The sequence below is a fragment of the Macaca nemestrina genome, chromosome 15 (genome assembly GCF_043159975.1).
Source record: "Macaca nemestrina isolate mMacNem1 chromosome 15, mMacNem.hap1, whole genome shotgun sequence".
NCBI classification, from domain to species: Eukaryota; Metazoa; Chordata; class Mammalia; order Primates; family Cercopithecidae; genus Macaca; species Macaca nemestrina.
In genome coordinates this window covers 45,948,610-46,020,698 of record NC_092139.1, presented here as the reverse complement: position 1 = coordinate 46,020,698, position 72,089 = coordinate 45,948,610, and the positions used below count along the sequence as shown (strand labels likewise).

The 72,089-nt window shown below is 37.5% G+C and overlaps 1 long non-coding RNA gene across 2 annotated transcripts; it reads right to left on the bottom strand.

Moving 5' to 3' along the window:
• Positions 1 to 32,325: 32,325 nt before the first annotated feature.
• On the bottom strand, positions 32,326 to 57,035 carry LOC105481506 (uncharacterized). 2 transcript variants are annotated; one of them, XR_011614350.1, is made up of 4 exons: positions 55,466 to 57,035; positions 49,509 to 49,589; positions 35,803 to 35,886; positions 32,326 to 32,593 (listed from the first exon to the last, which is right to left on the bottom strand). It is a non-coding gene; the product is annotated as an uncharacterized lncRNA (long non-coding RNA). The 2 variants fall into 2 exon arrangements; XR_986992.3 differs by lacking the exons at positions 32,326 to 32,593; positions 35,803 to 35,886 and adding an exon at positions 48,654 to 48,801.
• Positions 57,036 to 72,089: the final 15,054 nt, after the last annotated feature.

Sequence of the window (72,089 nt, the reverse complement as noted above, 5' to 3'; positions counted from 1 at the left end):
GAACGTAAATTTCTTGTTTAGTGATACAATGAAAAGTGGAAGCACTAATGTATAAAGAAGCTGTTATCATTTCTGTTTTATAGGTTGAGACTCCAGATTCTTCATTTTTAACAAGCTCCCAGGTGGTACTGATGATGCCAGTCAATATACCACACATTGAATACATAGTTTTATATCACAATGTCTTCATCTATAAAATGGGGACCATAATACCTACTCATAAAGTTGTTTGGGGGCCAATTCAAATGCTGTGTCTAAGTTTCTTAACACTGTGCACAATGAATGGTCATTTCTCTATTACCTTCTACTCCATCTCAGACTATAAAAGAGGAGAGCGAATACATGTGGCAAGTTTTGTATAAAAAGTATAAGATATGGGCAGGCGTGATGGCTCACCCTTGTAATCCCAGCACTTTGGGAGGCCGAGGCAGGTGGATCATTTGCGGTCAGGAGTTCAAGACCAGCCTGGCCGACACAGTGAAACCTCGTCTCTAGTAAAAATTCAAAAATCAGCTGGGTGTTGTGGTGGGCACCTGTAATCCCAGTTACTCAGGAGACTGAGGCAGGAGAGTCGTTTGAACCCAGGGGGCGGAGGCTGCAGTGAGCTGAGATCACACCATTGTACTTCAGCCTGGGCAACAGAGAGTGACTCCATCTAAAAAAGAAGTATAAGCTATATAAAGAGGACGTGAGTTCAATAATATCTGTGTCACTTGCTAGCTGTGCAAACTTGGGTAAGTCCTTCAGCTTCTGTGAATCTCAGAGTTCTCATCTGGAAACGGAGATCATAATGTCAACTTCTAAAGATTATGAGGATTAAATAAGGCCTGTCCCTGACACATGGTAGGCTCTGGAAATGTGTGGGTTGATCCAAAAGTGACTCAGAATTCAATGTATTTAGGGTCTCTGTCACAGTCAAAAGTAGTGAATAGTGGCACCAAGGGACATTGTCCTGTGAGTTTCCACTGAGCAACTACTGTATATGCCATGGAGAAACTTTGCAGGGTGTTGGTACATGTCCCAAATTACCAGAAGCAGTTAGAGAATGGGATTCCTTTAAAAATACAGGTCTGTTCATGCCCCCTCCCTACTCAAAACCTTTCAAAGTCATCCCATCACACAATAAAATGCCAGCTTCTCAACAGGCCCTGCCTGGTCTGGCAACTGGCTGTTGCTCCAAATGCACCCATATTCTCTGGCTATTCCCCACTTTGCTCACTCCATTCCAGCCCCTCTTGCTTTTTTCTCAAAACACCAAGTACATTTTTCCTCCAGGGCTTTTTCACATGCTGTAACTGTCTTTCATCATGGAACATTCTTAACCCAGACATATGTGTGACTCGCTCCTTCCTTTTACTTTTGTTTTAGCTGATCTCACCTCATCAGAGGGCCCTACCTGACTGCTCAGTTTCAGATATCACTCTCATTACCACAATATCACTCTATAACATCCTCAGGGCTCTTGGCACTAACCAATATCCTATTATATAGTTTTTGTTTGCATATTTTCTGACTCCACTGTGAGAATCTTGGATTCATGGGGAGGAGATTTTGTCCCTTTAATTCACTGGTATATCTTCACCAGATGCATAAGATGCTTAATAAATATTGTTGAGTGGAAAAATGCCTCACCGGAAAATTCCAATCTGACCTGTAAGAAGGTATGCACAGATACGTTGGTTGTCAACACAGAGGTTTTGTATGAGAGGTTGATTTGCATTTACATTCATTCATGCATTCAATATTTATTAGGCAGCTATGTCCTGCCCGATAATCTTGTAGGTGTTCAGGAAATAGACCAAAATAAATATTAGAGGAGCAGGAAGTTTTGGGGTCATATTGTTAGGATTGACACCTGTGGAAGGAAGGGAACTAAGACTGAGATGAGAGAAGCAGGTCCATGGAGCAGTTGCAGCAGAGGCCTCAGCTCACCTACCACCGAGTTGTGGGACTTGGATGCCCTTCAGAGTTTTCCTCAATTGAGGTAACCAATTTGAGTTTTTGTACCTTTGCATCCCCAAGTCACTGCACATAGAATGTTCCTGGGGAAGAGCATGATAATGGGCAAAATGAAGCTCTTATGCAGAGAGCAGATCCAAGAGAGAGAATCTCTTGAGCTGTCAGCTTCCATCATTCCCAGGAGCTGGGGAATGAGTTCTTTAGTCATAAAGATGTAGGGGGAGGCGAAGGGGGTGTCAGAGCAGCACATACTGACATGCACTAGAAGGAACAACATGAACGGGGAGTTTGTCTTTTAGGAGCTTACATGTTAGTGTAGGAGAAATGGATAATCAACAATAAGCAAAATAAATAATCTGTACAGCCTAGTAGAAAATAATGAATGCCAATGAAGGTGCACAGTAGAGCCTGATGAAGAGTAATTAAATGCCAGAGGGAAGCAGAGAGGCAGAATTCAATAGAAAGGCGGTAGGCTTCATTGAGCAAATAAAATTTGAGCACAGGCTTGAAGGGGGTAAGACGATTAACTCTGGAGAAATGAGCCTGAAGGGAAGAGCATTTCAGTCAGAAGGAACAGCTGTTCCAAACACCATGAGGTAGGAGCAGGCTTGGTGTGTCCGTGATATACTACTCCTAAGACCCTTGACAAATAAAAGCAAGTGAGACTTAGTCAATAGTAAAAAAAAAAAAAAAAAAAAAAAAAAAAAAAGTAATCTGTGAGCTTTAGATGACAAAAAGTGGAAATGCATCTTTTTGCCCCTTGTTTTAAAAGAAACATTTCTAATCCAAGCTATAGGGACTGCTCTGGAGGAATGAGAATGTAGCTGATTTGTTTCTTGTCTTCCTCATTTGAATGAAGAGAAAGTACACCTTGATGACAATGGTCCATCTTTACTCAACCTTTTCCTTTTATGAATTCTTTCAGGGGCACTACTCTGAAAGTGAATGTCATTTTACTTGAGAGGAGGAGTATTTGCAAATGAGAAAAAGAGAATTTTACTGTGGTGAGCACAGCCAATTCATATCATTATTTTCAGTCTGTGTTCAGGGGACAGCCAAGGTAGGCATAGTTCTGCTTGGCTTTACCCTTGCAACCTGTGAAGTGCTGCCCTGCTGGAATTTGTGGCTGCAGCTGAGGATCACTGTGAAGTGTCTGGCAAAAGAGCCAAACTCTTCCCGTATTCCGGAATGAAACATAGACAAGAGAAATAATCTCCTCCTATATTCTGGAATGAACCAGAGACAGCCTTTTGTGCCAGGATTCTTCTTGTGTAACTCGGAGCATTGCAAGGGCACTCATTGAACAAGTGCATTGTTCTCTGTGGAAAACAGCTGGGGATGTGTGAGGAATGAAGGCAGAAGTTGCTTCCTGTAGTTGCTGTTGACACAAGGAGAAGAGGTGCCTGAACTGAACTCTGCCCATATTGTTTACTGGGAATCTGGGTGTAAATTTCAATATTTCAAAGGAAAACCATTTGAAATCGCTCAAATATTTTACATGGATGATGTGAAGACTTGGGGTGTAAATTTTGGAGGAGAGGCAAGAGAGAAATCGGGGATTTATGAGCCCTGGAGCAAGAAGAATCATCACATGTTTTGTCAGAGCCCTGTACTAAAGGAAACACCTGCTGGGGGCTGGTTTTAAGCCTACACTATTCCTTAGGTCAGTTCTAATTAGTTGTAATTGAAGCGTGCAGTGAGGTACAGTAGAATGAGGCTAGGAATGAGCATTTAGACATCTATGCATTTTAATCTCATCCCCACTATTTATCACAGTTACAAAGCAGAAAAAGACCATTAAGCTTTCTGAGCCTTGACTTCATTTGCCATATCTATGTAACCTCTCCTCCTGTGTCAACAGCAGCTACAGGAAACAGTCTCTCCCTTCATCGCTCACACACCCCCAGCTGTGCTCCTCAGAGAACAATGTACCTGTTCAGTGAGTGCCCCTGCAATGCTCCTAGTTGCACAAAGAAGAGCAAAGAAGTGTAGGGATACGTATGTGTACAGGGACTTAAAATAGCATAACTAGAAGCAGAGCCTGAAATGAGGATTCATGCACACATAATTTGTTGAGATGGTGCTTACAGAAGTAATTAGTAAGAAAATGAGAGAAGCAGGTAGAACAGGGCCTTTAGTGCAAAGAGATGAAAGTGCTTCCCATGCATTAAGCTTGGTTGCATTCTCAGCCTATGTTCCCTCATCTTCCCAGCCCCTAGGTGTCTTGACAACTACAAAGCAGGCACTCCCTATATGCTTGTTTTACTGACTTAAGTTAGAAATGAAGAGAATCAGCAGTTTTAAGTTGTATATTTAAACTTAACATAGTGAATAAGTAATATAATCCCCAAAGGTATATTAAAGTTTATGTAAGATATAAGTTAAAGTCTGAAGGTAGCTTTTTACAAAGTTCTTATGGCCCAATTTGGCTTTAGTTCAATTCAGTTCAGGAAGTTTATGAGGTCTTACCCTTAATTCAGTTATGGCGCTCATAACTGGAGGAGAAATACAAAGTTGGAACATGCCACTGATCTCAACACCAAATAATTTATAATCTTATTTTGAAATCAGACTCCATCCAGTCCCTCTCCCTAGCCCTGGCAACCTTTGTCTGCTTTCTGTAGTTGTGAGTTTGCTTATCCTAGGTGTATCATTTAAAAGAAATTGGACATTATGTTACATTTTGTGTTTGGCTTTAAACTTTGACTTGGCATAATGTTTTTGAAGTTTAGACAAGTTGTAGCATGCATAAGTACTTAATTTATTTTTATGGCTGAATAATATTTCTTGTGTGTATATACCATAATTTGTTAATCCATTCATGCATTAATGGACACTTGGGTTGTTTGTAAATTTGGCTGTTAGGAATAATGCTGCTATACTTATTCGTATTAATGTTCTTATTTCTATGTGGGCTTGTGTTTCATTTCTCTTGGGTATAGAGTTAGGAGGAAATTTCTGGAATATATGGCAGTTCTATGCTTAACTTTTTGAGAAACCACCAAACTTTCTACAACAATTGTACCATTATACATTCCTACCAGTAAGGTACAATGGTTTTCATTTATCCACATTCCTGCCAACACTTGTTATTTTCCATTATTATTATTATTGATTACTAATGGGTGTGAGGTGGTATTTCATGGTTTTCATTTTCATTTTCTTAATGACTAATTAGGTTAAATATCTTTTCACATACTTGTGGCAAATTTGCATATTTTCTTTAGAGAAATGTCTATTCAAGTCCATTGCTCATTTTTAAATTGTTTTAGGTTTTTTTGTTGTTGAGTTGTAACTATTATTTATATTGTCTGAATACTAAACTAAGTCAGATATTTAATATGGAAATCTTTTTTCTGTTCTGTAGATTTGCTTTTCACTATATTCATAATGTCCTTTACTGCAGAAAAGTTTTAATTTTTATGAAGTTCAATTCATGTGTTTTTAAAATTTTGTTGCTGGTAGTTTATGCATGTCTAGAATTATGTTCCATTTATCTAGACTATCTAACCTGTTGGTGTACAATTATTCATAGTATTCTCTTATAATTCTTTTATTTATGAAATATTGGTAGCGATGTCCCCACTTCCACTTCTGAGTTTATTAATTTGAGTCTTTTCTCTTTTTTCTTTGTCAGTCTAGCTAAAAGTTTGCCAATTTTGTTAACTTTTCAAAAAGACAATTGTTATTTTTGTTAATTTTCTCTGTTGTTTTCCTGTTCTCTATTTTATTTGTCTTTGCTCTGATCTTTGTTATTTTTTTCCTTCTGCTAGTTTTAAGTTTGATTATATTTTCTAGTGTCTTAAGGTTTGAAGTTAAGTTGTTAATCTGAGATCTAGATTTTTTAATGTACGTGTTTACAGCTATAAATTTCTCTCTTAGCACAGCTTTTACTACATTCAATTGTTTGTTGTAGTTTTGTTTTCATTGTCTCAAACTATTTTTCTAATATTCCTAATAATTTCTTTTTCAACATGTTTGAGTATGTTGTTTAATTTCTACATATTTGCAAATTATCTATGCTTCCTTCTCTTCCTGATTTTTAACTTCATTCCATTGTTCTTGGAGAATAAAACCTTTTATGATTATAGTCTCTTTAAATTTATTAAGACTTGTTTTATGTCCTAATACAGTGTCTATCCTAGAGAATGTTCCATGTGCACTTGAGAAGAAGTATGTTCCGCAGTTGTTGGGGAGAGTGTTTTTCATGTTTGTTAGGTGTAGTTGGTTTATGATGTTGTTTGAATATTCAATCTCTTTATTGATCTTCAGTCTAGATCCATTATTGAAAGTGAGATATTGAAGTCTCCAACTATTATTGTAGAACTCTCTATTTCTGCCTTCAGTTCTGTCAATGTTTGCTTCATTTTGGGGGGGACTCCATTGTTAGATGAATATATATTTATAATTGTTATTGTTTTCTTTATGAAGGGAGGTTCTACCATTTTCTGTGATTCACTCAATATATTTCAATATTAGGTAAACCAAATTCATTGTGCTTCCTTTACTGTTGTTTGTTTCTAGCCACTTTTGCATATTTACTTTTTCAGATAAAATTATTTTTATCAATTCTTAAAAGAAAATAAAAACAAAGTCATTTTGGGATTTTCCATGTAAATTGAACGTATTGGTTAATTTGAGGAAAATTGTCTTTTTTCCAATAATATGTTATTTAGCCATATAAGACACTGTTCTACAATTAGTTGTCTTCTTCCAAGTTTTTATATAGAGTTTTATATCTTTTATGCAATATGTGTCCATTTCTTGTGATATTTGTTCTCTAATATTTTATATTCATGAAATATTAATATTAATATTTATAGTTTTGCTATTGTTAAGGTAATCATTTTCTGTATAACTGAAGAGTTATTATTACATTAGAAAATTATATTTAAATATCATGTGATTGGCCCCATTACTTAATTTGTTCACTAATTCTAATCGTTGCTTTTCTTAAAACTTCTCGAATATAAAATCACATAATTTGCAAATAATAATTTCTTTCTTTCTACTTCCAGTATCTGTATCTTTTATATTTTCATAATAATTAGAAATAGTAATGATTATTACAAATGTCCTTTCTTTGTTTCTCATTTAAATGAGAAAGTGCCTCATGTTTTAATATTAATCATGATGCTAGTTAACTGTGTGTGGTATATATACATATATAGACAGTATATATTCCTCATGTATGATTTTAATAAATATTATCATAATGCTATTAAAACTATTATATGCCATTGATGTATTTTTGAATTGTATTATATACTTTTATGGAATATATTGAGATAATTGGAACTTTCTAGATTTTTATTTGACATATTAATCAAATTAGTAAATCTTTTAGTAGATTTCTGGAAATTTAGATTTTTTTTCACTTTTAGTATTAACTTCATTCAATCACTGTAATTGACATTTTCTGTCTTTATTTCACATTTTGTTAAGTATAATATAAATTTTTTAGTCATTTATGTCTCCATTTTGCTACTTTGTCATGATTTTTAGTTAACTAGAAAATTTTGTTCTCATTTTTCATTTTAAAATTATATAAAATGCAGAAATTTACAGGTTTTTTAAAATATTAATAATGACCCATGTATTGTTTTCCTTTTCAGGAGGAATATGTTTAATTACTACATTTTCCACATTATTATTGTATTATTTAGACTTTACATTTAATAGTATAAGTTTTCTTAGAAAACCATTTACTGGGCCGGGCCTAGTGGCTCATTCCTGTAATCCCAGCACTTTGGGAGGCCAAGACAGGCGGAACACTTCAGTCAGGATTTCAAGACCAACCTGACCAACATGGTGAAACCCCATCTCTACTAAAAATACAAAAATTAGCTGGACATGGTGATGTGCACCGGTAATCCCAGCTACTCAGGAGGTTGAGGCAGGAGAATTGCTTGAACCTGGGAGGCAGAGGTTGCAGTGAGCTGAGTTCGTGCCACTGCACTCCGGCCTGGGCAACAAAGCAAGACTCCATCTCAAAACAAACAAACAAACAAACAAACAATATTTATTGCCCTCAAGTTTCTAAATTTATTATTATAAAGCTAGGCATATAGTCTGTCAATTGTCAAAATTTCAGTGGGTATTGAATATTTTCCTTTGCTTACAATTTATTTAGCAAATTTATTTTGTGGCTATGTATATATAGGTATGTATATTTATATGTATACATGATCATTACAATTATATGTATTTATATAGTATACAAATATTCATTCATATATGTTCATTCTTCTCTCAAAAAACTTTTCATTATAATTTTTGTTTTAAAATGTATTTCTCACTAGTTTTAATCTATTGTTAAAATTAGATAATGAGTTATCATACGTGTCACCAAAAGCATGATCTACTAAAAATATCACTAAGTTAAACTTCATCAAAATTTAAATACTTTGCTTTGCAAACACCTCTGTTAAAATGACAAAAAGATAAGGCATACATTTAGATAAATTATTTTCAAATTACATATTTGACAAAAGACTTGAATCCAGAATATATAAATAATTTTTTAAACTCAAAAGTAAGGGGGAAAAAAAACCAGTTTGACTACAAAAAGGGCAAAAGTTTGAACATTTTTATACACAGGATATAGGAATGACAGACATGCCATGAAAAGATGTTGAACATCACTAGCCTTTGGTGAAACTTAAGGCTATAATAAGACACCAAAACGCAGTTATTAGAAGGACTAATTATTTCAAAAACATACTGCTAATACCAAGTGCTGACAAAAATGTAGAACTACTAGATTTCTCATATGACACTAGTAACAATACATTGCTAGTAAAATGGTATGGTAAAATGTGCCATAAAATATACAGCCATTCTGGAAAATAGTTACCATTCTGACTGTTGTAAGATGATATCTTATTGTGGTTTTAATTTGCACTTCTTTGATGTTAGTAATGTTGAGCATTTTTTCATGTTTGTTGGCCACTCGTATGTCTTCTTTTGAGAAATGTCTCTTCATGCCCTTTGCCCACCTGTTGATGGAGTTATTTGTTTTCTTCTTGTTGATTCACTTAAGTTCCTTATAGATTCTGGATATTAGTCTTTGGTTGGCTGCATAGTTCATGAATATTTTCTCTCATTCTGTAGGTTGTCTTCTTGCTCTTTTGGAGAGTTTCTTTGGCTGTGCAGAAACTCTTTGGTTAAATTAAGCCCCATTTGCTTATGTTTTTGTTTTTTTTTTTAAAGTGTTGCATTTGCTTTTGGAGTCTTCGTCATAAATTCTTTGCCTATGTCAATACCTAGAATAATTTGCTAGGATTTCTATTGAAGTTGTATAAGTTGACATCTGACATTTGAGTGTTTAATATATTTTGAGTTAATGTTGAGTTTTTATAATTGTTATAATTTGACACCTGACATTTGAGTGTTTAATACATTTTGAGTTAATTTTGAGCTACATTTTGTATTGTGAGAGGTAACAGTCCAGTTTCATTTTTCCGCATATTGGTTAGCCAATTTTTCCAGCACTATTTATTCAATAGGGTGTCCTTTCCTTGTGGTTTATTTTTGTTGACTTTGTTAAAGATTTGTTGTGGATGTGTGGCTTTCTTTCAAGGGTCTCTATTCTCTTCCATTGGTCTAATGTGTCTATTTTTGTGCCAGTGCCATGCTGTTTTCGTTACTATAGCCTTGAGATATACTGTGAAGTAATAATGTGATATCTCTAGGTCTGTTCTTTTTGTTCTACATTGCCTTGGCTACTCAGGATCTTTTTCTGCTATATAAGAAGTTTAGAATAGTATTTTCTAATTATGTGCAATATGAAGTTGGTAGTTTGATAGAAATAGAGGTGAATTTGTAGATTGCTTTGAACACTGCTTTGGGTAATATTGATTCCCCCAATCCATGAGCATGGAATGCCTTTCTATTTGTTTGTGTCATGTATAATTTATTTTAACAGTTTTTGTAATTCTCCTCATAGAGATCTTTTAACTCCTTGATTAGGTGTATTCCTAGGTATTTTATTTTTTATCTGGATATTATAAATGGGATTGCACTCTTCATTTGACCCTCAGCTTGAATGTTATTGGTATATAGAATGCTGCTGATTTTTGCATGTTTATTTCATATCCTGAGACGTCGCTGAAATTGTTTATCAGGTCTAGGAGTCTTTTGGTGGAATATTTAGGATTCTCGAGGCATAGAATCATATCAGCAGCAAAGACAGATAATTTGACTTCCTCTTTTCCTATCTGGATGACTTTTATTTCTTTCTGTTGTCTGATGGCTCTGGCTTGGGCTTCCAGTACTATGTTAAACAGAAGTGGTGAGAGTAGACATCACTGCCTTGTTTCAGTTCTTAAAGGAGTGCTTCCAGCTTTTGCCCATTCAGTATGATGTTGATGGATTTCTCATAGTTGGCTCTTATTATTTTGAGGTTTGTCCCTTTGATGTCTAGTTTCTTGAAGGTTTTTATCATGAAGAGATGTTGGATTTTATCAAATGCTTTTTCTGTATCTATTAAAATGATCATATAGTTTTTGCTTTTAATTATATTTATGTGATGAATCATGTCTATTAATTTGCATATGTTGAACCATCCTTGCATTCCAGCAATGAAGCCCACTTGATTGTGGTGAATTAACTTTTTGTTGTGCTGTTGGATTCAGTTTGCTGGTATTTTGTTGAGGAGTTCTGCAACTATATCAGGGATATAGACCTATAGTTTTCTTTTTTGTTGTTGTGCATTTGCCAAATTTTGGTATCACAATGATACTGGTTTCATATAATGAGTTAGGGATTTGTTTGACATTACTGTTGATGTGTGAGGATATTTTTCTGTCATAGTGTTATCAGTGAGTTGCTTTGCTGTCTCAATTGTGTAGTTGCTTTATAGAGTCTGTGGACTATGTGCGTATGTGTGCTTTTGTAGTAGAAAGTATCATTCTTTCATTTCCATGTTTAGAAGTCCCTTAATCATCTTTTGTAGGGCAAGTCTGATGGTGACAAATTTCCTTAGGAATTGCTTGTCTGGGAAATATTTTATTTCTCCTTTGTTTAAGGAGCTTACTTTGGCAAGATATATAATTCTTGGCTGACATTTCTTCTATTTTAGAATGCTAAAAATGGTTCCCAAGGCTGGGCATGGTGGCTCACACCTGTAATCCCAGCACTTTTGGAGGCCAAGGCTGGTGGATCACCTGAGGTTGGGAGTTCAAGACCACTGTGACCAACATAAGAAAACTTGTCTCTACTAAAAATACAAAATTAATCAGGCCTGGTGGCACATGCCTGTAATCCCAGCTACTCGGGAGGCTGAGGCAGAAGAATTACTTGAACCCAGGAGGCATAGGTTGTGGTGAGCCAAGATGGCACCATTGCACTCCAGCCTGGACAATAAGAGCAAAACTCCATCTCAAAAAAAAAAAAAAAAAAAAAAAAAAAAAAAGATTCCCCAATCTTTTCTGACTTGCAAGGTTTCTGTCAGAAGTTTGCTGTTACTTTGATGGGTTTCCCTTTATAGGTAATATGACCCTTTTCTTTAGCTGCCTTTAAGATTTTTTCTTTTGCATGGCCTTGGGTAGTCTGACAACTACGTGCCTTGGTAATGGTTGTCTTGTAGAGTATCTTGCAGGAGGTCTCTGGATTTCTTATATCATGTAAACCTCTCTAGCAAGACTGGGGATATTCTTCTAAATCATATCCTCAAACATATTTTCAAAGTGGCTTACTTTCTTTCTTCTATATCAAGAATGCCAATAAATCATATATTTAGTCCCTTTACATAATCTTTTTTATGAAGGCTTTGTTTATTTTTTACATTATTTTTTTCTTTATTTCTTTTGTCTTGGTTAATTTGAAGGACCAGTCTTCAAGCTCTGAAATTATTTCTTCTGCTTGGTCTAATCTGTTGTTAAGGCTTCCAACTGTATTTTGAAATTCTTGTAGTTAATTTTTTAATCCCAGAAGTTATGTTTCATTTTTTATTACTAACTGTGTTGTCTTTCAATACTTGTATCATTTTTCTGTTTTGTGTTGGATTTGAACTTCCTCTTTGATCTCACTGAGTTTCTTTGCCATTCAAATTCTGAATTCTGTATCTGTCATTTCAGACATTTCATTCTGATTAGGATCCATTGCTTGGAAGCTAATGGGATCTTTTGGTGGTAATGAAACACTCTGGCTTTTTGAATTGCCAGAGTTATTGCACTGATTCTTCATCTGAGAGAGCTCATGTTTCCTCTTTTTTTTTTTTTTTTTTTTTTGAATTTGCTTTTGTTTGGATGGGACTTCTTGATTTTTTACTCTTTCTTGTCTTGTAGATATAATTGTGATGTATATTAAACATGGTTAATTGGCTTAGTTTCTGGGTGCTTTCAGGGTGCCAGCATTCTGTATGGGCTCCTTGGCTGCAGGCAGTTTCATGCAGTGGCTTTCTCAGATGTTGCCTGTAGTAGCAATGTAATTTTGTTTGGTGGTGCAGTTCAAGCTGCAGTCCAGTAGTTGGCATTTAACAGTAAGAGCTGGCAGGTAGGTGCAGAAGCAGAGGCAATAAAAAAGTATGAAAAGCATTTTCCTCAAGTATACATTTACCTTCAGTGGAGGTGGAACCACTATAGAATGCTTAGAATTGATTTCTTTCAGTCCATGCTTCCAAGCCCTGATGGGAAGAGCTACTATTGAGTCTTCAACAGTGCACTGAGGAGGGGTGAATGGGGGATGAGATGACCTCTTCTCCATATCTGTTCCTGAGTTATGATGGTGCTACCTTCATTGACTGGTGCCATGCCCACATTGCCTTTTACACAAGGTGGGCTCTGGTGGGCTGCTCTTCTCCACCCCTTAGAGTTGAACTGTGCTGAGGGTTAGAGCTCTGGTTCTGGGTATTTTCAGTATCAAAGTGTCTGTATAAATTCCTTGGTATAGGTAGCCTTTTTATGATTGTTTATCCAAATGCTGGTTGTAGTAGTGATGTATTGGGCATGTGAGCAGGCTCAATGCCTCCTGTGGGGCCACAGTGGCAGTGGTCGGGAAGTTTAACTCTTTCCCCAGTGCTATGTACTTGCATCAGCAGATATCCTAGAATGTTGTGCCATTAATTCTCCAAGCCAGTAGGTGACTCTTGTGGGTAAGAGCTGGCTACAGCCAATGTGGATGGGTATATACTTGATCCTTGCTTCCTGGTTAAAATTCTCTGGGGGCTCAGACCACTGTGGAACACGCAACCCTGGAGAGTGGGAGCAAGATGGGTGGGACCAGATCAAGTAGGCACATCTACAGGTCACACAATATCAGGCACAAGCACTAGCTCCAAGGACAAGCTCAGCAGGCAGTCACCAAGTACCTAGAGGTGTGCCTAGACATGAAGTTGAGAAACCTCCCTTTCCCCAATTTCCCTGCAAGAAGAAGGGTGAGGGCCTAACTTTCCAATCCAGGAGAGTGAATGCTCCAAGTGCCTAGACATCTGCCTGGGTGTGGATCAGAAAGAGCCCCACTGCACCACAATCTCTTCACAAGAAGGGTGGGTGGCTCAGGCAGCTGATCCAGGTGAACAAGCACTCAGAATGCCTGGAAATCTACCTGAACATGGAGCAGGGAGGGCCCAACTACACCACAATCTCTGGGGAGCAGGCTGGGGCACCTCATAATGACACATGCAGACTGACTCTGTGTTGCCAAGCTGGCCTTGTCTGAAGATCTCATTGCCCAAAAGAACCCACAGCTGCAGCAACTCTCCTCCCACTCCATACCTGCAATGGGGGAAGCACAATTCTAGCACCTACTGCTGAGGTGCTTTATAGCCCTGCTGCTCAATTCCAGCTGTGGAAGTGCTATACTACTCTAGAGCAAGTGCTTCAGTCTCTGACCTGACACTAAAATGACTGTGAGGCCATGTTGCCAGATTGCCAAAGAATGACTCACTTTGTATGAGCCTGGATTAAAAATGGCATCCTTGTCTCCATCCTGGGTCTGGGAAAATGATTGCAGCTTTTCCCAATGTCTTTTCCTCTCAGTGTCTCCAAGCCTCCCTCCAAGTTAGCTCCAGGGACTTGGAAGAAATAGTGTGTTCTCCCTTGGCCTGGGTTGCATGGATCTGCAGTGGAAAGGTGAGTCACCAAGGGAGGCTATCTGCCTCTCTCACATACTAAGGTTTCACTTACTTTTATCGGTCAGATGCCTCATGGTGTCATTTGCTCACCTTCTCCTCCCCGGGATCTGGGGTGTCCTTTACTATTCTGGTAGATTCCCATTTTTCTTCTTGAATTAAAGCTCACAGAGTTCATCTTTATGTACTATTTTGCTATTTTCAAGTGGGTGAGGAATGCTAAAGGCCTCTAACCCACCTTCTAGAAGTGGGGGGTGGGAAAACTGTGCTTTCAAAGAGCTCACCCATAGACTCAACTTTGCCAAGGAAAGAATCAATGAGTTTGAAGATATGTCAATAGAAACTTCGCAAGCTGAAATATAAAGAGGAAATTAAAAGTGGAAAAAGCTTAAGGGAACATCCAAGAGATATAAAACAATTTCAAAATACATAAAGATTAATCTGTTTATCTCTTCTGAATGCTTGACGTTTAGTAAATTTAATAAAGTATATCTCATTACCGATGATTCTCTATTCATTTTTTTATGAAATAAAACATGTCCTTGAAAACATTTAAAAGATTCTGGGTTTTTATTCTTCTTCTTTTATCTGAGGAGATTTCTGCTGCTTCTATAGTATCATAGTCTTTGTATCTGTTTTATTTTTATATCATTACATTTATCTCAAATTATTTTAATTTTTATGTCCTTTTCCTCTGCATCTTGGTGATTTTATCAAGTCTATTCTCTAAGTCATTATTTTTAACATATTTTAAGGGTCTCGCTCAGGTTATTTTTCCTTCAATAAGTTTTCTTAGTTCTGCTGGCTCTGTTTACTTGTTATTTTATTGTAATCACTAAGTTTTCTTTTGTTTCCTGGAGTAGATTTTTCTTCAGGATCCATTCTTCATCTTTTTGTGTGTGTGCTACGTAGCTTCCTTGCGTGAGTATGTGTGTATGTGAGGTGGTGGAATAAACTCAGCCATCACATTTTTCCTTCTTGGGTCCCATGTTGTTTATTCCTGTTGACTTATACCAGAGATTATTCCATGGAGTCTTCTATTTGCTTCCACATAGTGAAACAGACTTTCCTTAACTTCTTCCCTTTTTACCTAATTAATATCTGAATTCCTACCCTCAATTTTTTCAACAAAGACTCAAAGTCTTTGCATTGTTTATTTTTATTTTATTGGTGAGTTTTTAGCTGCCTCAGTTGGCTGATATTTAGAGCTGATTTGGGGCAGCTGCTGTAAGAAAATGTTTGTTTTCTTAGTCCAATTTTTAAAAAATTCCTATATCGGGTCCGTGCCAACAGGATGGAGGTGGCCAGTCTCGTGGGCTTTAAAACTGTGCATCAAAAAGGCCAGTCACTTTGGCGTGAAAACGTTGCTGTTAAAACTTTTTGATTTTGTGGATCTATATATGCACTTTTTCTCACTTGCACTAAGATTTCCTGCATCCGTTACTAGTATAGCCATGCTTTTTCATAGACTATTTCTGTCTTCTTCTTCCATTCTGAATGGCCAAAGAAAAATAGAAAAAATTTAGCAGCTTTTCTGGTTTATTTATATCCAAGATTTGGGTATGTGACTCCACATGAGATAGGTATATTTATATTCTTCTAGTTTATCTATATGACCATTCACAAGGGTATGTGTTTGTGTGTGTGTGTATATGTTGTGTGTTCTACGACTACTTTTTACTATTGCATATTATTTACTCTACTTTTTACTATTGCGTGTTATTTACACAACCACATCCCCTTTACCACTTGGCTGTGCAGCATTTTCTAACCCAGCAGGTAGACTACACTTCTTTGCCCCATTGACTTCTGGCAGGACCATGTGACTTACTTTGGTAATGGTATGTGACCACATCTGATGCGAGCAAAAGTTTTAAATGTGTTTGTGTGGTTTGGTTTGTTCTTTTTCATTTTGTTTTCATCTGCCGAGATAAGTGCATGTCCTATGTAGCCTTTTCCTCTTCAGCCTGGGTCCTAGAATAATACACATATGAAACTGACATGAACCTGAGCTTAGCCAAGACACCTGGAGACCCCTGAACAAGAAATAAATACCTGTTTTTGGATTCAACTGAGATTTGGGGGTTGTGTGTTATGCAGCATTTTATAGTAGCAAGCTGACTAATAAGGAAATCGTCTTCTTTAAATATCAACCAAATTATTCTGTGTCTTGTTTATAATATGTGAAGACATTTAAATTGAAATTACAGAGCTCTAGTCACTGACATCCATAACTCATCGTTAAGTTTCCACTGAGGTCACACCTCCCACAGGCTGTTCTCAGCCAATGAGTGAGCACATCATGGATCATGCTAAGGTGGGTCCAATCTGAGAGACATGGGGATCCCCTGATGACAGACTTTAGCTCAAGAACACTGAATGGCCTTGCAGAAACTCCCTTAGACTGCAAAGTGCTCTAATGTTTTTGTTCTAACTTCCTTTATTCCAGCTTTCTCTTCTGATTAAATGCACACTGCAGTCCAACAGCTCTCCCACCTTTTCCAGTTCCTTCCCCATTTGTTTCTCAGCGGAATATCCCACGAAATGCTCCCATTGTGTTTAATCAGTTTCCTAGAAGACCTGGAGTAGGACAATCTTTTATCTCTTCCTTACTCCAGACTTAGAAATAATGTTCTCTGGTGGGCATTTTGAAATCGTTGATATTCATAGATAGAAATTGTCTGTATTTTTAGCTTTTTTGTTTTTCAGGCAAATTAAAAAAAGAAGTATGAAACTTTCTCACATGTTCTGTCAGGGTTTGTATTTTAATATCTTGAGTTTTAAGATGGACTTTTTAGAAAGAAATGCCATATTTTAAAATACAAACTGACATCATAATAAAAAGAAAAGGCTAGATTTAAAAAACAGAATCTGTCTATAAGATTCTGTATGATAGCCACATACTTCATAGATTCTTAAACAGGCAAGATGAGCTTTCATTTTTGAAATTTAATTATAAATCTTAAACACACTGTGGCTTTGTGAACCCATCGTCCCTGAATTAGTTCATGAAATGACTGGGTTAACAGGACACAGTTGGAGCTTTGCAATTATATAGCCATGGCCTTGGTTTTATTTCCCTAAGGTCTGAGGAATTTAAAGTCTAGGAACATATTTTAAACAGATTAAGGGGTAGAAGTAGTATTGTACGTGTGTATGTTTAAAGTAGGCCAGTTGTGTATCCTTAACTTTCACAACAGTTTGCATAATGTATAGTTCAACAATTGTCTCCCATGTATTCCGTCGTGAACTTTACACCCTAAAAGCCACGTGGGACATGGAAGTGTCATTTCCTTGAACCTATTAAATACTTATGAAAAATGGCTGATGCATTGAAGCCTATTTTCAATTTGAGACTCCCTGGGAGTGTCACATTCTCAGGGGCAGATAAAGTTCTTTTTAGTGTCGTATGTCCAAAAATAGCCTTAAAACCATACACTTGGGTCAAGATGAAGGTAGGGTAGAAAGGATCCATCTCTAAACAAATGAATTACCCAAAATGCCACTTGAATTCTCTGTGGGCAAATGAATCGAAGTTGTTTTGCATGGCACCACTCAGGTACCTACACACTTGGAAAACACCTGGCTGAGAAGCCACCAGTCCATACTGATTGTTCTCATGGGTGCAATGGATCCACTGAAGAACTATTAAATTTCAAGCTTCTGTTAGGTGGCTATCAAGACTGCTATGAAGAAAAAAGTCCTTTGGAAAATGATTAAGTCATTGTTTCTGAATAGGAGAAACCTTAGTTGGAAAGGTAGGAGACATTTTAGAAAAGAAGACCAATAACTTCTAAGAAGTGAAAGACTTATCAAAATGAGTGTTTGCACCAACACCAAAACCTTGCAGTACATGCTTTTCTGAAAAAAAAAAGGGGGGAGGATGTCCCTTTAGTCAGAATCCAAATGTGCATTTTCTTGCTTTACAGATAGAAAGAATTCCAATTCTCTGTTTATTTTGTAATGCTTGGCATGTAAAGCTCTAGCTGGCTCAAGTAGTTCTGATGCAATGCAGGACAATGACACCTTGAAAGGTGGTGACAGTATATCCACTCAAAAAGTAATTGCTCCTGGCTTCACGCACAGTAACTTCAAGATGGAAAATACATTTAGAGTAGTAAATGCCAAGAATGCATCTAATCCAACTTACCCTTCCTTATCATTTTATGGAAGCAGGTACAATAAAAATATGAGCCAAAAGTATTATCCATAATATCAAAACTTAGTGCTGGTTAAGTCTTCTGTATTCTCTGTCTCTCCTTTCTCTCTGTTCCTTCTTCCTTCCCGCAATCCTTAGAGCAAACATTGTTCTAAATTTTATTTTTATCATTCCCTGATACTTCAAAGTTAGTTTGTCTCCTATTTATACACAGTTCTATACAATGAATTGTTTAGAGTTTAATGAAAGATTATTATACTGTACATAGTATTTGCTCTATTGGCTTTCTTTACTCAACACAATTCTTATTTTTAAATTTATTCACTTGTTGCAAGACCCAGACCCCATTTATTTCCACTACAGTCCAGTATTCTATTTTGTAAACATCTTATAATTTATTGTGCTGTGTTTTGATTAATGGACCAGATATGACATAGGTTGCAAATATCTTCTTCTGCTTTGTGTCTTTTCATTTTCCTTACAGTATCTTTGATAACCATAAGTTCTTAATTTTCATTTAGTCAAAATTATCCATCTGATTATTTCGTTTAAGCACATTGTGACATATATGAGTCTTCCTTCTCCAAAGTTATGAAAATATTGTTCTAAATATTTGTTTGCATTTACATTAAAGTCTTTAATCTTTCAGAAACATATTTTTATAGGGGCTTTTCATTAGGTGCATGAAAGACTAGAATTTTTTTATTTTTCTGTTGTAAGTTTTTCATAACTATACAAAGACCCTTTCAATCCCTGGCCTTGTTCTTTTGTCTTTTTGATTCAATTGAATATATTTATACCAGACTTATTTTAGTTAAAATTTGCCGTGTAAAATTTTTCTCCTATCTTTACATTCACATGTTCCATGCTTTCATATTTTAGATGTACCTCTTATAAAAAGCATGAAAATTGATTTGTTTTAATATAATCTGACCATAATTCAATAACTTAAAATCATCAATGAATTTTTAAACTTTCAACTATAACTTATTTTTTAAATTTAATATAAGCGAAGACACAGAGTATGCTAGCTTATAAAATTAATGGATTGGATTCCGTCACACAATTAATTATTACCATAAAGATGAATTAGCAGCTTTCAAAGAAGTTTATTTATCTCCACCCTGCTTCTTTTAGAATAACATGTTTAGACACAGTCCTAAATGTCAAAGAAGTATTTTTTGGATCATCTCCATTTTTATGAATAAAAATTTTCCAAAGGGAAACAAAAATGACTCAAATCTTATAATGACAGATTTAACAATATGTCATCTCAAGGATTTACCTAAGCAAGATAAATATCTAATTACTGAACCACGTTATTTTATGACACTTAGCAATTTAGCAAAGAAAGTGCTCAGGTGTAACTACGAACTTTGAGAGTTGCACCCAACACACACGGGCATATATTTTTTCTTATTAGGAAAATTGTTCAGGCCATAGTTATGTTTCCAAAGGACCAGGCCCTTAGAGGAAGTTAAAAGATGATCAAAAGAGAACAAGGGCTTCATGCTTGTCGACTGTAAAAGAGGTGACTGATCCTGGTTGGACTCATCACATGATTGTCATTGGCTATTGGCTGATTTAAGATCATCTTGCTGGGTTGACTCGACTGTACTCTACATGTCTTTCATCCTCTGGCAGGCTGGCCAGACATCTTCACATAGACGTTATAGAGAGAGCAAGGCGAACAACCCCAATATATAACACTCTTCCAGCCTCTCTTTGCATCATGCTAACATCCCACAGGCCAAAATAAATTGCATCATTGGGCTTAAAGCCAGACTAAGCAAGCATTAGAATGCTATAGGGAAGAGGGTGACAATACTGGTAGAGCTCAAGTATTGGGGCCATTAATTAAATCAATCTACCACAGAGACCAGTATCTTTCCCTGACTGAGAAATGTGGGTATGAGCATAACAATAAGCCTCTTAGAGATAGGGTGGACAGGGAACCCTTGTCCCCAAGCAAAAACAAGCTTCAGTTGAAGAGGCATAACCTCTCTCAAGGACACGTTTGCCCTTTGGCACCGATCTTTGCTTGCTTTTTGAATAGCTGGAGCTTGTAATTGCTTGGAATCAGTTTTAACAAAGAGAAAGGAGCAACCAAGAAGAAGCAGAGTCCTTTGTCTAACATTGCACTTATGACAGGAAGCCAGCTAAGTGGCAGTACTTACAAAGAAATGGCATATTTCTTCTCAGGGATAGACGATGTTTTTGGGAAAAAGACAGGTCCTTTGCAACTGCTGTTAGGGAAGTCTTGCTCCTTGATTTGCATAAGCTATGGGAATCTCCTTTGAATTTTATCAAAATTGCAAATTAAGGAGTACAAAAACACGGATAGGGAACAGTTAGATTTCTGAGGCACAATAACAAAGTACTGAAGAGCCTTGATTTGAAATAATAAAATGTATTTGGGATTTCCCATATTTTATATTTGGGGACATTTCTTTTATTATTTTTATTGTGTGTATGTGTGTGTGATAGTCACATGATATATAAATTTCCTATATAACTTTAGTTTATTTAGGTTGGTTCCATAGTGCTATATTGATGCATGTTTTTGCATTTGCTGTTAGAAAACAGGGCAATAAATATGAGGCAATTCAGATGTATTCTGTGTTGCTATAGCAGAATGAAAAACTAGAATTTCTGCACATATTTTAAGCTGCCTCCTACCTTAATGCATTGTGTCATGTTCTTAGCAGTTTCTCCCATAGAAGATGGGCTTTCAACGTGCATGTCGGCTTGGGGGAAATCATACTCCTATGTATTAACTGCTGACTCCTTTAATCCTGTTAGAATTTAATTTCCCTGGATTGAATATGGTGTTATCACCAGGTGCTGAGTGGTCCTTTCCTATCAGTACATATAAATCCTGTTAGTCCTTCCCAGATTCCGGATATTCCAGAGCCTTCTGAGGTCAGACTGTTCTGAAGGAGCATTTGCTCTCTGGTTCATCCAACAAAGAGAGTGGAAGTTAAACTTTTGGACACAGATGTCTTGTTTGTGTCTAGCTGAGTTGTGGGACTGAGGCTCCATGAAATAACAAATTCAAGGACTTTAAAAAGCCTTAAATTAAAATGCCAGATGTTCTTCATTGATTATCAAGGTGCTCACTCAAAAATCAGTATGATTTTCAATTCTTGCAATATTACAAACAAAGCATGTCTTTTAATATGTGTGACCTGCTTTAGCTGCTTGTCCCAGGAAACTCTTTCAAGCAATTATTGGGATTTGCAGTGAAATCAATTCTTAGGGATCCGAGGTCTTTGGTTTCTTGTGAGAGATCCGTTGTGCTCCCAGCTTCCTCTTTCTGCTCATCATCTGTTGGCCATTTCCTGCTAATTATCTTCCTCCACTAAACAAAAGAAAACCAATTCCATTCACAGTCAGATTTGCTACTTGTTTGCACTTCTAATTATTTTTTGAAAGTTTGATTTAAGAAGAAATTATTGGATAAATTGAGGTGTTTATGACATCTGTGGATTCCAGGCATTAATTAAACTAAATCCACATCAAGAGATAGGTGTAAATACTGATAATTTTTGAAAGCTTTAATTTAACTATTTCACTGACATCACTTTAGTCACCAAATGTGATCCAAACATTCTGCAGCATGTTGTGATTTAAAGGTAATTAAGATAAAGTACTTTCCCACAAAGCATTAAGAGTTTACTGTCAGATTTTTCCAAGGATCACAAACTGAAAAGCATTCAGGACAACTTTGTTAAATAAAAAAAAAATGGGTCACGGGCAATGGTGCAGATTCCAGGCCTAATCTGAAAAGGAAGAAACCAGCATTGTTAAGCACAGCCATTGTTTCTATGTAAGAATGTTATTTTACTGCTGTCAGGATTTCTGAACTTTCAAGAGAAGCTGGCATTTGAGATTTATATGCAATATTTTCTACTTTATAATTAAATGTTTAAATTAAAAAGACATTTTGAAGTTAGGGATTAGGTTCAGTCTTTTGTTATACACTTTTGCAAAAAAGAGTTGTAGATCGAATGATCACTGCAGTTGACAGGGCATTTCTCATTGCCTACCGCAGAACTGATTTTCCTATCTACCACTGTCCATGTATCATACTAAAGATGTTTATCATTACTTGACCTGAAAGCTAATATTAAACACGTGGCTTAAATGAGACATGCTAAGTCAACACAAAGCATAGAAAAAAGGAGATAAGAAAAGCCAAAGCCAGCTGATGAGAGAGGGGCATGGAAGTCATGCTAGGCTATTGTTAGCTCAGTCCTCATAAGTTCTTGGTTGCAAAAGAAACTCTGTAGCAAAAGACAGATTATCAAGAGAAAAACAAATAGATGTTTATTAACATGTATATTACCATGTATAGGCGTATAAGAGATATCCAGAGAATGAGTAATTCTCAAAGAGGTGGCTTTGACTTCCGGCTGATATACCATCTTTGACAATGAACAGTATATTTTTAGAGAGGTGACAAGAAAAAGGAAAATGACCTTGAGTCTCTAAGGTCAACAACTTATGGGAAGGCAAATAATGGCAGGTAAATGCTGGTCAGCAAGGTTTGTTTACATAGAGGCTTTTGGTGCCAACTCCACATGCATAAGGGTCTACAGTTGTCTCAAGCAGTTAACTTTTGCTCTCCCTGGTAGAAAAGGGAGGTGGAATATCTTTTTTCTTTGTAAGTTTATGTCCTGATATTATGCAAATAGAGGATAGATAGAGAACTTTCCTAAAAGTCCTTATTTGCTTTCAGATTGTCAATCCTCATGGGAAAGGGTTTATTTTGGGGTGGCACATTCAGGTCTCCCACCCTCCAAACAGGACAAAAACATTGAAAGAAGGAATTATAGAAATAGTGGGCAAAACAAAGCAGAGATGAAGAAATAGGAGCCTGGGCAGGGAAGATTGTCAGTCCCAGCAGTTTTCTAGTTCTTGGATTATTTTCCACTGAAGCTAGGGTATATTTGCTGCACTGAGGTTTTATTATTTCCATGCCCTTTAGTAATGTTCCACTTTGATATAACAAAAGATATACAAGATGTGTATCTTTACTAAAGATACAAAAATTAGCTGGCGTGGTGGGGCACACCTGTAATCCCAGCTACTCAGGAGGCTAAGGCAGGAGAGACACTTGAACCGGGAGGTGGAGGTTACAGTGAGCTGAGATGGCGCCACTGCACTCCAGCACTCCGGCACTGCAGTCTGGGCAACTGAGCGAGACTCGGTAAAAAACAATAATAATAATAATAAAACAAAAAGTGAAATAATTGGAAAGAATAAATAACTTTCATTTGCAGATGAAAGGGTTGTGTACATAGAAAATCCAAAGTAATTTATAGACAGACTATTTGTATTAAAAAGTGGATATAATAAGGTTACTGAATGCTAGATCAATTTAGAGAATCATTTCAGTCCTATATTCAATCAAGAAACAATAGGAAAATGATTACTTGTAATTGGTAACTTTCACTTAGGCATCGAAGATTCTGCAAAATTCCTGCCAAGTTAGCTTCCTCCCCATGAGGTAAGAGATCATACAATTGATGTTGTGAATACCGTTCACACCTTTGGTATGTTTAAGTTTGTATTCCTGTAGCATAGTTTTCATTGTTGTTTTTATCCAAAAACACAGGTATTTTACCAAAGCCCTCATAAACACTGTAACTTAAACAGTTAAAATGATATGGGGATCAAGTAGAAATTATTTAGGCAGATTGTGAGGGTAAGAAAGTCCTCGATAAAGTTTTCCTTTTAATGAAAAGCAGCCACAAGATCATTTTCTTTTCTAACAAAGAGCAGCCTGTAAATTCGAGCTGCAGACATAGAGAAGAAAGCTGGAAGCTTGCACAGGTGAATGCTGGCAGCTGTGCCAATAGGAAAAGGCTATCTGGAGCTAGGCATGTTCAAAATGGCGGCTCTATGTTCCCTTCTCTTTACCAGTGACATGTACAGTAAGGAGCAGACAACATGGCACTGGCTAAGTGGAAAGCCTATTTGCATAATAAGATTAGGGTGGGGTGGCCAGTCTTCTCCTCATGCTATGTAAACATCACACCTGGTCCAACCAATCTGTGGGCCCTAGTAAATCAGACACTGCCTCCTCAAACCTGTCTATAAAATCAGGAGCACCAGACAATGACGCTGCCTCAAAAAGAAGAATACCAATTATAATAGCACAAAAACAAGCACCTATTAAAAACCTAATGAAAGATTTTTAAAATCTCTGCATAGAAACATCTAAACAGACTAAAATATTCCTTAAAAATGGAGAGATCTATTTTCTTATATTGAACTCAACATGTATTAAGATGTTAATACTCCTCAAATTTATCTAAAGGTCTAGTGAAGTCCCTTTAGGGATTGCCACATTTTCTTGTATATATGTGAAGAGTAGCAAGTGATTAGGGATAAAAATAAACAAAGCAATTTTAAAAACCAGCCTTCTGGATATGAAGGCTTACACTATTTGTTTTCAAGATTAAACCTCAGTAAGTAAATCAGAGTAGGATTTTCTGAAGAATACATAAATGGATCAATGAAACAGAATATAGAGTTCAAAGACAAACTCATGCATGACAGCAGGTGATTTATGACAAAGGTGACACTGTAGACTAGTAAGTAAACATTTTTTTTTTTTTTTTTACAATTACTGGTGTTTGGTCAATTGAATATCCGTATGGAAAAATACAAATTTTCCCTCACCATCATCTACAGAAAATCAATTCCAGGCTGAGCATGATCATAGAACAAAACATAAAGGGCAAAACAATACAGCTTCTAGGGCAAAATGCAGGAGAATGCCGTGATGTGACTGGGGTAGGAAATCAAGGTGCTTTTTAACAACAACAACAAAATAAACCAAACATTTTAGACAAATGCTTCTAACAAAAAGCACCAACCATAAAGAAATGGATGGATAAATGTGAATTAATTAAAATTAGAAACTTTTATTAATCAAAACACACAATTAAAATAACAAAAAGGCAAGCAAGAGAGTGAGTAAAGACCTTTGCAAATCAAGTCATATACACAAGGTCATATATTCAGAGAATAGAAATATTCTTACAAAGCGAAAAGCAAATAATCCAATGGAAAAATGAACAAAATTCCTGAATGTTTTTTTTTCACAAAGAGAAGGCTATCCAAAAGGCCATTCAACATATGAAAAAGTGCATGACATCATTAGTTATGTGGAAATACAAATTAAAACCATATTGAGATGGCTATCATTACACATACACAAGATTGTCTAAAATTATTTGAGTGACAATGTCAAGTGTTGACAGATATATGGAGAAAATGGATCTATCGCACATTGCTGGTGGAAATGAAAAATGGTACACCCACTTTGGAAAGTGGCAGTTTCTTATAAAATTAAGCATATATTTACCATATAAGCCATCAATTCCATTCCTAGGTATATACTCAACAGATATGCACACATGTGTCTGGGTGCGATGGCTCACACCCGTAATCCCAGCACTTTGAGAGGCTGAGGTGGGTGGATCACTTGAGCCCAGGAGTTCGAGACCAGCCTGGGCACCATGGCAAAATCCCATCTCTACAAAAAATTAGCCAGGTGTGGCAGTGTGCACCCGTGGTCCCAGCTACCTGGGAAGCTGTGATGGGAAGATCGCCTGAGCTCAGGAGGTGGAGGCTTCAGTGAACCATGACTGTGCCACTGTACTCCAGCCTGGGTGATGGTTATAGCAGCATTACTTGTAATATCCCCAAACTTGAAACAAGCCAAATGCCTATCAATATTAAAATGTATAAATAATTTGAGTTATAGTCATATATCCAGCACTGTCTAGCAATGAAAATGAATGAACTATCATTATTTGTAACAATTTGGATGAATCAGACAGACATAAACAAAATAAAACAGAGAGAACATGCTGTATGATCTCCTTTATGTAAATGTTAAAAACACTATTGAAAATATTTCCTTTGGGGAGTTATAGTTAGGATCAGAATAGTAGTTTATGGAATGTGGAAATTCTTTGCTTTGGTCTAGGCAGATGCATTCTGTAGTAATTCACTGAAATGTAGACATATGATTTGTTCACTTTTCTTAATGTATGATATACTTCAAATATATATTTTTAAGTATTTATATAAATAAAGCTATGTGCTGAAGGCCAATTGCAAGTGTTAAGGTTTTAAGAATAATTAGAATATTCAATCTCATTAATAAAAAATTATATATAATAATACAGTAGTACATAAGAAAATAACATAGAAACAGAATTGCTTAAAAACATTTATATCATCTTTTCTCACTTTTTACATTTTTATTTTATCTCGATAGTGCACAATCTACTTTATCAAGTTATATATTTAATTAAAAACTATGAGTATGCATGTAATATACATATTTATACATACGATACAATTTTTAAGTAAGGAAGTCTTCATAGGTCTACCACCTTGGGAAATTTTCAGGGAGCACTTTAAGAATATTTATTAAAAGCCACCAGTTTTAATTAAAATCTTACTCTTAATCAAGTAGTAAATGTTGTATTGGTTTTACAGGTAATATCACGCTATTTTTAAAAACCTATAAATTTAGAAAGACTCACAATGAAATTATGACTGTGTACTTACTGGTTGTCTGACTATGTTTAAGGTTTTAATATTTCTTCTTATGTCTTCATCAATAAAAATAAACAATAATTATCCCTAATTACTAATATTATAAAGAGTAAATTAAATATCATAACTGATAGTGCTGAGCATATATGTGGCACATAATAGTTGATAGATAAATGTCACCTTTTTAATCCAATCTTTTGTTGTTATTCTGAATTCCTCTTACTGAATGTGAGAGGTGGGTATGAAAGGATATTTCTCAACATCCAGAAAAGGCAATGCACCTCCCATCATTACTCTCTCTCCAGATACTCTCTCCATTTACATACCACAGTTCATTGATTTGGACACTATTTAATATAAGTACTTCTTTTAGGATTCTAATACTCCTGAGTTAACTCAGCAACGTAGATTTACAATATGCAACGTATTTTCAAATTCCTTCAATTCCTAGTTACAATATGAGTAGTGCCCATGAGATCTGTGGCTGACATTATTTCCTAACTGCTGGTGACATTTTTGGAGATGGAAAATATTGACCTATTCTATTGCCAACTTGCATTGCTATATTCTGTTATGACATATAAACTTAAAAAAAAATAACATCATGGCTATATTTTTTTTAAAAAAACCCATCGTCTCTTGCTTTGCATCCACTTCCTGTCTGTTTCTTGCCTGTTGAATTTAATCTGCCTATAAACTCCATGCCTAGAGGAAGCCAATATGTCTTGCCAAATTATTCACCAGGGTCAATTCTGTATTCAAATTGCCTTTTCATCTTTCTTGAATTTTACAAAAGGAGTTTGGCTTCTTTCTGTTTCAATTTTCCTGTATCATTACCATTCAATTTTTGCATTTGACAGCCTTGCAATGGGTCTGGATTAATAACCAGCATGATTTGCCCATGTTCTCCAGGACTACTTCTCTTTATTGTGAATTTAGAGTGGTTTTATTTTTCTGCAAAGGAAATGGAATGTGTACAGTTGATCAAGTGACACATGAAATCGCACTGATAAGTGAAAAATTAAGCTACATTATTTCAAATCATAAACCTTCATCCTCTAATAACAGTATTAATACTCAGATGTATTCAACATATTTTAGTTGAAGTGAACCAAAAATCAAATTTCCCTTGTACAGGAAATCACAACTTCACCCCCCAAATAGCAATATTACATTTACTTTAGGAATTATGGCTCAGTAGCCTATGAGGGAGGCATGGGGATTATCATAGCCTGAATCCACCAACCTGATGAGCTTCTGTTTGGAGGTGATTACTCTCCACTTTCATCTCAAAATGTTCCCCAACTGCCTTACAGAGTTCCCCATAACACTGCATCACGGGCACTCAACCACTTCATGTTCCTGCACCTGGCCCTCCTCACTTTTCTATCCAGTAGTTTTCTCTTTTCCTATAACTTTTCATAGAATAACCCTCATACTTGGATATCAGCCACCTTCATTGGTTGATGTTACCTCTAAACCTCTGAGACACAGCCTTTTTGGCATCTCTTTGGCCCAAGTGTGGGCACAGACCCTACCCTGAGTCCTCAGAACACACAGAGGCAGGACTGTAACTTCAAACAAGGCTTTCCTGAAGTTTGAAGATAATGGAAGAAGAGCACAGCCAAGAGACTATGTAACACCAAGAACGCAAGCATCTGAAAGCTCTGCTTGCCCAGCCACAAGATTATTACAACCCACACCCACCAGAAGCATTTAAAGCTTCTCCAAGTTCTAGAGTCAGAGCCAAACAAACAAATTTAGATTTTTAGAGAGGGGAAGATTCTCATACACTCTTCTTTAAAATCTGGATGGAGGCCTCCAAAAAGATATGTCCACATCCTAATCCCCAGAACCGATGAATATGTCATACGGCTTGAGAGTAAACATTACCTTCCATGGCAGAAGATGTGATTACGTTAAGTCTTTTTAGAGGAAGAGTTTATGCTGTATTATCTGGATGGTCCTAAAATGTGATCACATTTATCTTTATGAGAGAGTCAATAGGAGTTTGAGACAGACACACAGAGGAGAAAATATTTGGAAGAGAATGAAATGTGACCAACAAAGGCAGGGATTGGAGTGATACAGCCTCAAGCCAAGAAACATCAACAGAGGCTGCAAGAGTCGAGGAACAGATTCTCCTCTTGAGCTTCTGGGGGAAGCATGTCCCTGCAGACACCTCAATTTCAGACTCCTGGCCTTCGGAACTATGGGAGAAAAAATTTCTGTGGTTCAAAGCCATGAGGGTTATGGTAATTTTTTTCAGGAGTCCTATGAAATTAATCTTTATTTTCTTATTAATTAGTCTTCCTCTCCAAAGTTTTATTCTTTTCCCAAGATTAACCCCATCTGTTCCAGGAAAAGAGTTCAACACACTCTAGATAAGGATCTGGGCTCTTTCCTGTGAGCTTACGTTATTTAATAAGACCTCGAATTGGTGTGACTAGGGCTCAGGTCGTCAGAATGTTTCAAAACAGTAAAAGCAACTTAGATGTTATTTCCTTTATCTAGAAAATAAAATAAGGTTTTGTATAGGCAATGTTAAGAGGTCCTCCTCCTGAATTATGTGTAAGAACCCTGGACTGAGACACCAGCATTTTGTTAGACACCTACAGAGAAACCAAAGGCAACTTCTGTGAGAGAACAGAAGGCCTAGAAAGACTTCTAAAGCTCTGCCTGCCCTTCCATCATCCTTCAAAGGGCCTAGGATTGGCATTTTAAAAAAATGAAACTATACTCTTATCCCTTTCTTTCCACAATTTCATGCTTGCCGATATCACTCAAACTACTCTTACCTTTACATCAGAGGAAGAGAAAACTGGAGAAATGAATGCTACACAAAATAAAACTATCAACTTGTATGCAGAAAAACATAAAAAAACAAAAGGCACAGGCATGGATTAATCTTTTCAAAAATTTAAGATTAAAAGAGACTTTCATTTTATTTCTTACAGATTTTATACACAGAATAAAGAGAGAGTGAATGATTTTATGTGGATAATTGATTACCAGGATGATTGATTAAGGATGTTTGATCAATTCCCTTTAGGAGAAACCCAACCCAAATGGCTCTGACAAGAGACTCAGAGAAGGGTTCACCCTTGGTGCATTTCCCCAAGTCTTCCTTTCACAGTGGTATCTGTTACCACTTTGTTGCGTATGACCTGGGATTAGCACTAAAACTAGATATCCATGTTTACCCTACTCTGGGTCTCAGGTTTTAGGCATTGCAAATATGAATTTGAAACTCCGTGGTGTACTGCAGAGAGTCTGGAATGAGATAGATGTGGGTTCAAGTTTAGATTTAGCCACTTAGTCATGGGGGCTTAGAAAGTTATTGGTTATTTACCTTCTCTAACCTACATTTGCTTAAACTGCTAAGAGAGCAGAACTGCTGTAAGAGATGGATAAAAGATATTTGTAATCCTGCTTGCCCCACATAGGTGCATAAATCATAAATGAACATAATACTCTGCATTTTACTATGTATGTATAATAAGAACTCAAGCGGGTAGTAATTATGAATAATCATTCTTATAGACCAGGGGTCAGCAAACTTTTTTGATAAAGCACCAGATAGTAAATATTTTAAGCTTTCCTGGTTATGTGGTCCCTGTCGCAACAACTGAACATCGCTCTTGTAATGTGAAAGCAACCAAAGACAGTACTAAATTAATGGAGGGTAGCTGTGTTGCAATAAACATTTCTTTATAAAACAGGCATCATCCCAGATTTGTCCTGTGGGGCATAGTTTGGTGGCCCTTGCTATTGACTTTCCCAGATCATAACAATAGTTGATCATAACAGTAGTTTAGTTGAAGATTATAACTCTCTCCCATGTTGTCACCCTTAAACATTACGCAGCAATTCCTGAATCTCAAATTCTCCTTAACGATTCCCTATGAGAATGAATTTATTCATAATTTCAGCTGTTACATGCTTACTGGTATAAAGATAAGTTAGGATGTTATCATTTAATACATACATTATTAATTCTCCCACTTGTTAGTTTATACGTGTCTTTCCACTTTTTTTTTAGAGAGAGAGAGAGAAACAGGTTCTTGCTCTGTTGCCGAGGCTGGAGTGGTGCAGTGGTACAAGTCATGGCTCACTGCAGCCTCGAATCCTGGACCCAAGTGATCCTCTTGGCTCAGCCTCTAGAGTAGCTGAGACTACAGTTGTGTGACACCACAGATGGCTAATTTAAAAAGAAAATTTGTAGAGATGAGTTCCTGCTATGTTGCCCAGGCTGGTTTTAAACTCCTGGGTTCAGGTGATACTCCCACCTCAGCCTCTTGAGTAGCTAGGACTACAGTCATGTGCCACCACACCCAGATAATTTGTAACTTTTTTGTTGAAACAGGATCTTGGTATGTTGCCCAGGCTGGTCTCAAACTCCTGGCCTCAATCAGTCCTCCCACCTTGGCCTCCCAAAGTGCTGAGATTACAGGCAGGAGCCTCTGTGTCTGCCCTATGTTCTTCAACTTTTAAAAAACCTTGATTCATTTTAGTCACCTTACTAATTGTGAGCCTAATGTCTATTTGACATTATTTTTCTAAACGACTGCCTTTTGAAAGGTAAAAATATGATAGATATTCTTGTGAACACTCAAATCCCTTTCCAAGATCCACACACGATATTCTCTTGGACCCTCCCTGCTATTAAAAATAGTTTTGGAGAATAACATACATATAGTAAAGTCTGTGAATCTTAAATCTCAATGAATGTTATATGCGCATGCACCTTGTAACTACCTCTTATTAACATATTCTTTCCTGACTTCTTATTTTCGAAAAGGACTAAATACATTGATCAGACACAGCTTTCTGTTACAAAAAAAGAAAAAAAAAGGCTCACCTCCAAGTGTTCTGTTCAGTGAAACATCTGATGAACCAACCTTTTTACAGAAAACCCACCAGTTTGCCAGGTGTGCAAACAAGGCTGACTCTCTGCTGTTTCCAGGGTCATTCTCCTTGGAAAGACTTCCCATGGTTGAAGGACATATTGGCAGGACTCCAGTGCACAGTCCAGCTTGCACTATCAGCCAGATTATTTCACAGTTTTGCCAAAAGTTTCCCAATTTTGCCCTTGAGCGACTGCAGGTTTTCTAACAAACAGGTTTCAAGCAATTTGCGCACATTGAATTTTATATCTTCTTAAAATGAAATATTTATAACAAAAACATTTTTTTTTAAAGCAAAGAAACTGCAATTGAAAGTCAGGAATTTAACGATAAATCTCTATGAAAAATGAGAATAGTGTTAAGTAACTTTTTAACTCTCACTATCCTCATATATTTGCTTTTCAGCAAACTGTACCTATAGTGTGCATGATCATAAATCATGCTCAAAATTCTTACATATTACCTTAAAAGAACATTAGCTTGTGTTACTAATGTCATTTTTACATTAAAAATATTTTACTCAAGGTGGTGAAACTTAACCACTGTCTTAAAGATTTAGAGTTTAATCCAAGGAGTTAGAGTGGCCAAGCTACATTAATTTTTCAGACAGACATATTTAATGATGGCTAATGTTTGGGGTCTAGCACATTTATATGTCTGTTTGTAAACACACATTATTATACGCATAATGAAATACTCCAAAACACAATCGTTTAAAACAAATATCATCAATTGGCTCATAATTCTCTGACCAATTGCTAGGGTTGTCTGATATGCCCAGGCGTCATTCATGCATCTATATTTAGTGGGGGTCTAGCTGGGGACTCACTGCACTAAGCAGGTCTCAGCTGGGGTTACTGCTTTCTGCTTCACGTGCTTTCTCATCTTCCAGTGAACTCTTGTTCCTGGTTCCTAAAGAGAGCAGAATCCTGTAAGTCCTCTTGAGGTTCAGGTGTAGAAATGGTCGTGTTTTGTCATATTCTATCAGCCAAGCAAATGAAAAGGCTAGCCATGATTCAGGCGGTGGGGAAATCAACTCTACCTCCTGGTGGAAGGAGCTGCAAAGTCACATTGAGAAGGAGTAGATTGGGTAAAGAATGTGGGGCATTTATTTCAATTATTCTCCCAAACACGTGTGTGTGTGTGTGTGTGTGTGTGTGTGTGTGTATGCGTGTAAATATTTATTTACACACATTATATACTAAATATATTTATTTACATATTTTATATCATAAACAGAAATGGTGCTGTTATATAGTGGTAGTATACAATGATTTACTCCAACACTAAGTTTTCCATGAATTTTTACCATCTCACAGAGTGTGGCCATATTTCCAAAACTTGCCTATTGAAAAAAAAATTAAAACTAAATGATTTGGACTTTTAGTTCTGGCCAAGATGTAATAATAAAGAATAGATTTATGCTATCACCTGAAACAATTTAAAAATAGTCAAAATATTTAAAGCAGAATTCAAGAAACTGAATTCAAGAAACTGGCAACAAAGGACAGTAATCTCCAAGAGAGACAAAACAACCAAGGTTAGTCCTATGATTATCCCAGTTACCCAGAGATTTTCCAGTCCATGCTACAGGGAAGGACAACACAGGATGAGACTAGAAGATTTCCTGAGTTGAGAAGACAGAGATGAGATCTTTGGAGACCAGTGTAGTTAGAGTTTACAGGACAAAGGACCAGACAGAAGAAAGCTGAGTACAGAAAGAATTTGAGAAATAAGCAGACAGTTCCACTTGAATTTTGCTGCGTAGTCACCAGTGTATGTGTGTGAAGAAACATCTGAAGATGAAAATTATAACGTCTGAAAAGAAAATTATAATGGATAGAATCAACAGCAGATTAGACACACAGAAGGAAAAATTAGTAAACTTAAATTCATAGCAATAGAAACGATGCAAAATGAAACAGAGAGAAAAAGAGAATAACAGCAACAAAAACAGCATCAGTGAGTTATGGAACATCTTCAAGTGACCTAATTATATCTATGTGTGTGTGAGAGGTAAGTGGCCAAAGAGAAAAGAAAGGGAGATCCAGAAAAACATTGTTTCAGCCATATGACTGAAAACTTTCCAAATTTGGTGAAAATCTGCAGATCTGAGTAGCTCAAACAACCCAAGTCTAATAACCAAGAAGTAAACAGCAGAATATATTATAATCAAATCACTCAAAATTAGTGATAAAAAGAAAATGTTAAAAGAGTCAGAAGAAAAAGACATATTACATATGGAAGAAGAAAGGTAAGGACGACCATCAATATATAAAAAATAACATGTCATTACCAAGTAAGGTTTATCTTTGGAATACAAGGTTGGCTTAACTTTGGAAAATCAATGTATGATACCCTATTAGAAAACTAAGTAATAAAAACAACCATATGACAATCTTAATAGACATAGAAGAAAACATTTAACAAAATCCTATATCCAATCATGATAAAAACTCTCAACAAAGCAGAGATAGAAGGGAACATCCTTAACCTAATGATGGGTTAAGGGTTAGGTTAAGGGCATCTATCAAAAAGCTCCAACGCACATCACACTTAATAGTTAAAAGACTAAAGGCGTTTCTCCTTAGATCAGAAAAATAGACGAGGATATTTACTCTCACCATTTCGATTCAACATTACATTTTAAAAATTTTATCAAACTTTTTAAAAGCCACTAGAAATAATTAGTGAGTTTATCAAGATTTCAGGACACAAAATCAATATCCAGGGTGAAAAGGAGTAATTACCAAGAGACATGGCAAAACTTTTGGGAGAGACAGATTGTTCATTACCTTGGTGCTGGTGATGATTTCATGAATTTATACATATGTCAAAACTTACTGAATTTTAATATGTGCAGTTTACTGTAGGTCAATTATACCTCAATAAAGCTGTTTAAAATGGAAAGTGGTGCTCTGGCCGAGTGCGGTGGCTGTAATCCCAGCACTTTGGGAGGCCGAGGTGGGCAGATCACCTGAGGTCAGGAGTTTGAGACCAGCTTGATCAATACGGCGAAACCCCGTCTCTACTAAAAATACAAAAAATTAGCTGGGCATAGTGGCGGACGCCTGTAATCCCAGCTACTCAGGAGGCTGAGGCAAGAGAACGGCATGAACCCGGGAGGCGGAGGTGCAGTGAGCTGAGATCGCGCCACTGCACTCCAGCCTGAGTGACAGAGTGAGACTCCATCTCAAAAGAAAGAAAGAGAGAAAGAGAGAAAGACGGAAAGAGGGAAAGAGGGAGGGAGGGAGGGAGGAAGGGAGGAAGGGAGGAAGGAAGGAAGGAGTGGTGCTCTCCTAATATATTTTCCACCGTCTCTTTGGGGATTTTGCCTTCAAACTACACTGCCAGACAGTGTCTATATAAGAGGAAAGATTATACTCTGAATTGTAAAATATTTACCAACATAGTCATTATTTTTAATTCATTATTTTTTAAGCACCACGAGTAATTTTTTATGAGCAAATAACCACTTGAGGACACTAAATATCCTACCCTCTCATTGTGACTACTCCTAAGAAGCCTTTATTTAATATGTGCACGGGGATTCATCCAGTATTACTAGTGCACTGTGTTTCCCAGAAAGATTCTTGTCACTGCACCGGACTGCAGAGAATGAGGAGTGACTTTACAAAGATGGGCTGGATTATGTGTGGCTTGAGTTTGGAAGTACGTCAACTGTAGATCTATTTTGTGAAGCTCTGAATAATGATAATATGAATAATCCCTACTCAATTAATACATACATTCAAGGAGTCAGAGAATTGAAAAGATTCCTTAGATTGGTGATTTTCAACTTCTCTAAACTTTTTAGAATTCTGTAGAGGTATTTCTGGCTTCTCAGTTTTCTACTTCAAATGTTTCTTTTTAAGTATTTTAAACACCTTTTAAAAGGGTTAAAGAAAACCACATATATTAAAATACACCGAATACGCTGAGGATTACCAATGTTCTACTTTATGCTTTGTGGGTAACTTACTTTTATGAAACTTCTAAATAATAGCCTTCCTGCTGTCTCAGGTTAATTAAAGTGTGTCCTGAGTCTGCAAAGATTCCTCATGTATCTGGATTTTGTGTAAATGTTCTGTGGATATGAAAGGTTGCTGTTCTTCACTGACCTTTTGTGACTTCAGGCCTGCGAATGTCCATTTACTTAAAGTTGTGTAAGTAAGTTCAAGTCTGCAGAACAAGTACAGCATGCTCTATTAAATACAAGTAAAACACAGGCATATTGGCTTAACACAGCTTCCCATTGTGAAATCCCAGTTGACTGTGCAATAACAAGAGAAAGTAGAATGTTTCATCAGAGTAGAAATACTTCATGTAAAATTTTGTATTTATTATATATTTAATGCATTTTTACTATCACATTTTAATAAAATTTTTCTCTCTCAGGGTAAAACAATTATTTAAGCCAGAAATTGGTTATTAATTAAACACAGAATATTTGAAATTAATATTTGATAATGTGAGTGGAAAATTTGATGATGCAAGATCAAAAATAAAACTGCAAATCATATTATATTAACATACTGAAAATAGTATATGAAAGCACATATGTGCAAAAATAATAGTCACATACTCACCCTAAATAAAAAATATCTAAAACCATAATGTAGTAAGTATGAATTCACTCTTAAATACTGCAGGAATTAAGAATCATCTTCCTTTTTTCTAAATTTTATGTATTCGACTCCAAGCTGTGATTGGTGATGTTTTCCTATTTCCTATGACTCTTTTGACTATATTCTGATGCGCTAAGTGCCAGTCTCCCTCACGGTCTGGGCAGGGATGCTGAAGAGGAGGATGGCTCCATGTCCAAGTTCGTCTGCAAACATCCTTGACCGCAGGGGGCCACTAGATTCTGCCCCATAGAATTTGAAGCTTCATGATAGTGTCCCAGGCATATTCTTGCCAGTCCTAGAAATCTTGCTAGCTCACAGAGTACTGTCTGGGAATGGGAAACAAATTCCACCGTCATGCCAGCCCTAGTCCTCCCCACGTCCTTAGCCCTGGAGTCGCTCATCCTCTAAAAAAATCGAGCTTTAGAATCCACAAGAGCCACAGGTTGCAAAAACAAAAAGCGTTCATTCTCTCCTGGAGCAAAAGAGACTCGGAGAGCAAGACACAAAATCTTCCAAGCTGTTTCCAGAACCCAAATCTTTCTTGCTGTCTTCTTGTTTGCATGTGTCTGCCAAGGGGGCTGGAAGGGTCACAGTGATGGATGTAGATCAGGCATCTCTCATTAGCTTTCAGATGCTTATGGGAGAAATGCAGGTTACTCTGTGACAATAGCACAATTGTTATCATAGCTCAGTTATAGAATTTTTGTAAAATAACCTTGTAGTCATTTTTGCAAAATAATTTTGTAGCTATTCTTACCAAGCAAGTAATAATGTGATATTTAAACGAAATAGTAATAGCCTAAAAATAGGCATTTCAGCTTCGTTTAGTATAAATTAAACCATTAAATATTGTCAAAAATTCCAAAGACAATAAAATATAAGCTTATGGCTTTATTTAATGTTACTGCTTTTCAATTTTTAAATATTTTCATATATTTAAAAAGTGTGCATATATTCTTTCGTACACGAAAATATATGCATATTGAAAGGCAGTAGATTACACTGAACATAGAAACATCTATTTACACATATATACCTATACACATATAAATATGTATGTGTATATATGTAATTTGCTTTGTTGTTTACTAAATGTAAGTGTGGGGTCGGTGTTCTCTTCATACATTGTGCCTTTTGAACATTACAGTCTCTTTTTGTTCTCTCTCTCCTTTTGATTTTCTTTGTATCTACTTGCAATGTTCTGCTCCCATTTTTTTATATCTTGTGACTAATGTAAGGCTGTGTTTTCTCAACATATATAATCATTTCTGCTTTTCATAGAATTAAGGCTCTTCTCACCCAAGATAACAACTGAAGTACTGATTTTATTCTATTCACCTTTCTTTACATTTTCTATTTATTTTACTTTGCTTTCTGAACTTTTTCTTCTTGTTTCCTTTTGACATTAAAGTATGCTTTCTAATTCCTGTAGCGATTATCTTCAAAATGCCAGCAGTCATTATCAAGCACATATTGCCGTATTACAGGAAAGCAAATTAGCACTTATTTCCCCTTGTAAATAAAATAAATTCCCTTCCCCCACAATTCATATTTTAATAAAATGAGAGTTTTAGATATTCTAATTTACTTTTAAAAATTTATTTTATTGAGAAATAATTTACATTTAGTAAAACGCACAAATCTTAAGTGTATAGTTACAAGACTTTTACCTATGTATGCAACCTGGTAACACCATCCATGTTGAGATACAGAATATTTTCAGCATCCCTGAAGGTTTCCTCAGGCCGCTCCTCAGTCAGAAACCTCCAGACCCTAATGTAGTCACTACTCTGACTATGCTTGAACTATTTGTAAAAGGAATAATACAGTATGGGTTCTTTTGTACCTGGCTTCTTTTATGCCTCAAAATGTTTTTGAGTTTATGTAAATACCTGTCAGTAGGGCCCTATTTTTCTCTAATTGACTGTATTTTATTATATGAGTAAAAAACAATTTATTTATTCATCTCCCACTGATGGATATCTGGGTTGTTTCTAGTTTGGAGCTATTATGAATCACACTGTTAGTAATATTTGTGTATGTGGCTTAGGTAGAACCATTCACTCATTTTTTTCTTCAGCATACTTGGGAGCAGAATTGCTGGGTCATAGAGCAGGTGCATGTTTAACTTTATTAAAACTGTCAAATAATTTTCCAAAGTAGTTTTACCAATTTGCAATCTGATTAACAGCATATGAGAGTTTCCATGGCTCTTAATTCATTCCAAAACTTGATTAATTTTTGTTTAATTTTAGGTCTTTTTAATTTTTTTGAGATAGTGATATTTCAATGTGGTTTTAATTAGAATTTTCCTGATGACTAATAATGATGAACACCTTTTTATGCTCTTATTAGCTATTCATATATGTTATTTTGTGATACACATATTTATGTTTTTTGCCTTTTTAAAAATTAGTGAGTTTTTTCATATTGGTGTTTTAGAATGGTAATGTATTCATAGTATTTATATTTCTAAGTATTGGCAAAGAAGATACAGAAAAAATTTATTTAAAATCAATAATAAAATGATTAATATTTGAATGTGTAATTTACATAAATAAAAAAGTACATAGCTAACAAACATTAAAAAATGTCCTACATAAAAATTTAGGAAATGCAAGTTAAGACATTAACAGACAGTCAATAACTTTCATCAATTGTGCAAAAAGAAAAGTATGACATAACTAAAGGCTGGTAAAGAGGAAACTGAGAATCTTTATAAATCATAAGTGGTTGTGCAAATGGGAATTATTGCCAAAAGACTCATCTGACAATATCTAAAAAAATGTGAAGGTGATTATCACTAGTATTTAACAACTTTGCTTCATGGTGTATGTATCCTAGGAGACATGAACAAAAGTGTTCATTGCACCCTTATTTATAATAGCAACAAGTTGGAAAAACATGAGTAACCAACAATAAAGAAATGGACATATAATTGTTCTAGAGCAATTAATGTAAATGGGCTATACAGAGATTTTTTCATATGGATAGACCATGAGAACATAATTTTGAATTTAAAATAAGTGATAAATTATGCAGAGAGTTATTTTCTTAAAACAATAAATTATACACAGTATTTTTAAAAGTAAGAAATAATATATATGTAAGTAATACTCTAAATCTGGTGTCTGGACCAATGACATCAGCATTTCCTGGAAACTTGTTAGAAATGTAAATTTAGGGGCCAGGCAGGCCAGACCTACTGAATCAGAATCTCTTGAGGTAGGGCCCAGAGATCTGCTTTAACAAGCCTTGCAGTAAATTCTGACGCTTATTAAAGCTTGAGAACTGTGTAATATAGTTCTACATGTTACATAGATATATATTTTCTTAGAATATATTATAGATAGCTTGAAGAATAAAAAGAAATTTCCTAACAGTGGTTTCTTTTGGAGTTGGAGCTGAGTAAGAGGCTTCAAATATCTGTAATACCATGTCTATAAATATATAAATAAATCTGAAACAAGAAGGACAAAATACCACTATTTCTTAATTCTTAGTGATGAGTATGTGGTCTTTGTTAAAGCATCTCTGAATCCTTTTAAACTTTTCATTTCAACAACAACAAAAAAAGAGTTACAGAGAACATGATGTAAGTGGTTCTTGAAGAGTGTAGGGGTTTGATGAGGAAACCAGAATATCTTAGTTCTTTCTCAAGTTATCATGTTTAAGTGAAAAATATCTTCAGATTGCAAGACAGGCTCTTTAAAAACAAAACTACAGTACCTATGATTTTGTAATAATTAAGAATTGTTAAATATATTGCATCAAACTTTTCATGATTTAGCAGCTCAAAACAACATACAGAAATATATCAGAAAGCAAGATATTCGGATGTAACAGGCATCTATAATCTCAACTTTAGCTCTTTAATTTTTATCAGAATAGTCCTACTGATATCATTGATTCTATCTTTAAAGAGTTAAAATAAGAAAATGCACTTATTTGAACAAAATGTTCCTTTTGTTGTTTATGTATTAGGATTATATAAGATCACACACAAATAAGGCATCTCCTGTGTTTTATAAATGCTTTGTTTTGTAGGGGAGTATTTTATTTCATTCCCATATTCCTGACAGGGCTGCCCTCCAACTCCTCAGATATGGATACTATGTTATTAAATATCTCCAGAGACACTGTTTTCCCAGCTGCTCTTTGTAAGAATTTTTAAAGTCTCACAATTCAGGTCCTAGGATGTCTTGCTTAATGTTACTTTCTGCCACATGATAGTTCTGGAAAGAGAACAGCCACTTCCTGTCATTTATAAGATCTTCCCCCAAATAACCAAGCTCATGATGAAGCACATCTCACTTTCCAGTCCTGAGGCCTAAGCCAGCCCAGGCAGCCTAGCCTTGGCTCGTCTTTCATTCAACAGTGACCTTTTCTGTGTAGCACAAAAGAAGTATAAAAACAGCCTTGACCACAAAGGCTTAAATTTTAGTTAAGGCTATAAGAGGTATTCACTTGTAGTGTTGTGAAGAAAAACAACATCATAAAATAGCATTCTATGTGGTAACCATAAAGTGTTAAATCATCTGGGATGGTGCTGAATGCAGAAGGCATTTTGAAAAGAGAAACCAGGGAGGGCATGGTAGAATTATTGGCAGGAAAGTTTCATGAAAAAAATGAGGCTGAAAAGTTAGACAACTGGGTCAAGGAAAACTGTGTGGACAAACAGGAATTGTATGGGAAGTAAGGGACAGTGCATTTGAGAGAACGAAGGCAGCTAAGGTTAACAGGGACCAATGTGAATAGTAAAGATAGTTACAGCGTGGAAGGGAAAGCAGACTGCAGTTATGCAGCACAGGGAAATTTGAAAGATACCTAGATTCGATTTACAGAAAACCATAGATTCCCTGATGAATAAAGGATTCATTCATAAGTGTACTCAACCCATATGATAAACCATTTGGGAAACACTGCAGTGAAAATAAGGTCCTTCCCAGTTTGTCGTCTTCATCATGAACTAGCATTAACATTGTATTGCCTGGTCTTTGTTACACGATAACTCTGTTTCCTTCTCATACTTTTATATTATAAAACTAATAATATATACTAAATATAGGGACTTTTAAAAAATGACCCAAAATATAAAAAAAAGTAGTTGATATTTATGGAGTGCCAGTGGAAGTGCTTTCCATTGTTAGTACCATGTGATCCCTGCAGCAACCCCATTATCTTTATTTTACAAAGAGGAAAATGGTGCACAGAGACGTTAAATAACCAGCTCAAGGTCAGCCCATAGTCAGTGCTATTAGGTCTTAACCTCATGAATTGAAGAGCCAGCGCCCACATGCTTAACCCCTCTGTAGGGCACTACTGCCTCATTTACCTGCTGTCTATCTTACTTAGAATCTTATCTGCTATCTTGCCTACTATCTCTCTTACAAAAGCGTGTTTCATTTCTGCATTCGAGTTTATGACATATATGTACTATTGATACACTAAGTATTCCTTAACTGTTAAATATTGTGGGTGTTTGAAATTTTTTGTGGTTGTAAATAATGTAACATTGAACATATTTGCACAGAAATCTTTACAAACATGTTCTATTAACTGCTTAAAATCAGTTCTTAAAAGTAGGACGGCTAAGGCAGATATAGGAAATATTTTGACAAAATATTGTCAAAATATTTTCAAAGCTTTTCCCATATTTGAAAATGGGACACCAAATATGTAGGTAAGAAGCAGACTTCATTACATCTTTTCGAACTCTAGGAATCATAACTTTTTTAAAAAAAATTAAACTTACCATTTTGAGATCATTGTAGATTCACATAGTTTCTAGAGTTAATACAGATAAGTTCCATATACATTTTACCCTATGTATCGCTCTGGTAACATCTTGGAAAATTTGGGTATAATATCAAAACCATGATATTGACACTGATTCACTGGAGATACAGAATATTACAAAGATTCCTTATGTTGCCTTTCTATAGCTACACCCACTTTCCTCCTGTCCCCATCTCATCCTTAATTTCAGTCTATTCATTTCTATAACTTTGTCATTTCGAGAATGTTATATAAAGATAATCATACAGTATGCAAATTTGAGTGTTTCCTTTCTTCACCGAGCATAATTCTTTGGAGATTTATCTAGTTTGTTGAATATCAGTATGGCTGCTCCTTTGTATTGCTGAGTAATAATACATGGTAATAATGTACCACAGTTTATTTAACCATTCACTTCCTGAAACACATCAGAGTTGTTTTTAGTTTGGGGCTGTAATGAATAAAACTACCACGAACATTTGTATTCCTGCTTTTATGTCAACATCATTTTCATTTCTCTGGGATAAATGTCCGAAGTGCAATTTCTGGGTCACATGACTGTTACAGATTTATTTTTATGAGAAACTGCCAAACTGTTTTCCAGAGTGTCTGTACCATTTCACATTCTCATAACAATTTATGAGTAATCTAGTTTCTCCCCATCCTTTCTAGTTAGCATTTGATGCTGTCACTATTTTTTTATTATAGCTATTGTGATAGGTGTATATACTTATATAGTAGTTTTAATGAATCATGTGTTTTAAAAAAATCATTGCTAATTTAATCCAATAAAGTGATTTTTCATTTTAGTTGGGAGATCTTTTTTAAGCTCAATTTTTTTTTTTTTTTTTTTTTTTACTATTGTGTTTCTTCTATAAATTTTACTTCATGGGCTTTCTTCTGTTACTTATAAGTTGGTCCATTCGGTCTGCTATAATAAAATGTCATCGACCAGTATAAACAAGAGAAATTGGGTTTTATTTGAATTTATTTCTCAGAGTTCTGGAGGCTCACATCTGAGATCTGGTGAAGGCCTTCTGGAAAGCAGACTGCTAACTTCTTGTTGAATCCTCACTTGGAGGTAAGACAGCTAGCTAGCTACCTGGCTTCTGATAAGGGCACTAATTCCATTCGTGAAAGGTTCACCTTCATGACCTAATTATCGTCCAAAGTCCCCACCCTCTAATACTATTTTATTGAGAACTAAGACCTCAACATATGAATTTTGGGGAGACATAAACATTTAGTTCATAAAGTCAGTAATTAAGCATTTTCAAAAATATGTTTCATGTAATATGTATTATATTAATGTTATGTTTTGTAATTCCTTTCTTTTCCTGATTTTGTTAGAATTACTTAAGCAATTAGATATTTTAACTTTCTTACAAAACTTCGTTCTTAAGCCTTGAATGGCTATTATAATCCAATACATGCTAAGTCTGCTTCAATTCTTGATCAGCTCAGTTGGTTGAATCTAATTGAACTGAAGGTCTTTTAAATTCTGAATCCTGTCTTTCCTGCACAGTATACATAAATTTAGTCTTTTTCTATTAGTACTATTCTTGATGCATTATTCACCTACAGCGCATTATTTACTACCAACCGATTATCAATTCTCTGTGAAGCCAGCCATTTTTTTGCTGGTTAGTATTTTATAATCCCCATCTTGTTCTTGAAATACAAGTTCTACACCTGGAAATGCAGTCATTTAATTCTAAGACATTGAAATGTATTTCTGAAGAGAATCAGGAGTATATATATATAGCAGAAGGACTGATGAGGTTCAGAATTTTATGCTTGTGTATGTTCATTCCAGCTCAGTCAGGGACTTGCTCAGTGACCTTACAAAAATTTCTCAACCCCTTGCTTTTTTCATTTCTTCTTCTGTGAACAGAGATCAAACCATTTTCTGCCCCCTTGGTCTGATCTAAGATACTTCACTGATGAGATAAAGGCAGTGGAAAGGTTAAGACAAAAGACAGCATTCAGCCGGGAATAGATTCACTTTAATTATCCACCCAGGGAATGATTGTGTTTGTAGTAACCCCTAATACTGATTATCAGATAGGGGTGCATGTTGATGTCTGCAGCAGAAAGCACAGGGTTGTTGCTCTAAGACGCTCATCCAAGAACCACGGAAAGCATTAACAGCCAGTCACAATAACCGAAAGCACCACAAAGTTCAACCTCAGAAAGTCGTAACAAAGCCAGGGATTATTCTGAAGGGCTGTTGTCACAGGCACATCAGCCTTCTCCACAGAGGAAGTCGGATGAAAGGAGGAAAACCCCCTGGGACAGAGGATACGGAACCTGGGCTGAATCTATTGCTTGGAGTCTGAGAGAGACAAACCGTGGGCAGCCCAGATCCTAGTTCCCACAGCAAGCAGCAAACACCATTGAATCTTCTGGCCTGGTGAGATTCCATGAAACAGCCATCTCTCTCTGAAACACATTTCAGCAGGATTTACCTGGGGAAGGTGAGTCCTTCTTTCTCAGCTGGAGGAAGCCACTTCTCAGAGGATGTCAAGCAAGGACAGAATCCTCACTCCTCCAGACTCTTAATATCTGGAGGTTTATCTAGGCCAGCGGCTGGCAAACTGAGAACTTACAAGCCCACAGTGGCCTGCCGGATGTTTCTTAATGGTCTATGAGCTACGGATGGTTTTCATTTTTTAAATAGCTTAACAAAACAACAAAAGATGAACAGTATTCCATGACACATGAAAGTTATAAAATTTAAATTTTCTTGTCCATAGATAATGTTTTATTGGAACATAGCCATGCATGTTCATTTACATATTCTCTATGAGGCTATAGAGAATATTCATTTGTGCTATAACTGCTGAGCTGAGTAATTGTAACAGAGACCACATGGCCTGACTTACTTACTTACTGTCTGGCTCCTCACAGAAAGAACTGGCTGACTGTCTTCCCACTTGATCATTGTATAGATCCAATAGAGCACCCTCTTGCTTTGTGCCTCACACCAGAATGACATCACTTCATGAGTCAACCTGGAATGTTGACAGTCAGCAATAATTGTCAAAACTCTTCTTATTTTTGACTCAAATTTCCAACTTATTGGGACTAATTACTTAAGTTCTGTTGGAAGTACCTAGAATAAATCTAACCACTTTCTTGCCCGGAAGCAAAATGAAATAAGAAGAGGAAAATTCTTCCACTGCCAACGCTACACACACGCAGTGCTATCAACGGCTCAGCATCATTGACCCAAGCCTCCACATCACTGAGCCTACACAGCAGCCTAGTCCATTACTCACTCCTTATTGTCCTTCATGTTCCTAGTAAGACTTCTTAAGTGGGCTCCCAGGGGTTCATTTAGGATATTTACTGTATTTAAGACCTGGGTACTGCAGAGACTCACCAAGTCCCACCAGACATGCTCTTTGCCATGGCTGCTCACAAGGGCCAAAGCTCTGGTCCTGGAGAAGTGATCCACAGTTCCCATATGACAATCCCAGGTGAGCCCATAAGGAGGCAGGACTGGCTGCTACTCTAGCCTCCCAGTTCTCTCAATGACATATCCTGAGTCCCTGAATTCCTGCCAGGTAATCTTCTATTCCCAGCACTTTGATTGCTTAGCCTCTAATCCTGTCTAAAGAAAGCCAGGAAAAGTATTTTAAGTGATAGGGGAATCTCAGCTATTATTTTGTCATAAAGAGAGTTCTGTGGACCAGCAGCATCAGTACCATCTGGGAGTTTGATAGAATGGCAAAATCTCAGGCCCTTTCAGGCCTTCGGAGTTAGAATCTGCATTTTCTCAAGATCTTTAAGTGATTCATATGCACATTAATGTTGGAAAAGTACGGAAGTAATCTATTGCCATTCTATAATTTGGGGAACTGAGGTTTAAATCTGATGTCTCAAATCTGGGACCTGGTTCTGATTTCACTCTTCTTAGCAGCATCTTCAAGATCCAAGAAGAATTCCATGGCCACACCTTCTAGCAGGAGGTTACCTAGATGGCTGCCTCATTCTTATGACTACTTTGTTTAAAACCAACACTCCTGGTGATCAGACCCTGTTTCATAACCAACCAGCTTATGTCTAATATTCATTAGCCACTCAACTAAATATACATAGAAATTGCTAAATAAATTTCTACGTTTATAAGTCCTTCAAGGAGCAAATGGCTAAACAAATCGCGGTACATTCGTTCCATAGAACAGCACTAGGAATAAAAAGGAATACTATTAATACACACAACAACTTGGATAAACCTCAAGGAAATTATGCTGAATGAAAATTACCAGTATGAAAGAAGTATATGCTGCATGATTCCATTTATATAGCATTCCTGAAATGGCATAGTTAGAGTGATAGTGAACAGGTTAGTGGTTAACAGGGGTAAACCCTGTGAGGAGAAGGTGGGCATGGCTGTAAAGGGGCAGCATTAGGGAGCCCCATGGTGATAAAAGTTCTTCTGTTATTTTGATGATGGTGGGGGTTACATAGCTATGCTTGGCATAAAATTGCATAGAGATACACACACACATACACACACTATTGCATGTACAACGGGTGAAATCCAAATAAGCGTTGTGTATTGTGCCAATATTGATTTCCTGGTTTTGACAATAGTACTGTAGTTATGAAAGATGTTTACATTAGAGGATGATGGGTAAAGATTTCACAGGGCCTCCCTTTGATTTCTTTGCAGCTTCCTGTGAACTTGCAATAGTTTCAAAAGAAAAAGTTAAAAAAATTAAAACATAGATGCAGTAAGCTGTGGGTAAAGAAACAAGCAAGTCAATAAACAGAACATTATCCACAGCAGGACTGGGAGAGGTAGTTTCCTTTCCATGAAGAATGTGTGTATTCTTTTTTAAAAATTACCAATTGCTAATAAGATTCCACTTGTTTTAATTCTATCCTCAGTTTGGCTGGTTCTAATGAGAAATTCTAGTCTCGTTGGCATTTGTGGAATGAAAAGATATTTTTAGGCTTATAATAAACATACCTAAGATATAGGTGTATAATAAATGAATACTCAAAAATCTAGAAATATTTATTAGAGAGAAATTTTTGTCTTTCTATAAAGCTACAAGATTACCTCATGTCTCACACATAATACTTTTATCTAAGATATCTATTTGGGGCAGAAAAAATTAAAAATGCATTCATGGGTCTTTGAGGTCAACATTTTAATGTATAGGCCTTGCTCCCACTTCCTGCACCTCAGATGCTTTCTTTTACAACCATCTTAAGTAAAAAATTACAATGGACTGTGCGTTTTAACATAATAACAACTTTTGCCCTTGTACATGTAATTGCTTGAATTTTAGTTTTAATTCTCCCTCTCTCTAGCTATAATTATGAGAATAATTAGATGTCAGAGTTCAGAGCTCCTCAAATTTAAGAAGAGAGAGACAGTCAAAATGAATTTTTTTCTGTCTTTAAATATCAATTACTGACACAGCTACAACTAACATTTTCATAGTGTTTTGAAACTTATAAGACACTTTCACTTACAAAGAACCACTTAGGAGTCAATTCAGACCAAATGGAAAGCAGTTTTAAAAGCAATTAGGTAGGCCTGGTGCGGTGGCTCACGCCAGTAATCCCAGCGCTTTAGGAGGCTGAAGCAGGTGGATCACGAGGTCAGGAATTCAAGACCAGCCTGGCCAACATGGTAAAACATTGTCTCTACTAAAAATACAAAAATTAGCCGGGTGTGGTGGCGTGGCGGGTGCCTGTAATCCCAGGTACTCAGGAGGCTGAGGCAGCATTCCTTGAATCCTGGAGGCAGAGGTTGCAGTGAGCTGAAATCATGCCGCTGCACTGCAGCCTGGGCGACAGAGCAAGACTCCGTCTCAAAAAAAAAAAAAAAAAAAGAAGGAATTAAACTGGAAAGAGAAAATTTAATAGACATTTTTCTGTCAAAAAACAAAGGCCTGTGTAAGTGCAATTAAAGAAAACTGGAACCTCCGAAAGTCTTTCACTGATATTTTTGGTCTCCGGACCATGACCCCCATCACTCTCTGTGAGAACTTCCATGAATCCTGAGCTTGTAGGGAGGAAACAAAACTAAAGGTATGAACCAGGATGCGAACATACCAAACACTGGCAAAAGATAACAGCTTGAAGTTTGGTGAGCCAGGGTCCACACACTGGGGGACAGCCTCCTTCTAATTGGTTGTAAAACCTATTTGTAGACCAACTCGTTGGTTCTTTGTGACTTCCAGTTTCCTTTTCACTGGAAACATAGAAAAGCATGGCTAAACGACCTTTTCTTGGACTAACCCATAGTGTAACAACAGAAAGGCTATGGGTTCAAGATCCCAACATGCCTAGAGTCAAATCCTACTTGGTCTCAACTGTATGCCTCAAATTGCCTAAGTCTATAGTTAGCTCCTTGTCTGTAAAATGGCATTGAGACCGTTTTTCCTGAAGAATTGTTCTGATGAATTGAATAATCAAATTACATACATAAAAGACTTAGTAGTATGTCTGATACAACATAGGCTCTCCTCAAACAGTGTTCTACTATTTCCTTGATCAAGAAGGCTGAATATGCTCCAAGCTCTTCAGCAGCTTACCAGGCTGGGGAAATGTCTACTCTCTAGCTTCTCCCTTAGACTTGTTCATCTCTCTCCACCCTCTCCAGGACACTTAGAAATGTTCCCTTAGGATTTTACAAAGAAGAGCAAAGGCTCTACATTTCCAGAAACTTCTTTCAGTCTTGTAAAAATCCTTGAGGAAAGAAAATTCAGAGGGCATGGTTAAATGATTAGAGGAGGGAATAGAGAACAAAAAAAAAAAAAAAAGCAGAGATGAAAAGCAAATTAACATTTGAAAAAAGTAAATAAAATATTCTGACCCGTTGGGAAATATGTAATTTGTATATAAAAGAAGTTGTAAATATCAATTGGCTTAACCTTTCAATTTATCAGAAAGTCTCATTGAGCCACGGTCCAGTCCAATGACTTTACCTATAAGAAATTCTTTGATCTTTAGGCCTCTCGTAGCTGCTTATCTCATGGGAAAGCACAGATGAAAAGGAATATAGCAGACGTATATCACTTGATACACCAATATCCATCTCCCCTTCTTCTGAAGCTTATATTTACTTTCCTTTTGAAGAATAGTCTCTTCCCCAATGTCAGTCTATATGGTTTGAGTGAAATCAACCTCACCTCTGAATTCCAGAGATGAACTAGGACTCAGACGAGTGCAATCAGAGTATTCTACTTCCCCAGCCCAGGTGCTCGGTTCAATAATTTGGACCCAGGACCCCAAAGAGTCCAGTGATTCAGGCTCATATTTGTGAAGATGGAACTCTGTTTCTTCCCGAGTGACCGAATTAATACAGTATAAATCCCGATCTGTTGGAGGCCAGATCACTACTGCGTGGAATAGCCTTTCTGAGATTAAATTTTATACAGAGAAAAATTACTTACTGTCAAGGGATGAAAAGGCACAGATTCATGAAAATGCTGTTACTACAGCTGAGTCTTACAGCACTTGAGGTCAGACATACCCTGGAAGTTTAAATTATAAGAACAAATAAGTTCCCCATTTTGTTGACACCACATGAACTACATATTCTGTCATCTGCAACCACAGAGTTCTCAGTAGCCAGTGCTTAATAGGATGGAAATGACTTCTCATATGCACAGTAGGAAGATTGATGGCAACTACAGGAAAGGGGGAGAGGGAGAGTAGAATGGCGTGAGGGGCTGGAGCCTGTTTCTCCTGGCCAGGCAACTGACCAAAAAACTCAAGGGAAAGCCTAGGAGTGGTTGCCTTACCTGGAGTGGAGAGCTGCAGGGGAGCTAACAGTAGATAAGCTGTCACCTTTCTGATTTCCTCAAAGGATGCTGGAAATGAAATTATATTGATAGACCGAGTGCTCGTTGAAAGCAAACAGGGCTGAGTGTTCCCATGGGCTCTAGAATACACATATGTATGTGCTTTGGGAAAGCAACTCTCACCCAAGGCTGCAGGGGACACCAAATGGTTTGAGCCCAGAGCCAAACTATAAACCAAATATAAAAGTTCAAAGGGATGAGTAGTAATGGTCACTAAATTTAAATGGGCAAGAAGCAGAAAAGGCAACGGTGAGCATAAAGACAGAAAAGCAAGAAGCAGGGTGTCACATGTCAATAAGGAATGATTTGAGGCATTATCTAGGACAGACATTGTTTTCTGCTCTTATTTTTAATGAACCACGCAGGATCTAGGTAAGCTGACCAAGCTTAAAAGGTCAGAAGGGGGCTGAACTGAAGAGATGGAACTAGAAAGGCATAAGATACAATCACTTTCCTCAAGCACTTATGGCACAGTGCAGAAATGAGATGCATTCACTGGTGATAAAATGACAAGTAGAATATGGGAAGAGCCTTGTAGAGAAACAAATAAAAGCCAGAGGAAATATGGGAGAAAGAGAAACTGGTTTTTATTCGGGGAATCTTGGAAGGCTTCATGGAGACACAAGCATTTGAACTGAATTTTCATAGGATTTCAAGAAGCAGGGAAGGTGGAGAGGAAACATTTTAAGTGGGTGGCGGGGGGGAAGCAAGTTCAAAGACACGAGAGATAAGAACATGCAGAACACTGTCAGAGATTATTCTGAATATGGGGAGAGCAAATGGTACAAGGAGGCCAGTGGACCAGAAGGAAGCTAGAGAGACCAGCTGATACCAGTGTGGGTTTTGCCGGATGCAGAGCATGACCTGCATGACAGATGTGGTAGGGAATGGAGGAGGGGAAGAAAGGAGGAGGGGAAGAAAGGAGGAGAAATAACAGCAAGGAGGACATGTTAGGGAGAGGTCATGGTGTTCTTGACTGGCAGTGTTAAGTGGGCTGCAGAAGTGAGCAATTCTACAGTCAAAGGTTGCATCTGGTTGAAAGCAGGTCAGAGGGAAAAATGTCAGAGATGGCTTTGGGACTTCCAACTAATACAACTGGGAGATGGTGATGCTTTTAAAAGAATATTAGTACTAGCATATTACAGGCTGGTTTAAAATATTATTTTTCCTTTTTTCAAATGATTCATGTCAAAGATATTCATTTCTGCTTATTTTAAAAATCACTTACATATGAGATTATTTATAACTTTCAATGTTTCCCAGATTGTTCTGACATATGTAGATTGGGTTCCCTAGACACAGGGCCTCAGACGGGAATTTCAGTCCCATGACATATAATTTATTGAGAGTGCAATTGGGAGATCTCTAAGGGAGGGAAAGAAGTAGATGGGAGAAGGGAACTAGCTAAGCAAGACTGGGCGTCTCTGAAGTCTAGCTTAACCCTGATTCCCTGGGGATCCATGGAGCACGATTGCACCAGAGTTGGGCCCTGAGGTAAAGGGATCAGCATCTGTACCCCTGGCTTCATGTTACCCTGAGGCCAAGTGGGAAATGAGCTTAGCCTCCTGGGCATGGAGCTCCCTTTAGCTGAGAACAATTCTCTACAGAAGGGAGCAGCTGTAACCTTTTAGCTGCCAACATTCATAGCGGCTAAGTATCGGGGTACTGTCCTGGTACAAGAGATATGGGTGGCCGGGCGCGGTGGCTCAAGCCTGTAATCCCAGCACTTTGGGAGGCCGAGACGGGCGGATCACGAGGTCAGGAGATCGAGACCATCCTGGCTAACACAGTGAAACCCCGTCTCTACTAAAAAATACAAAAAACTAGCCGGGCGACGTGGCGGGCGCCTGTAGTCCCAGCTACTCGGGAGGCTGAGGCAGGAGAATGGCGGGAACCCGGGAGGCGGAGCTTGCAGTGAGCCGAGATCTGGCCAATGCACTCCAGCCTGGGCGACAGAGCGAGACTCCGCCTCAAAAAAAAAAAAAAAAAAAAAAAAAAGAGATATGGGTAAGACAACAACAGTGCTCACCACATACAGGTTTTGATATTAATCTTAGATAACTGTATCTTAGGGTATTTCAAAGAAAGAATGTTTTGGTGACTTGTCAAATCTTTAATTGTCCTCTGTTTTCTCCTCCAGGGATGAGCTGATGAGCTGAAAGAGACATCGTTCCAACTCACCTCTCTAAAGGGGGCATCTTGGGCAAAGATCTTAGAGATAGCAAGAAGGTTTCCGCAAGAAGTGTGAGCTCTCCATAACATCTTCCATTTCTTTTTTTTTTTTTTTTTTTGAGATGGAGTCTCGCTCTGTCACCCAGGCTGGAGTGCAGTGGCGCGATCTCGGCTCACTGCAACCTCCGCTTCCCGTGTTCAAGTGATTCTCCTGCCTCGGAACATCTTCCATTTCTAACCCCAACTTTTCTTTATCCCACAGAGCACCATGGTGAAAATATATTCTTGTGTGAATTTGTGACTCATACATAATCTTTTTTGCCTGGTAACATATTAGCTTAATCATCTATCAATCTCAAATTGCAGGAAACACCTGAGCCCAGAAGTAGAATGAGCACTGAATAAGAATATGGTCAGGCTTCGGGACTGAAATTCTGAAACAACCAAGGCCATTTCTAAGGGAAAGGACTTTTAGATAAGCTGTGTGGCTGATAAGCAAATTTCAGTAAGGGTTGAGGTCATAGCTTAGTTGCTTATAACAAAGAATTAATGAAGGCAGTAGTTCTGAAGTTGATCACTTCATGAGCTTGTGAGTTTCTGTTACAAGGCCAAAGAAAACAGTCTGTCCAGAGTTCTTTGTTATACCAGAAAGTTTAAAAAATAAAAATAAAACTCAAAAGAAAAAAAAAAGCATGTGTGTGTGCGTGCACACACATATACAGTTATGCCAAAAGGACCAAGGACATGGGAGCTAGGTTGAAGGAGCTCTTGCCAGCTGCATAGAGGACAATATGCACATCAAAGTATTGAAGGATGGTAATTCATGAACCTGTATCAAAAATAGCTAGACAAGTCAATAAATATACAGGAGAGAAGGAGGGCTCTTGCTTAAATAAAATGCTGATTACTGACTAGTAGATACGGCTGATGAGCTGGAGTTGGAAAAATCTTTATTTTTCAACCATTATAGCAAAGATTGAATCAGGTAAGGATCATCAAAGGATGCTAAATTAATGAAGAAATTTTGATGAGAAGATAGATAGTTGGGAGATCTTAAGTGTCTTCAACAGACTCTTTTATTGATTGAAAAGGAAACATCCTAACTCTACCATGCAGAAATTGAATCAGCATTTTGTGGGGAATAACTTGGACGAAACTGGCTGTAACATCAAAATCTATATCACTAATGAGGGGCAGATAGACATTGTATGCCTCGGAATATGATATCTTGACAAGGGCATTATAATCCCCATGCAATATTCTAGATGAGAATGTACAACTTCAATGTAGTCCTGAGGAATTCTAACGAATCCCCAAATGAGGCATATTTCATTATAAGGTGAGGGTTGTATTTAAAAATGTCAATGTTAGAACTGAAAACAAAGGCTGAGGAATACTTCCAGATTGAAGAAAAGTAAAGAGACATGGCAATTACATGAAATCTGTAATCCTAGACTGAATCACATACTGGAAGGAAAGTTGCTTTATAAATGTACTGAAATCCACAAGTGATTCTGGTTATGTAAGAAAATATTCTTTTCCTTAGGAAATACACACTTAAGAATCTAAAAGTAAAGAGCCATGATGTATGCAACCCACTTCCTAATGGTTTACAAAAGTTACATTTATGTGTACGTATTTATAAACAAATAGATCAGAATGCTAGCAGTAGATAAATCTGGGTGTTCATTGTGCTCTTTCTACAGCATTTTTGTATATTTTCATATCAAAAGTTATTTACAGCAGTGAAAGAAAAGCCCAGGACCAGATGACTTCACTGTTGAATTCTACCAAACACTTAAAGATGAATTAATGCCAATTATTCTCAAATTCTTCAAACAATTGAAAAAGAGGGAATACTTTCAAACTCATTTTATGAGGCCACCAGTCTCCTTTTACCAAAGCCAAAAAAATGCCATAGTAAAATAAAACTAAAGGCCATAACTCTGTTGAATATGGATGCAAAAATTCTCAACAAAATATTAGCAAACTAAATCCAACAGCACATTAGAAAGATCATACACCACAGCCAAATGAGACTGATCCTTGGAATGCAAAGATGTTTCAACAGATGAAAATCAATTAATGAGATACACCACATTACAGAATAAAGGATTAAAAACATAGGATCATCTCAATAAATGTAAGAAAGCATTTAGTGAAATATAACACAATTTCATGGTTAAAACTCTCAACAAACTAGAAATAGAAGAAAAATACCTTAATATAATAATAACCAAAAATGAAAAGCCCACAATTCACATCATATTCAATGGTGAAAAGTTCAAAGATCAGGAGCAAGACAAGAATGCCCATGCTGATCACTTCTACTCAACAAAATACTAAAAATCCTAGCCAGAGCAATTTGGCAAAAAAGATATCTAAATTTAAAAAGCAGTAAAGCTATCTCTGTTCATAGAAGACATTATCCTATATGTAGAAATCCCTACAAATCACACACACACACACACACACACACACACACACACACACACACACCCCTATCAGAACTAATTTAAAAATTCTGTAAGGTCATAGAATACAAAATCAACAAATTTTAGATTATACATTTCTTTAGGTCAGCGGCCATGTTTACATTCATCTGAATTTCTTACAGGATACCCAGCAGAGTACTAGGGGCTTCTGTGCCCTAAATTTTGGTTAAACAATGATGATAGTAATAATAGCTGCGACTTACTGAGAACTTACTAAGTTCCTGTCCCCATTCTAAGTACTTATGCATATTAAAACATTTAATCCTCACAATGATTTTATGAGGTATATTCTATTACAAGCCCCATTTTCTGGATAAGAAAACGAAGACATGACAAGTGCCAAGGTCAGGAAGTCAGTAAAGTGGCAAAGCCAAGATTAAAACCCAGACAGCTGGGCTCTAGAGCTTATTCTCTTAACCCCTACACTATACTACTTATCTTTACATCATATTAGAATCTTGAGGTCTGAAAGGCAGCACAATCTGCCAGTGTGGCAGAAAAGAGAATTTCTGCAAATAGGGAAGATTGTCACCAGAAGTGTCAGTCCCAAAAGGGCAGCCACCCCACCTGATCATCTGCCTGAAGCTGTGTTCTTTTATTGTCCAATGTCTTTCCAGTAAGAACACACTGGTTTCTTCCAGTGTTTTCCCTACTTCCTCCCCCAAACCAGCAACTACTCTTTTATGATCAGTTTGTCTTTGAGGCCTACCTACCCTGTATGTCGCACCACAGAATCTATTTTTTTGTAAGATTTTTACTGTGATAATTTTGTGTAACAATTTCCTTATTCCCAAAACTCAGTGTTTTTTCTCAAATCCTTATTTCTCTTACTCTATTCTAAAAATTACTCATGGCTTTGCTAGTATTGACTGGGCTTACCTGGGTCAGGTGGGCTACGATGGATTCTTAGCTGCTGATCACAGTCAAGTCTGCTCCATATGTTTTGATCATTTTGAGGCCAAATAAACACCAAAGGTAGATCCTTCTTAAGATAATAGAGCAAAAGAGGCCAAACTACAAGCATAAGGTCCCTGCCTAGGGTACATGTGCTAATGCTCCATTGGCCAAAGGAAGTTACATGAGCTCACAATGGACAGGATGAGGGTACATACATATTCTGCCTGCTCTACTGTGAGGGAAAATAATATGGTAAAGGAGCACAAAAACATATAACCATATTTTAGGAATGAGTAAAGAATTAGGAATGATAATCCTATCTACAGATCTCTCCAGTGTTCCAGGGAAAGCAATACAATGGGTTCTCAACACCATCAGGGGCAGGAACAGCACAATGTATGGCTTACTCCTTGGCTCCAAAAGGGACTCAGCCCCAGCAGTCATTTGGAAGTGGATAGATGAGATCACGTTATCAGGGATGATCAAAGAGCATATTGATATATACTCCATGTCTCAGAAAAGTCACATTACCCCAGTTTGAATAAGTAGGGTACAATCAACCAACAAATAGCTACTGAGATCCCAGTCTGCAACATCAACTTGGTGTTATTGAGTTCAATAGAGGAAAGGTATGTCAAGGGCTATTCAACCTCTCTGGGAGGACATGACTGACATAATTCCAACGTTTGTTGCATAAACCAGTGTGTGATTAAGCTCTCAACCACATAGAGGAGCTCCTGGAGAAAAGGACGGTATTTTATAAAGTGATAATTGCACAACATAAAGCTCATGCACAGAAAGCCTTGGGGAGCTGAGAGCTTTGAAAGAAGACCTTGAATGTCCTATAGATAGGAAGAACAGATAGAAAATGTTAGATATGCATTTCCAGAGAGGATAACTGCATGCGTCAGGAGAGATGGGGGACAATAATAGAGTAAGATATTATAGGATTGTCATTCAATAGAGTTGTAGAAACTTATATTCCAAGAGCAAGAGGGGATAAAGGAAAACAGCTTGGGCTGACAAATACCTTGGCTGCCCTGGTCTGAAATTTCTGAAATGTCTTTTTGAGTTAAAGTTCATTATTTTTTCCTATCTCAGAGCCATTTAGTTTCTGACTAAACTATGTGGAGGGAAAAAAATTTTAAATGATTCAACATATGTCACATAGAACTACTGAGCCCTGCCGTTCTTTTTAAAAGACAGTCCCTGTGAGAGTTCTATTTTTGGTTTGAGCAGATTTTCATTTCAGTCAAAGCTAGCTGGGATGATACTTTTCCCTTCTTTTCTATTCAGCGTGGGGGCCAGTTGGGATTCTTTAAAAGGCCTGCTGTGTTGCCGAGTGTCCTAGAAGAATGCAGCATTGCAGTGGCTCCGGCTGAACAAATAAATCATGACCTGGAAACACCAGCCATTGTGCCCTCCTGTTTATCACAAACAAAAGGAAATGCAGTTCTTTTTCTTTCTTCTTTTGTGGCAATGTAGCATCAAGGGATTATAATAAGAGGAAACAGAATTAAAAGCTGAAAGCTAGATATTTTTCTAGCTTGAGTTACAGTGTTACTTTGAGATTATAAATGTCATTAGTTACTCCTTGTACTCACCCAAATCTGATTACAGAAGATTAAGAAGACTAAACACCCTTGCCCCTTTTGCTGTAGTGGAGATTTTTGACTAGTTCTGGCCAATGGATGGAGATGAGTACAATGTCAAGCTTAGCCGTGAAAAGCCCACACACATTTCTCCAGTTTTTCTTCCCTCACTTGATTGAATAGGAGCCCACATGGTTCTAATAGTTACAGCACCTTACTGACCTAGAATAACAAGTTGCTCTACAGAGGATAATTACTTTGTGGGGCAGGGGTGGTCTTGACAATCAGTGGACATCACATAAGCAAGAAGTATACTTTTGCTATATTCACACATTAAAATCTCAGGATAGTTTGCTTTCACAATTTAATCTACCTACCTTGACTAATAAATGCTAAGCAAGATTTACAAGGTCCCAAAATACAGTAACAAATTTGGGCTGCAATAATAATGACTAGAAAAATTGGATTCTAAAAGAAAAAAGTGGCATGCATTGATTCCCCAAGCTCCACTGTGAACTTTACTCACTGGTGAATCCCTGATATGGTTTTGTTGTGTCCCCACCCAAATCTCTCATCCTAAATTATAGTTCTTATAATCCCCACACGTTGTGGGAGGGACCCAGTGAGAGGTAATTGAATCATGGAGGCTCATGCTGTTCTTGTCATAGCAAGTGAGTTGTCATGAGATCTAATGGTTTTATGAGGGGTTTTTGCCCCTTTGCTCAGTGCTTCTCCCTCTGCCACCAGGTGAAGAAGGACATGTTTGCTTCCCCTTCCACCATGATTGTAAGTTTCCTGAGGTTTCCCTAGCCCTGTGGAACTGTAAGTAGGTTAAACCTCTTTCCTTTGTAAATTACCCAGCCTCGGGCAGTGTGAGAATCGACTAATACGGTAAACTGGTACTGAGTAGTGGGGCACTGATGTAATAAACATACCCGGAAATGTGGAAGCAACTTTGGAACTAGGTAACAGGCAGAGGTGGGAACAGTTTGGAGTCCTCAGAAGAAGACAGGACGATGTGGGAAAGTTTGGAGCTTCCTAGAGACTTCTTGAATGGCTTTGACCAAAATGCTGATAGTCACATGAACAATGAATTCCAGACTAAGGTGGTCTCAGATGGAGACGAGGAACTTGTTGGAAACTGGAATAAAGGTGATTCTTGCTATGCTTACCAAAGGGACTGGCAACTTTTTGTCCCTTTCCTAGAGATCTGTGGAACTTTGAGGTTGAGAGAGATGATTTAGGATATCTGGTGGAAGAAATATCTAAGTGGCAAAGCATTCAAGAGGAAGCAGAGCATTAAAGTTTGGAAAGTTTGCAGCCTGACAATGCAATAGAAAATAAAAACCCATTTTCTGAGGAGAAATTCAAGCCTGCTGCAGAAATTTACATTAGTGACAAGGAGCCTAATGTTAATCACCAAGACAATGGGAAAAATATCTCCAGGGCATGTCAGAGACCTTTGCAGCAGCCCTTCTCAGGTCCGGAGGCCTAGGAGGAAAATATGGTTTCCTGGGACAAACCCAGGGCTTGCTGCTTTGTGCAGCCTTGGGACTTGGTGCATTGCATCCCAGCCATGGCTCAAAGGGGCCAGTGTAGAGGTCAAGCTATTGCTTCAGAGGGTGCAAGCCCTGAGCCTTGGTGGCTTACACATGGTGTTGAGCCTGTGGGTGCACAGAAGTTAACAAATGGGGTTTGTGAACCTCCACCTAGATTTCAAAGGATGTCTAGGCAGAAGTTTGCTGCAGAGGCAGAGAACTCCTGGAGAACCTCTTCTAAGGCAGTGCAGAAGGGAAATGTGGAGTGTGATCCCCGACACAGAGTCTCCAATAGGGCACTGACTGGTGGAGCTGTGAGAAGAGTGCCACTGTCCTCCAGACCCCGGAATGGTAGACCCACCAAAAGCTTGTACTGTGCACCTGCAAAAGTCACAGACACTCAATGACAGCCCGTGAAAGCAGCTGGGAGGGCAAAGCCACAGAGTCAGAGCTGCCCAAGGCTATGGGAGTCCACCTCTTGCATCAGCATGACCTGAATGTGAGTCATGAAGTCAAAGGAGATTATTTTGGAACTTTAAGTCTTAATGACTGCCCTATTGGATCCTGAACTTGCATGGGGCCTAGAGCCCCTTCATTTTGGCCAATTTCTCCCATTTGAAATGGGTGTGTTTACTTAATGCCTGTACCCCCATTGTATCTAGGAAATAACTACTTGCTTTTGATTTTACAGGCTCATAGGTGGAAGGGACCTGCCCTGTCTCAGATGAGACTTTGGACTTGGACTTTTGGGTTAATGCTGGAATGAATTAAGACTTTGGGGGACTGTTGGAAAGGCATGATTGTACTTTGAAATGTGAGGACATGAGATCTGGGAGGAGCCAGGGGTGGAATTATATGGTTTGACTGTGTCCCCATCCAAATCTCATCTTGAATTGTAATTCCCATAATCCCCACATGTGGTGGAAGGGACCCAGTGGGAGGTAATTGAATCATAGGAGTGGTTACCCCCATGCTGTTCTCATAATAGTGAGTGAGTTCTCTCAAGATCTGATGGTTTTATATGGGACTTTTTCCCCTTTGTGTGGCACCACTTCTTGTCACCATGTGAAGAAGAACTTGTTTGCTTCCCCTTCTGCCATGACTGTAAGTTTCCTGAGGCCTCCCCAGCCCTATGGAACATTGGCTCACTTAAACCTCTTTCCTTTTTAAATTACCCGGTCTTGGGCAGTTCTTTATAGCAGCATAGGAATGGACTAATACAACCTCTCAGAATATAATTTAGAACCTAATAGTCTCTACTTTAGATTCAATTCAAATATCATTTCTTCTCACTAGATCAAAGCAGAAAGTTAGAAAGGAGGGTATTCAGTGGCACAATTGCCACAATAAACAAAGACAGATGACAAATTATCAGCTTAGATATTTCTGCTGCAGTCTTGGTCCTGAGTCAGTTGAATTTACAAGTTTCCAATTTTAATGTCTGATTTTCTGAAATGTCGTTTAGTTTGTATGTTGAAGATGATTATTCAGTGTCTTCTCTGTGATCCAGACCACCTTCTAATATCAATAATTTACTAGAGAGAATACCATGGGAAAAATATCAGAAGTGTGGCATTTTGACATGGGGCCAGCATAAGTGCAATAGCTTGAACATACACGTCTTCTTACCACTGGCTCACAGCACTGGATCTGAGCACAGATACAAAATGCATAAGAGGATGTAAGCCATCAAACCATCAGTTTTTTATTATCCAGAAACAGTGTGACTTACAGTAGGTACTTCATTATATACACACCTATAGCCCTGTTTGGTATAACACGCTTCAATCATATTTGCCACAATCTCTTTGGAGACTTTTATCTATGGCTAAGTCTATTTGTAATTGGTAACACTAGGTTTATAGTATTATAGACCTTTGATTAGCATCTTCTCCTGCACTCTCAACTACTGTTTATGAAATGTAAAATTGAAAGGTGATGCCTGAAGGAGATCTGATGAAGGCTAGCAGATCATTTTCTGTTATAATCATCAGATGTTTATAACCCACCTCTAGGTATTCATAATCCATATCTACCTACTAATCAAATCCTCTGGCTTACTATTCATCATCTGTCATTTTTTCACATCAGAAGCCAAGGAAGGAGAGAGTGACTAATAAGATAAAATATGGTGAACTTGATTATCTAATCATATTTTCTTAATTTTCTTTCTTATGAAAAGTGCCTTGGAATTTAAGAAAATGAGTATCTTGTTTTCTTAGACAGCCTATCTTCCAGAATTGCATCTGGGAAATCCTTGCCCATGAGCATTGGATAACATTATGTTTAGCAACCAGGAGTTTGCAGTGATGCTGAAAAGAGGATAAATGAGGATGATCCATGCCAGGCAATTAAGTGTAACCTACAGGAGGTCCCTGTTTCTCCATGAGATGTGATTAAGTGTCCTTGGTAAAGAGTTCATATTGAATGGGGAAATTTTTACAGAGAAATAATTCAATACCTTCACAAATTAGATATAGTCAAGGACCCCTCATATCACTTCTCACAGCCACAGGAACAATCAGCTCTGCAGCAGTCATTTACAAAGTGGACTGTCAGACACAGCCATTTGTAAACACAGTTAAGAATAATGAATTTGTGGACAGGGTTCTTATCTCAGTTGTACCCCTCTCTATCACTTCAGGTAAATGGTCAGGCCGAAATGATGGGACTCGTCGTAAGAGAGCTTTAAAGTGGACCTGTGGGTACCACTGGAAACAATGCTTTAATATTCCAGAGGAAGACTCATCTGGTTTAAGTACAAATATAACTGCAGTTCAGGATTTGCCTTAACTGCCTCCATTCAACTTCAAATAATGACTTGTAAAATAAAAAATAAATAAATAAAGCAAGTAAGATGCAATTCTGTGTTACTTACTCATGTTTACCAAGGGAATTTTATGTTTTCTTTAGTAAATATGGAGCTAAAACAAGACAAGTTTATCCTCCAGTAATTGAGGGCATAGTCATCTGTGTCTTGCAAGCTCAAGGACGCACATATTTGATTGAGGAATCAGCATTTGTTTACATTTGAAGAATTTTCTCCCAATATGTAACAGTTAACAGTTATTAAAAGTAATCAGTATACCCCATATGAAAAAGTTGTCTTTTTTCCTTCTGAATCCCATGAAATTCAGTGTTTGCATTTTGTTTTTCAAAAGCTTTAAAAATAGTTGCCTGCTGTTCCTGCCCCTATAAATATAATACTGAGTGTGTTATTTGCTGGTAAAAAAAAAATTAGGAACAAGAATGATAGATATTCTGGAATAGGGCACTATTCCAACATGGTAGGCTTTTGTTAGGAAACCACAGCAATTAAGAGGCTGGTAAACAAAGAGAAGTAGTTGGTGTCTCAATGATGGAATGCTGCTAAGGCTCTATTAATTCTTTCCTGCTTAATTCTTTCCTGATTCCAATATATAGTACCACTACACCTATGGAAGAAGTCTGAGACAGAGAGAGAGAGAGAGAGAGAGAGAAAGAGAGAGAGAGCTCAATAAAGGGGTAGGACAGAATGCTTAAATAATATGCAAAACCATTCTGTGCACATGACTATATAGGTCTACCAACTTAAAATTCATTCTTTCTCACACTTATTTATTTATGCAACACTTTGAACACATACCACTGCAATTTGTATCAGCAAATTTTAGTATTTCCATGAGCCCCAAGAATGTCCATTCAGAAAGGGGCTTCAAGATGCCTGAGTAGAGGCATGTGGTACTTGCTTCCTCCACAAAGTAAAACCAAATTAGCAAATAGGTAATCACACTTTGAATAGGTTAGCTAAGACAGAACACTGGAATTCAACCTAGAAATGACAGGAAACACATAAGGCCAAGAAGGAGAGGGAAGTAAGGCAGCCTGCTCATCTGGAGCTGGCTTGGAGCCTAGGGAGGCTTCCCATGCCGAAAACAGATAAAAGAGAGACCCCCAGTGACCCATGTTCTCACTAGGGATTCTCCAGATTCTCCAATCTTAGCTACTGCAGAGCCACTTGACCTCCACAGGCCCTGAGACTAACATAGGAAGCTTCCTGGAGACTGAGACAGCATTGCTCATGGAGGGAGCTCACAGTGGGTCCCACACATGTCCAAAGTCCTACGTAGCTACAGCACAGCACCATTTTGGAAGCCTGGCCTGCCTCAGATGGCCAAACAGCACCTGCATCTCCATATCCCTGGGGTCCCATTAACATCCCCCACCCACAGCCACCACCACTGCTGGCTGCTGCCACCAAGGCTGAAGCATGACTTGTTAGCAACGATCCTATACTCCCAGCAGAGAGGCTGCTGAGCATTTAAAAGCATCCTGAGGACAGGCTCCCATACCTACATCTACCACCCAGAGCCAAAGTGAGTGGTACCCAGCTCCCAGCCTACAGCTGCTGCAACTGAAAGCAACCCTGCCCTCCCCACTAGCAAGGCCATAGCACAGTCACTGCCATCCCCACTGCGCACTCTGCTGGGGTGGCTGGGATCACCCTACCCCTGCCCACCACAGCCAGTGCCCACATGCACAGCTTTGGTTGGGGGGGGGATGCTGAGACAGGCCGACTCATTCTGATTTTATCTCTCCTGCACCCAAGCATACTATTTGGCATCCTAGAGACTGCATTGCTCCATCCACCACTGGTTGGTCCCTGAGTACTCTTCTCAGGGGCCAGAGGATGAGTCCACTTAAACTGTTACTACTCCCACAGCTGCCACCCACTTCAAATCAAGTATATTTGTTTGAGGAATCAGTATTTGCTAACATCTGAAGAACTTCCTCCTACCTGAGGCACACACCACCTGAGGCCTGGGAACTGGCCTGCCCAGCCCATTGCAGATACCACCAATATTAGCATAAACTGCTTGGGAGCCAGAGGATTGTCCCACTACCGCCATTGTTTCCCAGGGTCTAAGGATCCACCCAAACCCCAGCCCTCCACTGCTACAGCCAAAACCTGAGTAGGCTGCCCAAAGGCCTGAGATTTGGCCTTTCTGGATCCACTAATACTGGTGTCAGCATATGCTGCTCTGGGGCCCAAGGACAGGCATGCTTCGCCCACTGCTTCCACCACTGGGGCCCAAGAACCAGCCCTTATGGGTATCCCCATCCCTGATAAAACTTCACTACGGCCTTTACTAGCAACCATACTCCAGGCCAGTGAGGAAATCACAGATACTACTAATACTGTTTACAGCAAAATAAATTATATGGAGACTACAGTACTGCAAGTACCCAGATTCACAGCCAAACTGACCTAACCAAACACCGCCATAGAGAGATCTTCAGGGAAAAATATCATAATATATGAAAGCAAATACGAACATTTGGAAGAAGTGTCTGTTACACCAGAGGTACACATATCAAAGTAAGGGCACAAAAAACATGAAAAGGCAGGGAATTACGGCACCTCCCCCCAAACACAATAATTCTTCAACAGCTGATGTTAATAAAAATAAACTTATGAAACGCCAGAAAAACATCAAAACAATGACATTAAAGAAGCTTAGTGAGATACAAGAGAACACAAATAATGCAAAGAAATCAGAAAAACAATTCAAGATATTAATCAGAAAATCACCAAAGAGATATGTATGTAAAAGAACCGAATAGAAAAACTGGAATTGAATAATTTATTGAATAAATTGAAAAGCAAATGTGAGAACTTCGACAATAGACTAGATCAAGCAGAAGAAGAAATTTCAGAACTTGAAAATTTTGAAAAACACAAACAAAAATAAATAAAAAATAATAAAGAGCAAAGCCTACATTACATATGGGACACCATAAAGAGACCAAATATTCACTATTTGGTGTCTTAGAAAGTTCAGACAAAACCAAAGGGGGTAAAAAAAACCCTATTTAACAAAACAATAGCTGAAAATTTCCCAAGTCTATCAAGAAATACAGACATCTAGATATGGGAAAGCCCAGAGATCCCTAAATAGATAAAATTCAAAAAATCTTCTCTATGACCCATTAAAGTCAACCTGTCAAAAGTCAAAGGTTAAGACATAATTCTAAAAACAGCAAAAGAAGAGCATCTAGTCATTACTGAGTGAACACCCATCAGACTAACAGCTGATTTCTCAGAAGAAACTTTGTAGGTCAAGAGACAATAAGATGATAGATTTACAGTGCTGAAAGAAAAAAAAAAAACAAAAAACGTGTCAATGACGGACACTATACTCAGCAAGGTTATTCTCTATAAATGAAGGAGAAATTAAGCCTTTTCCAAACAAGTAAAACCTGAGGAAATTCATGACCACTTGACTGGTCCCATAAGAAATGCTTAAGAAAGTTCTACACCTGGAAGTGAAAGGAATAATATCTACCATCATGTAAACACACAGAAGTATAAAACCCATTGGTAGAGCAAGTGCATAAATGAGGAAGAGAAATAACTTGAATATAACCAGTGTACAGAAAACCACAAAACCACAATGATAAACCATAAGAGAGAAAAGAAACAAGAATATAGAAGACAACCAGAAATCAATTAATAAAATGATGGAAATAAATGCTCAGATATCAATAGTAACCCTGAATGTAAATTGATTAAACTTTCCATTTAAAATATATAAACTGGCTGAATAAATTTAAAAAGAAAACAAGACACAACTGTATGCTGTCTATAACAAACTCACCTTACCTATGAAGAGATACATAGACTGAAAGTAAAGAAATGGAAAAAGATATTTCATGCAAATGGAAACCAACAGCAAGCAGGACTAGCTACACTTATATCAGATAAAACAGACTTTACATTAAAAAAAAGAAGGTCATTATGTAATGATAGTAGTATTGATTCAGCAAGAGGATATAACAACTCTAAACATATATGCAGCAACATTGGAGCACACAGACAGACAAAGCAAATATTATTAGATTAAAGGGATAGATAGACTCCAACATGATAGTAGTTGTGGACTTCAACACTCCACAGTCAGCAATAGACAGATCATCTAGACAGAAAATTAATAACAACAAAAAATGGATTAAATTTCACTTGAAATTAAATGAACCTAACAGACATTTACAGAACATCTCATCAAACAGCTACAGAACACACATTCTTCTCATCAGCATATGGAATATTCTTCAGGATAGACCATATGTTAGGACACAAAGAAATCCCAACATTTTTTTAAAATTGAAATTATTTCAGATATCTTGTCAGAGCGCAATGGAATAAATAACAAGAGCAACTTTAGAAATAGTATAAATACATGGAAATTTATCACCATGTTCCTGAATGACATTGGGTCAAGGAAGAAATTAAGGAGAGAATGAAAAAGTTTCTTGAAAACCAGTGAAGATTGAAATACAACATACTAAAACCAATGAGATACAGCAAAGGCAGTGTTAAGAAGGAAGTTTGTAGCAAAAAAGGCTCATATTTAAAAAGCAGAAAGATTTCAGATAGCCGGGCGCGGTGGCTCACGCCTGTAATCCCAGCACTTTGGGAGGCCGAGGCGGGCGGATCACAAGGTCAGGAGATCAAGACCACAGTGAAACCCCGTCTCTACTAAAAATACAAAAAATTAGCCGGGCGCGGTGGCGGGCGCCTGTAGTCCCAGCTACTCGGGAGGCTGAGGCAGGCGAATGGCGTGAACCCAGGAGACGGAGCTTGCAGTGAGCCGAGATCGCGCCACTGCACTCCAGCCTGGGGGACAGAGCGAGACTCCGTCTCAAAAGAAAAAAAAAAGATTTCAGATAAAAACTTTAACAATATATCTCAAGGAACTAGAAAAGTAAAAACATGAACAAATAAAATCATCTCATATGCAACTACATGGTTGGAATTGCAGGTCATTATGTTAAGTGAAATAAGCCAGGTACAGAAAGACAAATATTGTAAGTTCTCATTCATATGTAGGAGATAAAAAAAAAAAAAAAAGTTGATCTTATGGAGGTAGAGAATAGAATAGTAGATACCAGAGACTGGGACGGTTCAAGTAGCAGGGTGTGGGAATGATGAGAGATTGGTTAATGAGCATATACATACAGTTAGATAGGAGGAATAAGTTTTAATATTTAATAGCAGAGTAGGGTGGCTATAATTAACAACAATGTATTGTATATTTCAAAACAGTTAGAAGAGAGGACTTGAAATGTTTCCAACACATAGAAATGATAAATACACAAGGTGATAGATACCCTAATACTGTAACTTGATCATTACACATTTTATATATGTAACAAAATATGACATGTAGCCCAGAAATATGTATAAACATTACATATCAGTGAAAGTGCAAAAATCTTCAATAAATGTTCACTTTTACCAAAATCTTCTTATTCCCTATGAGATTGTTAGAAATAAGAGACCCAAGACCATTGTTCTTTGTAATGTAATATCCCTTACCATCCTAGTTCTGATCTTGAACTCTTCTACATGTTAGGCTGTTTCCCTGAAGTGGGGTCTGTGAATGGACATCAAGGAACCTGTGAACACCCCAAATTCCCTGAAACCAAGTATGTGTGTGTGTGTGTATGCATTTTTTTTTTTTTTGACAAGAAGGTCTGTAGCTTTTATCAGGATATCAGAGTAGATCTGTAACACTCACCCTTAAAAAGGTAAGGAAGACAGTGTATAGGAAGCATACCTCCCATAGTGTGTACCCAGCCCCATGTTACATTTACTCTTTCCACCCTCTCAAAGTCTGTAAAGACACTGTAGGCAAAGCTTATCTTGATTTCTTTCTATCTTCTATTTCTTCTCTTCACTTTCTCCTTCCCCTTGAAGCACCCTTGTCCTCTGAATTATGTCCAGGTACTTTCTGGTGAAATTATTCTGTCAAAGGTATTAATAACAGGATGTAATGATATTTTATTTCTCACAACATTCTTTTGTTCTACATTTAAAACACACTCAAAAAAGTAAGGCTTCAGCCAAAAACTAATTCTGATAAGAGTTTTGGACACTATGGTCCCTGGATTTAAATCACTTCACTTAGGGAACCCTCCCAGCACCTCTCCAATCCCACCAACGAGTGATGATCTGAGGCTGCCTGCAGGTGTGGCTGATCCAGACAAGCCTCTTCTTTAAACTACAGAAGATTGCTAAAAGGACACACAATTCTAATTCAATAGGAGAAAAACCAGCCAAACTTGTTGAGAGGTCAAATAAAGGTTGGCTTATTCTCAAGTCCATTTGTATTCTGCTCACATAGCCTTATCTCTAAGTTGTATAATTTTATCTCTTTAATAACTTCAGACCATACAAGAACCTGCATCAGTTACCCTCTCTACAAAGTGAAGGGGTAGGGTAAGGCCAGCATTGCTTATCTTGCATATCCTATAAGTTAAAACAGCATCTTTTAAAAGAAAGTGCAGGCAGAGGAATAATGGGCAGTTTACTAGCTCACACTGCACTTCTCCAGCACAGAGCAGCCTGCAGAGATTGTGTCAGTTCTTCCTGCTGCCTGGAGAAACCCACTAAAAGAAGCCCCCACACTCTCTGCTTCTCCTCCTTCCTCTGGGCTGACCTACCTCTGTGTGCTCTCTTGGAAAAATCTGGGGTTCTTCTAGAACACTCTCCACTCTCCTTTTTATAAATACACCCAACGTCCCAAAGGATATTAGGGTGTTCTCAAACATATATTGACTCAACTTCTTCCTCCTGGAGAGCAGAATGTGGCCAATTATCTGTTGATGATTCTGAGAAAAAAAAATTGGCTCTGTATAATGAAATTGCTTAAATAAGCCTGAAAAGATGGATCATTTTAGACAATCCCTGCAGCTTCCGTGAATCTCTTACAGCACTCCTAAAACCTAATCATCTCCTATATTTTGCCCACTTTTCTGAGCATCAGTGAGTGCATGTATCTTTGTTCCATTAGTATTAATGGGAATTTAGAGCACTTAAGAGGAGACAAGCCTTTCCCTTGAGATGTAATTTTGTGCATTAAGATATCAAAACATGAGAGGATACACATTGATATGTGGTGGATTCATATGATTGGCTCCATTAACACTAATGGGAATGAGGACCATCTCTCCCTATCACAATGATGGGGCAAATGTATAAACCCTGGCACCTCAGAAAGTCCAGTCTTTCTGACTGGCCTCACCCTTACATGTAGTTTGCTTTGATTTTCAAATCCAGCTGGATAAATAGGGCAGAGAACCCCTGATTGAATATAGATACCAGGTCTTCACTCTGGCAGCAGTAGTTTATAGGGTATGGCTTTAAATGAATGCATGAAACTGATTCCATAAGCCACACCCATCCAACTCATCTATGATTACATCTTTCAAAAAATAGACAAAGCAAATCAGAGATTCAGTTTTTCTAAAAATAAGTTATAAAATCCTGAGGCCGAGGCGGGCGGATAATGAGGTCAAGAGATCAAGACCATCCTGGCTAACATGGTGAAACCCATCTCTACTAAAAATACAAAAAAAAAAAAAAATTAGCCAGGCATGGTGGTGGGCGCCTGTAGTCCCAGCTACTTGGGAGGCTGAGGGGCAACAGAGCAAGACTCCATCTCAAAACATAATAATAATAATAATAATAATAATAATCCTGAACCACAAAGATCTATGCATGCATCATGCTCAAGCTACCTAGGAAACCAGCAATCCCCTTATGGGCTCACTGTACAGGTCACTCCACCCCAAGCCTCACCTGTCTTCTCTCCCTTACAGTAAAAATATGTACTTACCTGTCTTTCCTTTAGTGTATTTTATCTGTAGCTTTTTCTGATATATTCTCTCTACTTTATGTTCCATATCCTTAATATTTACTTAATTACAAAACTCCAGGCTCTGAAAACATAAAATTTAAACAAGATATAGTACCTTAAGGAGGAAGACAACATGATCAAATTATCCACTAAAAGTCACTAGTCAATAAAGAATAAGTATCAAGGATCTAAGGAAAATTAATCCGTAAATTATAGAATTAAAACCATGGAATTAGATATCCCTGGGTTCCAATCGAATGTGTAATGTGAGATCTTGGCCAAATCGTTTAACCTCTTCTGCTTTCATATTGGTTGACATTTAAACAAAAAAAGTCATGTCTACCCTGTAGGATTGTTGTTAAGCTTTTGATTGGTAATCTATGGCCACAATAATGCTGCTTAAAAACATGCACAAAACCTCTGTGCTTTACAATAATAAACACGCCTTCTTGTTTATGTATCTGTGGATTGGCTGGGAAGACCTACACATCTGGCCTGGTCTTGACTGGCTCTGGCTACCTTGCTTATGTATCTTAGGTGAGTTGGTTGATAAATCAGATCTGGCTGATTGTCTTATTCATGCTGCTGTAACAAAATACCATTGACTGGGTGGCTTAAAACCATGGAAATTTATTTCTCATAGTTCTGCAGGCTAGGTTTGAGAACAGCATGCCAGCATGGTCAGTTTCCATTGAGGGGCCTTTTCCTGTTTGCAGGCAGCCAATTTCCTACTGTGTCCTCACATGGTGGAAGGGACAGGGAGTTTTGGGGTTCTCTTATATGAGGGCACTAATCTTATTTATAAGGGTCCCACCCTCATGGCCTAATCACTTCCCAAAGGCCTCACCTCCTAAAAACCATCACATTGAATGTTAGGATTTCAACATGTGAATTTGGAGGAGACACAAACATTCAAACCATAGCATTGGTCAAGGATGGCCTCAGCTGGGAGGGTTCATCTGTGCTCCACATCATCTCTCAACCTTCAACGGGCTCCTTCATGCTTGTTCTCCTGGTGGCAGAAGGTCCAAGAAAGAGTGGTGCCAACTTCTCTAGATTCTTAGTCCCATGCTTTTAGATGCTGGGCAATGACCAACAGTGACTGGACCTGTGCAGCCGGGTCACCAGTAGCTTCCTGCAGGAATGTCAGGTTTACCACACAGCTGAGTTTCTGGTTCATCCTACGGGATCTGACTAACATAAATGCCAATGCTTAGGAACCCAGTATCTGTCTTTATAAGAGAAGCTGCTAAATATTACATGATACAAAACTGGAAGTGCTAAGAGGCAATCCACTAGGAGATCACCTTTGAGCAGTAGAAAATAGGACACAGGAGGGATCAGGCAAGTAAATAAATAAATGTCCTCATCATATTTCTTTTCATGAACTGCTCCATGGGCAATGTTTTTACAACACCTGTCCGGAAACATCACATGGGGCTAAGCTCCTGCCAGACAACCGACTGTTATCTATGCACAGGTCATCATGAAACAATGACTAGTATAATATCCTCTGACCTTGTTTTCCACTCTTCTCTGCCTCTCTTTCCTTTGTCTTCACCCTCTGTCGCACCTCTTGCAATCTTGGTCTCTGACTTTTTCTAGGCAACTCTAGCTGAAACAAATACTTTTATTGTTTATCTTGTGCATATATTGTGTATCTGTAAATTGTATAATGAATCATCTTAAGATAAACAATAATATATCAATATTTGTCTAATGATTAAAGCTTATAGGAGCTACCTCCATACAAATAACATGTGTGTGTAGTCCACTCATAAGGAAAAATCAGATACTTTTATGATTAATTAGTAAAAAGTGATAAGACTGCTTCCTGTACAGTTTGGAAATAAGGCATTGAGGCAGGTATTGGGAAAAAACAAACAAACAAAAAAAAAACAAAACAAACAAACAAAAAAACCCAAATTGCTTTGGTACCACAGTTAGGTCAAGTTTTAGATCAGGTCATAGTCATGGAACTGGAGATGTTTTACAAAATAGATTGAGTCAGTGAAATGAATGCAACTGGCCTGCAAAGTTGTGCACTCCCGACATACAAAGTCCGGAGTTCAGAGAACAAATGGCTTTATTTTATAGTCTACATTTTCGAATAGCATCTAGTTGTCCTTTTATATCTGCCTTTAATCCATATCCCTCCCTTCTCAAATTGTGACCATGTCTAAAGCATTTCTCAAATTGAGAGATAAAAACTGAGGAAAACAAAACTTCTCAGGCTACATCAATGGACTAGCAGGGGAGGGAGGTTTGCTTCCTGTCCTCAATATCTCAGTATTGGAGAACCTCAATATCTTCAACATCTATGAAGAGACAGTTGTTCTTGAGTTAGAGGAGGCTGAGGGTGAGGTGGGCATGATCAGGGTAATGACACTATCAAGTTATCTGTTGAGTTATACCTTAGTTGCTGTGTCCTCTTCAGTTTAAGAAAGAAAATGTAAGGTGAAGTCTGCAATATGACTTTGAGAAGGAGCCAGACATGAGTTCAAATGTGGGCTCCCATCTTTACTAACCTTGTGATTTTGAACAAGTTGTATCATTGACCTTTCTTTAGTCCTATAATAAATAAGAACATCCTTCTGGACTAGTGTCTTAAGTAAATCACCTCTGCGATGAAGATTCATGAGCAAATGATTTATTAAGGAATTGCTCTCAGAAATAGTGAGGGAAGCTAATAGAAAGGAAAGAACCAAAGCAAGGAAGGAGAATGAATGTGAATTCCAATCTCAGCTTGATCCCAAAGGAAGCTCTAGAGTATAAATTATAACCACAGTTGGTC